The sequence below is a fragment of the Lactuca sativa genome, chromosome 8 (genome assembly GCF_002870075.4).
Source record: "Lactuca sativa cultivar Salinas chromosome 8, Lsat_Salinas_v11, whole genome shotgun sequence".
Classification (NCBI taxonomy): Eukaryota; Viridiplantae; Streptophyta; class Magnoliopsida; order Asterales; family Asteraceae; genus Lactuca; species Lactuca sativa.
In genome coordinates, this window is record NC_056630.2 from 147,581,765 (window position 1) to 147,653,853 (window position 72,089).

Consider the following 72,089-nt stretch of genomic DNA (forward strand, 5'->3'; position numbering starts at 1 on the left):
GGTAGGACGACACCCCAGAATGGCCTCATGGGTAGGTCGGCGCCCCAGAATGGTCGTACTGGGTAGGTCGGGCACCCCAGAATTGCCTGGCAGTATGTATGTTATGTGATTGTATGGTATGTGGTACGATTGGGGAACTCACTAAGCTTCGTGCTTACAGTTTCAGTTTTGGTTTCAGGTACATCTTCAGCGAAGGGGAAGAAGCTGGCGCGGTAGCGGCACATCAGACACACACATTGTTTTTCGCACTATGAGTTATTTTGGGATTTGTACTCTGACATCATTATGTTTTTACGATCCAGTTTTCAGACACGAGACATGTTTTTATGAAATGATATGATCGGTTGATATTTTGTTACAAATGTTTTGCAAATCACTTAATCAAAAATGAAATTTTTGGACGTGGAAATTGAGTTGTTATAGATTGTGCTTTTGTCATACTTTGAAACTTTATTTACGTTTGGAACTAATTTAAGTGATACAATCTTTAGTTAATTTTTTTATTATTTTAAATGAGTTAACCCAACTGTAACTAATTTATATAGTAGGTTGGGTCGGGAAGACATGAACTATATAAATATGTCAACCCGATGACAATCAATTTATCTAAAATGTTGAGTTAGGTTGGAAGTATCAATCCATTTAAGTAAACAGGTTGGGTTGGGTTGAAAACTTCAACCCAATTAATAAATGGGTTGAACCCAACCCCAACCTAGATCGACCCATTGCTAACTCTAACTATGAATATGTAATATATATTAAAAATAATATGTAGATAATATAAAGGACTATAATAGAAAATTATTTGTAAAATGAAGGACCACATGTAAAATTTGTTTATAAGTGATTGATTGGTTATATTCAAAAATACAAAGGATCGTAATGGGTAATGATATATAACATAAGGGACACTAGATATAATAATATATAATATAGGGGACTATAAATATAAATTTTGTTTATATCATACGGTTTGAATTAATGATGACACTCAAAGGCCGTAAATGGTTTTACAAATGGTTTTGACTATTATTCGGGTGGGAATAACAACACCCGTAAAAGGCCGTAAATGGTTTTACAAATGGTTTTGACTATTATTCGGGTGGGAATAACAACACCCGTAAATCCATTCGTTGACTTCTGAAAGTCAAAATTGAAGAACATAAAATTCCGATGCCATTTTCAAACTCTGAAATCAACAGATAAATCCGATTCCTTTGCAATACCAATTCCGAGCAATCTTATAAAGACAGTTCTGAAACCGATTTCAAAGATTTATCGCGAGTTTCAATCTCCAAAATCAACAAGATGACTGTTCTGATTTCAAACTGTAAATTTTCGATTCAATATCGAGTCCAGAACTCCAATTTCGATTTATTATTGCAGTTTCTCTGATTGAATCAAGGCCGACTCCGACAGTATATTCAATTCCGATTTCAATTGCAATATTGAGATTGAAACTCTGAATGCCAGAACCCTGAATCCATTGTAACATCTGAAAGCTAGAACTAAGAAAACTTGCAAGCTCCGAATCTATAAACTGCGAAACGATGACTACGAATGGAGGACTGCGAACCTTGAACAGTGAATGCCTTAACTCCGATTCCAATTTCAGTCTCCTAGAACTTTGAATCTATAACTGCTAATGTTCATAGATGAACACTAACCTACGAATGCCTCCGAACATTCGGAGCGTGGTTTGACAGTAAATATCGATCGATTGCTAATTGTGAACCTTCTTCGTTTGAGACATTCGCATCTTGATGTTCACATCTTATGTTGTTCATCAATGTCGTTTCAAGGAACGAACAAAGGAATGAATTATGATAAGATGGCTAAGTGCGCAAACATCCCTCATACTTTAATACATTGACAGAATTTGCCCATAAATGCGAAACTAACCAATTTTGGTCAATAACTTCCGAATCTAACACCTTTATTTCTATAAATACGAATCTGACCCTCCTGATTGTAGTGAACTGACAGCTTGCAACCTTTTTGCTGAAAAGTGTTAGATAGCAGCTTTCTTGTTGCAGAAAATATCATTTTTCACCCACTTTATCAACTTTTTATCATTTCCAACAATTAAAATCAATGAAAATTGATTCCTTCAACATAATTTCATATATTTGACCAGATTTCACCAGATTTTGTCCTTTTTTTAATAAATGATAAAAATTTTATGAGACTTTTGGTATCCATTTAAGATTCAACACTGAAGTTGGTTTCTTGCACACCCATTTATTTGAAGAAAATCTATCATCTTCTGAAAAGAATACCCGCTTTTTAGTTGGAAAACAAAAATTTCCAAAAAATTCATACAACCAACCAAATACTCTTTTCTCTTTTCTCCAACTTTTAACATATTCATCTGAAGAAAAATGTGAATGGAATTTCCTTTGAACATTCTTGACTTTAGCTTTCTGAACCTTTTCACATGCATTACCTTGGGCATCCAAACTTTCGTTATTTTACTCTTGTTCTTCTTCTTCTTCTTCTTCTTCTTTCTTTTCTGATTTCTAGGCTTCATAAACGAATTTCAGATCTGAAAAACCTCATCATCTTTCTAAATCTGAACATTAGAAACCTTTGGTACACAAACTTTTGGAGTTTGATAAATCTTAATTTCTTGAAGTATTGGCTTTCTATAACGAATCATTCCTTCAAAAACATCATCAGAAAATAAAGTCATCTGTTTGAGCTCCAATTGAACAAAACGTCTTCACTTTCACGATTTCGGATGAATTTCTTTGAGATTCATCTTCTGAAGTACCAGATTCGGAATGTAACACTTCTGAAAAACATGAACCACTTGACTCCCCCTCAACAAGAACATCTTCCTTTTCCTTTTCAACTCTTTTCATCTCCAACATCTGTTTATTTTCTCGATCTAAATGTCCACATATAATATGAAATTGCTCTACTATTCTCTCATTCTTTTGTAATTTACGTTCATTAACACGCGAGTATTCAATTATTTTCTCATCAACAAAAAAATTATATAATTCAGTAACATCCCTCAACGTAAAATCACCAAGAACATGATACACGGTCCCTTTGTCGACAGCATAGATTGGCTTAGTAAATTTTAATCCAAGTTCTAAAATGGAGTTACAGAATAAAAGATCCATTAGATCTTCAACAAGTGACAGAACTTGAAGAGAAAGAGAGAGAAAGTAGATATGTTAAGAATTCTAGAGAGAGAAAACGGATCTGAGATGGTGTGACATCCCCAATTTCACGGCTAGAAAAGACCGGTTTAATTTATGCTTTTAAAATGATTTCAGAGTAATCCTTTGATTTAAAGAGTTGCGGAATTTGTTCCCAAACAAAATATGATAAAATTTATCAAAACGTTTCTCAAAGAGAACGTATTTTCATTAAATAATAAAACCTCGGGATGTCATGTTCCGATACAGACCAAAAGCATAAACAGTATAAAATAGACCTTTCAACAGTTATTTATAACTACTGATCTATATTCCAAAATCTCTCGTCAAGTCCACCAACTTGTAATTTTGTGTCATTACCAGTAATGCAAAGAAAACTGAGTGGGTCAGACTTGGGAGCCTGGTGAGCATATAGGGTTTTCAACCCACAATAAATAATTAATTTAATTTCATCAATCAATAATAACCCAATTACCCATTCTCGTTATTCTCACCTTACGTCCCTAAGACAACTAACACAAGGGACCTAGTCTAAGAATATTTCATCGGGGCGACAACACATGCTTCGGGGGTTCCTCAGCAATATAAGTCAAATAAGGCAACCATGAGGGGGATGGAATACAGCGAATGAACACCCAAGTTCATTAACACCTACAGGTTATGAGCCTGTTAGCGTTCCACTGGTCTGTCTAGAAAAGTCCGTGGTCGTCATCTAAATTCCGCTAGATGACTGGATTATAATGACATCGATGCCTCTCATCCTTTTATCACAAGACAACTATCTACCCATGTTCTACCCAATATTTTATTAGATAAAATATACATTTTTAGACATAGTTTAAAACCTGTATAGTATGCTCATTCAAAACACATTCCAGATAAAAGATGAGACACATAAACATAACACATATTTCATAGAGAATAAATCATATCTATGAGATTAGAAGATAACATCGATACACTCACATAACACATATACTTAGTACGTTAAATCGATACTTGTATAAAATCGTGCATTTGAAAGAGATTAGGTACCCCCTTCAAATCAACACCATTATATATATATATATATATATATATATATATATATATATATATATATATATATATAAAAACACATAACACATATTTCATAGTAAATACTTCGTATTTATGTATTAGAAGAAAGTAACTACACACTCACACCAAACATATACTTAATACATTCAAACAATACTTGTATTAAAATCGTGTTTATGAAAGGGACTATACACTCACTTGATCAGAAGATGATCGGACAACACTACGGCTTGTAAACGTAGTATTCTTCGGTAGATCTGGAAGATATTCACAAAAACCGGGCTCCTCGCGGGCAGAGCTTCGGCTCGGGAATTTCACTTCTCGGGATCTTCGGGGCCTCGGGACTTGCTTCGGGGCTCGAGAATGATACTCGGGCTTCGGGATAATTCTTGCACGAAAAACGATGTAAAATCGCGAGAGAAAGAAGAGAAATGAGCAAATGAATCGGTTGCACTCGACTCCCTTTTATAGGGTCTGGAACTTCGAATTACGCTGGGCGTAATCTTAGGTTACGCTGGGCATAACCTGGATAAGCCCGGTGACTCCCCCCCCCCCCCCCCCTTGGATAATATTGAAAATTTATAATTAAATTTAATATCGAAAATATTTAATAAACTTCAAAAATTCATATCTTCCTCATACGAACTCCGTTTTTGACGTTCTTTATATCCACGCGTAGGTGAGACTACGCTTTACAACTTTCGTTTAGACTCCATTGGCAAATTTTGAATTTATTTTTATTATATTATTTTAGTAGGCCGGGACAGGAAAACTTCGTTATAAATTCATAACTTCTTCATCCGACGTCCGTTTTCGCTTATCTTTTTATCGTTTCACTACAATTAACGAGATCTTCGATTCTCGTTTAGATTGTTTCGGCTAAAAACCGTTCGATCTCAAATCGAGTATTCGGGCTGCATACCGCTAAGTCGAAACTTAGAAAAATCATAACTTCCTCATACGAAGTCAGATTTGGGCGTTCTTTTTATGCACGCTCACGGTTTAACATATTCTACGACTTTCATTTAGATTCCTAAGGCTAAATATCGCTCTAACGTAAATTCACTTTTTACGTCGCGCTGTGTCGTGCCGGTTCTGTCGCGAAACTTCGACAGGTCATAACTTCTTCGTTATAACTCGGATTTCGGCGTTCTTTATATGTACGGAATCCTTGTAACATATACTACAACTTAGTTAAGATTATTCATTCTAAATAATATTTTATCAAAAAGACATTTTTTGATGCTTATCGTCTCTAAATTGACTAGCCCTGATCTACGGGCGTTACAATTATCTCCCCCTTAGGATGATTAAGTCCCGAAATCATCAACGAAATAGGGCTTACATAATGATTCCACACATTATTTCTTCATCCTAGGTAATAACCGTAAGTTCTATATTTCCTCGAAAGAGTATCTAACTCTTGGACTTCTCGATAGCAGGTAGTGCTCAATCCTGCATCTGCTCTTCGTACTATGTTGTACTTTCAATTGTAACCTTCGAGTTTACAAAATAAATCCTTATTATGACTCCTTCTTCTTCTTAGGATAAGTACTTTCCTTTATCTATTGTAACAGACAGATGGGTCATGTTCTAATGACCTCTCATTGTATGATGCAACGCTTAGACTCAAGCCTCTTAGAGTCAAATTCCAGAATTGATTATACCTTCCTTCATATTCTAATGTGATATAATCGCATTTTAGCATGTAGCATTTCTAGCTACTAACTTTTTTAACAACGAGCGTGATGCTATCGATCGCATTTATTTCAATCTTCTGACTTAAGTCAGATGCTACATCAAACTCGGTTCTCGGAAACATGTAACAAACTCATTGCAGTCAGACTCAATTTGTCATGACCGCTAGGGTCAGAATAACAACCCTCTTACTATTCATTACCAAAACAATGGTAATGACATACATGAATAAAATAAAATCAATTACTAGTTTCTTGGTAATCTTGCGTCTTTCCCTGATCCAAGCGTGAGTCCTATGCTTCCAGTAGTATAGATCTCTACTACTATTCACACCTACTCATACTCGTCCCAAGTATTGTCTCGCATTCCCCAAGTCCTAAAATCACAAAAAAAAATTAACACATACTAATGTGTCCAATTAGTCATAAAAATTCCCCTAGACTCTACTGGGACTTCTTCCATGCATATCTTCAATCATTAATTCTACTTCAACTCGATTGGTGATGGAAACTCTAGATGATGGGACAACTTCAAGAATTACACCAACCGTTTCATCATCCTGCCAATCGCAGGTGTACTTCAAACGTATTGCACTCCTCTTAACGTTCCGTTATTTTATCAGACATATTCTAAAGGCAGGATACCACTCTTACGATATCCTTCGATAGGTGTCATCCAACACATCAGATAACAAAACCAGTGTTTATATTAATTCTTGAAACTATTACACAAAAGTTCAAGTTCACCCTATACTATGCCCCTAATAGGCTACACTTCCTGATACTAGCTATACCTTGATACGAAGTCTTCATCCTTGATTCCTCGCTTTATCATCTAATTTGTCAAGGATCATTTAAAATGCTTATGCCTTTGGCTGTGGCAGTGCATTTGGTTTTTCTCCCTCATTCTTCTTCAGGCAGTCCCTAGATAAATGCCCTTCTCCTCAGCATTCATAACACACCTTCTTTTTGGATACACACTTGTTGGCATAATGCCCTGTCTTTCCACACTTGTAGCAAGTCACCTCTTAGTCGCATCTCTCAAAATGTTTAAGTGGAATATTTGGCTTTGTAGCTTCTTCCCTCTTTGGGCAGTCCTGTTTGAAGTGCCCTTCCTCATTACACCCGTAACATACCTTTTCATTGAATGTACATTCATTGGCATAATGTCCATGTTTTCCACACTTAAAACATGTTACCTCCTCACCACTTTTTCTCGAGTTTTTCTTTTTGCATTTCCCGCACCATTTTTCTTCATCTCCTCTTTTTCTAGACTTCGAGAACATGTTGCTCTTGTCAGACTTTGAAAACCCCTCAAATTTCCTCTTCTTGCCAACTTCAACCTTGTTGGCGATACAACCATTGATCACTTCTTCGACTGACTTAGCAACCCTGATAGTTGTCTCAAGAGTAGGTTCCTGGCGTACTGGCACAGTATGTTCATCCTTACTTTGTTGAAGTAAATGCCTTGTTTCCTCCATCTGATGATCCAACATCATTCGCACCATTGCGTATACTCCTGCCATCGTGATTGGCTCAGGTGCAGCTGATAGCTCTGGTGCACTCCCAATCACGTGTGGCTCAGACTGCGGGTTATCATTTCCCAATCCATTTTGTGTGTTTTCTATTTCGATCTATACACCAAATTAGGTGAATTTAGATCTATATTTCGATAGACGTTCAAATCATCCTTTTCACTCCGAAACGTTTACCTGCTAGTTCTAATACCGTATTCGTATGATTAGAATCCTAAACACATAAGGTTTCCAGATCCAGTCGGCAACAAACCATAGATCCGAACAAAAAATATCATATATGGCAAACATATAGCATTTAGCACATAAAAGCATTTTAGGCATCTTTCCTAAAGCATACTAGTGCTCATGTCAATTTAGGTGTACTGCCTAAAATATAAAAGACACACTCAACTCACAATCATCGCTTAGCATCCTAAGTTTAAGTCTAGAAATTTCCTACAAATTCCTAGTTCGCTTAAACTAATGCTCTGATACCAACTGTGACATCCCCAATTTTACGGCCAGAAAAGACCGGTTTAATTTATGCTTTTAAAATGATTTCAGAGTAATCCTTTGATTTAAAGAGTTGCGGAATTTGTTCCCAAACAAAATATGATAAAATTTATCAAAACGTTTCTCAAAGAGAATGTATTTTCATTAAATAATAAAACCTCGGGATGTCATATTCCGATACAGACCAAAAGCATAAACAGTATAAAATAGACCTTTCAACAGTTATTTATAACTACTGATCTATATTCCAAAATCTCTCATCAAGTCCACCAACTTGTAATTTTGTATCATTACCTGTAATGCAAAGAAAACTCACCACTAGAAAAATACCCTTTAATGACGCGCGAACCATGACACGCGCTATTTTATGATACGCAAATGTGTGTGCCCTAAAAATAATGTTATCTCTCCAAAAATTAGAAGGATTTAGGGCACGTACTTTTGCGCGCCCTAAAATAAGTGCCACATTGAAAGAAAAAAAAAACATGGATGGCACATAACATAAAATGGGCGTCGTGTAACCATGTCGCTTTATATTTTCTTAATGAAACGCGGGGTCTCTTCTCTGGGGGGAAATGAAATTCTGAAAAGTTTGAAAGGCCCGCCGTGCTATTACCTTCTTTCCACCGTTCTTCTCTCTCTTACTCAAATACCCAAAAAAAACCCTAAGTCATCACCAAATCTCCGATCTCCCACCGGCAAAATGTCTCCACCTACTCTCTGCCCTCATACTATTTCTCTCAATTAAAAATGCAAAAACCCTCAATCAGATAACCATGGCTACTTCTCCCTTCCTTATCTTCTCAAAAACCCCAAATTTCGTTAGCTGTAAATCAATTGCGAATCCGACCTGAAGACCGGTACCATACTTCGAGCTCACTCTCCTTCCGGAAGATTCTACACCTCGCCATCGTCAAACTCGTTTGCTTCCTCCACCTCTGCCTTCTCGTCGAGCCTGTCGTCGTTCTTTCAGAGTCGATCTACATCACCTACAAGTGTCAACGTATACGGATCATCTCCATCGGCGTCGAATATACGATTTTCTCTCAATAATCGTCAAATTTCTCCGAGTTGTTCGATCTCTGTAATTCCGAGGAGTAATAATAGTAATCAAGCGTCAAAAAAGAAGTTGGATAAACCAAGGAGGATGTGTATGTGTTCTCCTACTTCGCATCCAGGTTCGTTTAGTGTTTGATTCTAGTGTAAAGATGATTTATCTTCTATCTTTTACAGGCTATATGATCCTCGTATACCTGAGTTAGAAAAATTTCTACACAAGGATTTGTTCTTCCCTTCTAACAAATTCTCTGATGCATTTCATGAAGATTATGTAGGCAAGCTGTTCGATGAAATGCCAGGAGACGAGTTTTGGTTTGAACTAAAAGCCATCAGATGGTATCTTGTTTCTGTTGACCCACCTTTGACCGTACTTCCATGGTTAGTGCCAGATAATACATGTACACACATAATACATGTACATAGATGGTATCTTGTTTGGTTTTCCCGTTGTTTTTTAGTTTGCAATTATACACAAATATAGCTATACATACATGCATATGTATATATACATATATAGATAGAAATACATGTATGTATGCATATAGATACATGTATGCATGTATCTATGTGTGCCTCCTTGTCATTTTTTGGCTATTTGAAGACTTGGCCTCATAGGTGACCTTAATTACACCCCTTTTTGTCTACTAGACATTCTTATATATAACATATTCTTTTCAATTCAGGTATGTGTCACACTTGCTAGGAATGTTGGAGAGATGCGAACAGAAACAAAGTTGCTTCCCCAATGTTGGGAGCAAGTGAGGATAAAAAGATTTCATTTTATTGTTTTATTGTTTTGTCATTTTCTTTATTTATTTATTTTTATTTAATTTTATTCAGATTAGTCACATGTATGAGGAAGGCAGGCTGCTTGTAGCTCAATCATGTGTGGAGCTTGTAGGATTTGTGGAACTGAAGCCACCTTCTCTTGGTAAGTGGAAAAGTTTTTTATGTGATTATATATGTTGCAGATCAACCGAGTTTAATTTATTCACTGTGAATCATTTCTGCATAGGGATATAAAGCCAGACAACTTCCTTATGGGTTTAGGGAGGCGTGCTAATCAGGTTTCATTCCATAATTTGTTCCATATGTCCATTGTACATTCTGTTTTTTATAGTTTTATACATAAAACATATATATAAACCTACACGTTACAGGTCTATGCTATTGATTTCGGGCTAGCCAAGAAATATAGAGACTCTTCAACTCATCGGCACATTCCATATAGGTGAGTGAATTTTTTTTAAACCTTTCATCAGCAATCTTTTATTCATAAAAAAGTGACCCCTAATCAATCTATATTTTATATCTTATAAATTGAAGAGAGAACAAGAATTTGACAGGGACAGCTAGATATGCAAGCATGAACCCAAGCCTGATGAAACATAAGAGGTCAGTTTAATGTGAACTTATTGTATGCAAGCATTAATCCATCTTCTGAGCAATATTGGACAAGAAATATACAGGATAATATAAGTGAACAGTTAACAAGTGGCATCATGCCTGAGCAGTTAAGTCTTTACTATCGTGATCCTCAAGGGGAGATTCAGGGACCATTTCTTGGGGTAGACATCATATCATGGTTTGATTAAGGATTTTTCGGGGCAGATTTGCCAGTTCGAGTGGAACCTTGATATCTCAAGTTGTCGTATATATGGCATTGCTCGTAGATCATAAGGCCACCATCATTGATAAGCATCCAGGCATATTGGTCAGCTTCCTTTGCCAAAACAAATAAATGAAGAAAAAGTGTTAACAGAAATCAATAGTGACAAGGATGTCATGTGGATGAGTTTCACCTCTCAACATTAGTAAACTTGCTATGAAAGGAAGAGAACCCTTTTTTCTTCCTTGCACCCCAAAGGCAAGCCAATCAATCCCATTTTTATTTACCATTTAGGATAGGGTATAAATATAATAAACAAAACAGATAAATGATTTTTTTTTCTGAAACACGGATGTATAGAACTTCTGAAAACGTGCAGTTGTTGGTAGAAGTAACATTGTTGGGTTACCAGTTTCAATACTTCTATTGAAGGAAGATGTAATAGTTACTGTTGTTTATCCGCGTACAGAGGATCTAGAAAGTATGATTCATGAGGCAGACATTTTTATTGCTGCTATTGGACAACCCATGATGGTAACCATAACCAGACTTATACAGTTTACATTTATACTTAATTCATTGCTTATAATGATTTTATTTATTTGGATTATAGGTTGGTTAGTTTACACTTTGGTTTGTTGAATTGTTTTATTATTATATAAAGGGTAGTTGGATAAAAAGTGGGGTTGTGGTTATTGATGTGGGGACGAATGTGGTCGATGATGCTACCAAAAAATCAGGATATAGGCTTGTGGGTGATTTTGGCTTAACCCATTAAGTGATTTTGCATAGATTAAGTAAATTTTCAAGTTTTTTCTTTTTTTCATATATTTATGACAGTTTCTTGATTTAATTTAATCAATACATTTTTGGTTTTATAGCTTGACGATGGGGACATTATCTGCTTCCAAAAACCTCTCAAGGGCGGAACTGTAAAAAACCGCTATCAAGATGTTCCATCTTTTCTGGAATATGTTCATAATCATCAGGTATACTGTGAAACTTAAATTTATATTTTTTTCACTTTTTCCCTTTTTATGTTTAGCATACGTATAATAAGTATACAACATATTCCGTGTATCTAGGTTGTACGCTTTCGTTCACTGGAGAAACCAAAAGAGGATGAGTTCTCATTGGAACTATAAGTTTCCTAAGAATAAGATCTTAATTTCACGGTGGTAAGTATTTTGTATTTTTTTTTATTCTTTTGTATGTTCCTATTAATTAATAATAGTATGATATGATATGATCTGATTAATAAGTAAGTTTCTACTTGTTTATCAATCAATCCAATCATCGCATATTCATACATAATTATAACTATGCTTATGTTTATTTTAATTTCAGGTTGCTGACTAAAATCCAGCTCAACGCCTTGGTGCCATAGGAGCTATACAGTTAACATTTTCTCTCTCCATTATATATATATATATATATATATATATATATATATATATAAAGAAAAGGAAAAGAGGTAGGAAGTTAATTGATAAATAATGTGTGTGACTTATTAATGATAAACAAACAGGTAAAGACGCACCATTTCTTTAAGAATATCCACTGGGACACAATTTGTCATCATAGAAGAAGACCCTGCTGTCTCACAAGGGTAATATTGTAATAGGGCTGACATTGTTCTTAAGATGCACATTAATGACATTGTTGGGAGTTTTTTGTTTGAAGGTCTTCAACCTTCACAGACAATGATTGGACACTTAGTAGAAATGGAGGTATTAGACCAAAGTACTTCAATTGCGATTTTTATACATACATGTTCCTATTCATTAAACCAAAGTATTTATGGTGTCAGGTTACTTCAGTAAAAACTTGTAGTTGGTATTGACCATTGACTATTGATTGACTTACTTTTTTCTGTTTGATGCAGAGTCAACTGGTAGGGAAATTGTTAATTTTTCAAAGTAAAACAAAGGGTTGATTGAACGAGAGAAAAGAAAACACCAACACTCCATGGCTAATAAGAATATAAAAATAAAGATATGAGGCAAAAAAGGTAAAACAAACTCGTATGTATGAATATGATTTGTATGGTAATTAAAATTATAGTGTATGTATGTTTTGGTTTGCATGTAGTCTTTGTTTGACAGCTTGTACAAACTTTGTAGCACCTGATCGTCCATGCCACTCTTGGTAAAACAAATTTATAGTGTACTTCTTCCATTCATGTTAGTAATTTCTCGTTATGATGTGTTGTTTCTTGTGCAATTTTATTTTTAGGAGGTATTTTACTTTATTAAATGTTTAAAGTTACAGGACATGAGTATGGGCACATCATAGAATATTTTAGGGCAACTGTTGGTTTTCCTCTTGGTGATCTGTCAATGAAGTGGCCAACATCATGTAAAAACATTTTAGGGGAAGATGTAGGTATATATTTTTTTAATGAATAATGTATGAATATGTATGAATATGAAATAAAGTTTGTTATTTGCATGACAATAAATTTTATGCAATGGATTGTATTTTTTGTATACGGTATTTTATTTTCTGTTATGAGACATTAAATGCAAATTTAATTTCAAAATTAGTAAATCTGTAAATAATATTTTTTTTAACATTTAAAATTATGATATGCAAAAATGTATGTCATCTTCATTCATGACATGGCCTTTCTTGACAGGGGATTCCTTGATACGCATTGCGTGTCATAAACACACGCGTCGTAAGGTTACGACGCGTAAATGCGTGTCGTCTTCCTTTATGACAGGGCCTTCCTTGATACGCATTGCGTGTCATAACCGCGCGTCGCAAATGCACGTCATAAATGCGCGTCGTCTATAGATGACGCGCAAAAGCGCGTCGTCTCTCTTTATGATAGGGCCTTTCTTGACGCGCATTTGCACGTCGTCTGAGCGTTTTACGACGCGCATTGAGCGTCGTAAAAGGCTGTTTTTCTAGTAGTGACTGAGTGGGTCTGGCTTGGGAGCCTGGTGAGCATAAAGGGTTTTCAACCCACAATAAATAATTAATTTAATTTCATCAACCAATAATAACCCAATTACCCATTCCCGTTATTCTCACCTTACGTCCCTAAGACAACTAACACAAGGGACCTAGTCTAAGAATATTTCATCGGGGCGACAACACATGCTTTGGGGGTTCCTCAGCAATATAAGTCAAATAAGGCAACCATGAGGGGGATGGAATATAGCGAATGAACACCCAAGTTTATTAACACCTACAGGTTATGAGCCTGTTAGCGTTCCACTGGTCTGTCTAGAAAAGTCTGTGGTCGTCATCTAAATTCCGCTAGATGACTCGATTACAATGACATCGATGCCTCTCATCCTTTTATCACAAGACAACTATCTACCCATGTTCTACCCAATATTTTATTATATAAAATATACATTTTTAGACATAGTTTAAAACCTGTATAGTATGTTCATTCAAAACACATTCCAGATAAAAGATGAGGCACATAAACATAACACATATTTCATAGAGAATAAATCATATCTATGAGATTAGAAGATAACATCGATACACTCACATAACACATATACTTAGTACGTTAAATCGATACTTGTATAAAATCGTGCATTTGAAAGATATTAGGTACCCCCTTCAAATCAACACCATTATATATATATATATATATATATATATATATATATATATATATATATATATATATATATATATATATATATATATATATATATAACACATAACACATATTTCATAGTAAATACTTCGTATTTATGTATTAGAAGAAAGTAACTACACACTCACACCAAACATATACTTAATACATTCAAACAATACTTGTATTAAAATCGTGTTTATGAAAGGGACTATACACTCACTTGATCAGAAGATGATCAGACAACACTACGGCTTGTAAACGTAGTATTCTTCGGTAGATCTGGAAGATATTCACAAAAACCGGGCTCCTCGCGGGCAGAGCTTCGGCTCGGGAATTTCACTTCTCGGGATCTTCGGGGCCTCGGGACTTGCTTCGGGGCTCGAGAATGATACCCGGGCTTCGGGATAATTCTTACACGAAAAACGATGTAAAATCGCGAGAGAAAGAAGAGAAGTGAGCAAATGAATCGGCTGCACTCGACTCCCTTTTATAGGGTTTGGAACTTCGAATTACGCTGGGCGTAACCTGGATAAGCCCGGTGACTCCCCCCTTGGATAATATCGAAAATCTATAATTAAATTTAATATCGAAAATATTTAATAAACTTCTACGAACTCCGTTTTCGACGTTCTTTATATCCACGCGTAGGTGAGACTACGCTCTACAACTTTCGTTTAAACTCCATTGGCAAATTTTGACTTTATTTTTATTATATTATTTTAGTAGGTCGGGACAGGAAAACTCCGTTATAAATTCATAACTTCTTCATCTGACGTCCGTTTTCGCCTATCTTTTTATCGTTTCACTACAATTAACGAGATCTTCGATTCTCGTTTAGGTTGTTTTGGCTAAAAACCGCTCGATCTCAAATCGAGTATTCGGGCTGCATACCGCTAAGTCGAAACTTAGAAAAATCATAACTTCCTCATACGAAGTCAGATTTGGGCGTTCTTTTTATACACGCTCACGGTTTAACATATTCTACGACTTTCATTTAGATTCCTAAGGCTAAATATCGCTCTAACGTAAATTCACTTTTTACGTCGCGCTGTGTCGTGCCGGTTCTGTTGCGAAACTTCGACAGGTCATAACTTCTTCGTTATAACTCGGATTTCGGCGTTCGTTATATGTACGGAATCCTTGTAACATATACTACAACTTAGTTAAGATTATTCGTTATAAATAATCTTCTATCAAAAAGTCATTTTTTGATGCTTATCGTCTCTAAATTGACTAGCCCTGATCTACGGGCGTTACAGATGGTTTCTAGAGAGAGATAACAAATCCAGGACGATTTTTAGAGAGATAAAGTAGATCTGAACATGAAAATTTGAATAAACATGAATTTTTTCTTCTAATTCTCTTCCAGAACACGATTCAATAACAAATCAGATGAAATAATGAGTAGAAGATAATAGATCTGAAAAAGATTTTGCAATAAAACGAGGTATAAACTTTTTCTTTTCAGAAAACTTACACAACTTGAAGAACAATGTGAGATTCATGATAAAATATCTCCATAAACAATATCGATTCTTGCAATAATCAGTAAGATCTACAAGAACCCGCTCTGATACCACTTGTTGAGAATAAATCTAAAATGGCGAATATGGAATATCAATAGCAATCTAAAATCAATCACCTTCATATTCAAGTAGTCTGATAAAGGTTTTTGTGTATATTAATTATGATATGAATGTACAGAGAAAAACCTAATCTGGTAAAATGCTACTCTCAAAATCTAACCTAATGATTATTTATAGGGAACATAAAATATCTACCATAAATATAAAACCAATGCCTTAATAAAAAATCAATGCCTTAGAAGAGCTCGATTAAGAACTTATACTATAAAGGCACTGTACGGAATCATAAAATGATTAACCCTAAAAAAGCTTCCCTAAATAACCAAAGATCCCAAATCAATTTCAATATCTCAAATACCCAACAACACCAAATACTCCAAATGGCCTGGAGATTCATAAAGTTGCAAACTTTCTGAAATCTCACCACTCAAACCCATTAAGACATGAAGAAAATAGACAAAATTTAAGATCTAGCAACTTAGCAAGGAAGAGGTTAGGTCTTGGACACTCACCAAAGTCTAGAAGATGTGATAAATGATGTAGATAATGCTTGCAATGAAGATTACCACACCAAAGGCTTCTTTTTCCTTCAAAGATCACCAAAACACCAAAATGAGTTCATAAATGCAATGAAGGCTAGGGTTAGGGTTTCTAAGCTTGAGAGGGTGATGGAGGCTAAAAGACCACGAAACCCTAGCCTTAATGTTTGTTAAATAAAGTCTAAAGCCCAAGAATTAGGGTTTTCTCCCAAAAACATTTGCCGCGTCATGGCACCTAAGGCCACGTTGTGGCGGGTCATTTAAATCTGCAATCAAAACACTACTACCATGCCGTGGTAAAGCTCCATTATGTCGTGGCCCCAAAATAAAAGTTGAACATTTATAAACGGATGTAAACGGGTGTTACACAATCACATTAAATTCCAGAAAAAAAAAGGGAACACAAAGTGACCAAGAAAAACCCCCTTCAAAAGATCTAATGGAATTAAGCAAAAATATATAATATTAAATCTCTGAAAATTGAAACAAGCGTAAACCCTCATTCTCTTCCTAAACATTTTTTCATGAAAAATACAAAAGTTGGATACAAAGTAATCAAAATTCCATGAAACCCAAGACAAAAACAGAGTAAATATACATATCCAATTAAACAATTAAGAAAAGGATTAGAAGCAAATATTAGAACAATGAAATTGTTGAACCTTGGAAGATCTTTACCTTTGGTGAGAACCCTAGCAACAGTGGTAGCAATTCAAAAACTATAGAAGAACAACCGGGCATCTCATAGACAAGTACTGAAAGGCGGTAGGGGAGGTGAACTTGTGAAGATGTTGTCGATTGAAATTCTTGGTCGACGTTGTAGAGGAAGGCGATGGAGGGCATGGGATATGAAGACGAAGGAGGAAGTGGCCGGAGGCTGAAGCAGATCGAGAGGGAAAGGATGCAGTAAAGCCCTGTCCAAGGAGACATAAGGAGAAGAGTAGAAGTGAAATGACGTTTCTTTCCTCAATTAGCATTTTTTTTAGAATGACTCGGTGAGAGCAAGGTGGGCCGAGTAAGAGCTTAAAGGGGTGTTATCAAACGCTCTGACTCGGACCGAGTCAGAGATGACCTCTTATCAGACCTATTAAGAGAGCTCTCACACAAGGCCTAACTCTGAGTGGGTTGATAAGGAATGATGATGTTTCTTTTGTATGTTAAGCTTTAGTTGTAGGTATTATCATTTTTCTTTTGTCTTCACTAGTTGTATAGATTAGAGTTTTAAGACATGTCCCTTAACTTTACTTTTTTGTTTTTCATAAGTGTTTTCTTATACTTGTTGTTTGTATTATTATTTTGTTTCTTAATATACTTTATTAGAGGTTTGTCTTATTTTTCTCATACTTGTTGTTTGTATTATTATTTTGTTTTTTAAGATACTTTACCGAAGGCTTGTCTTGTTATGATTTTTTTTACAACAAAAGTGTTCGTAAAGAGAAGCTTGACACATCTACAAGGTGTTTGGGCTTGAGAATGTCTTGTTAAAATAATTTATGGCTTAAAAAGATGAAAAATACTATGATACATTCGTTAAAACCTAACACTTTTAGCTTAGAGCTTAATGTTTTTACATAAAATATTATTTATAAAAATACTAAATAGTTCTAAATATATAAGCATTTTTTTTGTCGGTATATATATATATATATATATATATATATATATATATATATATATATATATATATATATATATATATATATATATATATATATATAATAAAACTTATAAATTCATAGGTTTTTTATCATTTTATAAGTTAATCCAAATAATTTTTTAAAAAAATTCAAACTATCAAAAGAAAGTTTATTAAATTAAATAAACAGTAAGTTACTTAATATGAGTTATTCTTGATATTGAACATAATCACATTTGGAAATTATTATTATTATTATTATTATTATTATTATTATTATTATTATTGTTTTTTTATCTAAATTTGTACTGTATTTTATTTAAATATCTATCTCTATATTCTAATAAATAAATAAGTTTATTCTTCTATTGACAAGTGTCATAATATTAGAAATCATCATTAATATTATATATCACCTATCATGTCACATGTCAACCTATTAATTCTCCATTTAAAATTTTAAATTTTAAATTTTCCATTCTAATTACATTAAATTATTCATTTCAAATTTTAAATTTTACACTCTAATTACATTAAATTAATAACATTAGAATAAAAATAAAATAAAATTAATATATATTATAAGATGATGTAATTTCATGTATTTATTTAAATCAACGATTATAATTTTATATAACTAAAAAAATATTCTTAATTAATAATTCATTTAAAATAACTGATTAATAATTTTGAGTTTTTACCAAAAGAATTTAATTAATTTTATACTCATAGTTCTCACGGGTTATAAACTAGTGCTATATATATTACTAAAAAAATATAAGATATGATATGTTGGACAAGGATAAATCACACCGATTTGATTAATAACGAAATAATCAAAATTAGGTCTAAAATACAATTAAACCTTTCAAAAATTAAAATACATGATTTTACAATATTCAATAATGCGTTGTTATAATAAAGTTTTTTTTAATCAATAAACAAAAATAATTGTGTAGGGTAATGAATTATTATTTTTGAGAAATTAAATAATTTTATATGCATTTAGTAAAAACAATAAAAAAGGTTCTATACTATTTATTATTAAATTAATTCAACCCGTTCAAAACCTATTATTTTGACATATATATATATACATATATATACAAAGAGAGAGATTCAAATGTTTGTACTATCTATTGTGTGTTTGTATTATTGATTATGGACCAATTATTTTAGTTATTTTAAGAAAATAATTAATACATATTAAACTATCTCTTGGTTATCTTTTATAGTAAGCACCATCCACTCTTATATCATGCATCTTCAACAACAAACATCAGCCTTTTATCGTCACCATTTGCACTAAACCACACCCATCTCCACCATCAATAAAAATATTAATTTAAAATTTTTAAACAAATTGTTTATAGTTGTTTCATGATTCAAGAAGAAAACGAATACAAATGGATTGTGGGTAAGATGGATTTTGCAAAGTAGCATGAGAGGGGAAGAGTATGAAAATGTGTGGGCAACGTTACGAGGGATACCATACACGGAATGGATAGAAGTGTTTATATTGGAGAGAATAATGATGAGATTGTGCACTTTTGAATGTTTTATAAAATAAACATGTAAAATGATATTATCATTTTTCTTTGGAATTATCTTAGCTGAAAATATAAATTGACAAATTAATCATCGTTGGAAAATATATAAAAAAAATTAAATATATATAAAAATTAATTTAATAGTAAATTTCATACAAAAATACAAGTTTAACAGTGCTTTTCAACATCAAATATAAATGGGTAAATGACACAAAAAACACTCTTTTTACACAGAAATTCGATTTTGACACCGTGTTTTTTTTTGTCAATTTTGACACTGTGTTTTCTAATTTATTACAATTCTGACCACTTGACCAATTAACCAGGTTACATGATGACGTGGCATGATGACGTGTCAGTTTTGATGACGTGGCATGCTGACATGATATGCCGACGTGTCAAAATTGAATTTTTTTCTCACAAAAAACACTAAGTTTTTATTTTTTTCGATTTTGACACTAAGTTTAATTTTTTCTTTCAACTTTGACACTATGTTTTTTGTTCCAAATTGAACATTATTTTTTTCCAATTTTGTTCAGTGTTGATAATTTTCTATTTGAAACCGTATAAATATTTTTTTAATACATTTAAACCATATAAATATGTTTTTTTTTCATTTAAAAACCATAGTTTTGTATAAATACATATTTTTATTATTATTATTATTTTACACTCAAACCATATTTTTATGTATAAATATGTATTAGTTATATAAAAATTGTATTTTATATTAAATATGCAACTTTAAAATGTATTTGGAGGTTTGGAGGCATGTAGTCGATCAAAACTCGGATATCAAGTTTGCAACCCATCAAATTTTTACATCTTATTAGAAGCTTATGGTTAGTTTGATTCTCATGATATAACTAATGTTTTGAATGTAAGAAAAAAAAAACACATTGTATTTAAATAAAAATATGGGTTTTAAACGAAAAAAATATGTTTATACGGTTTAAAATGTAATAAAAAATATATTTATACGGTTTCAAATGGAAAATAAACAAAATTGAATAAAATTTGATAAATGATGTTCGATTGGAACAAAAAAAAAATAGTGTCAAAATTGAAATAAAAAATTAAACTTAGTGTCAAAATCGAAAAAAATGAAAACTTAGTATTTTTGTGGAAAAAAAAAATCAATTTTGACACGTTAGCATGTCACGTCATCAAAACTGACACATCATCATGCCACGTCAGCATGTAACCTGGTTAACCGGTCAAATAGTCAGAATTGTAACAAATTAGAAAACACAGTATTAAAATTGACAAAAAAAAAAACACTGTATCAAAATCGAATTTGTGTGTAAAAAACGTGTTTTTTGTGCCATTTACCCAATATAAATTTAATAATATTTATTGAAAAATAAAACTCCTTAGATTTATAATAGGTAGTCAAAAATTTTAAAATAATATTTACTTTGAAACCATAAATAAACATGAGTTTAATGGTGAATACTACCTCTCATGTTTTTATTGACAAATACCAAAATCATTTAGAACTATGTGCATGTAATTTATTTTCATAAATTAATAACAAAATTGGACAAAAATAAATGAAAACAAATAACAATCATTTAATTAAATATATCAAACTAAAATCTAAAAGCCGCCGCCCAACAGCGAAAAAGGATAAGGTGGTGGTGGTCTTACATCTGAACCTACCGGCCCGCTTCCATGGTCAGTATCAAAGCTACCACCGCCACCACCGGCCTTGTTCGTCGGAAACCTTATCAACGGTGCATCTGCCACCGTCGACGACCGCCAAAACAACGCTCCCTTAGCAAACGATTCGTCAACCCGTGACTCCTCACATTCATCAGATTTAACGGAATTCGCAACGCCACTCGACGACGCCGGCGACGTCCGTTGCTTTTTCTTCTCCACCAACCGTTTTTGTTTCGTTTCGAGCATCATACGCGTCAAGATCTGCGGATCTTCAGCCACTTGACACAATAACGCCATGATTTGCTTCGGCCGCCGCTCCGTCGCCTCGAGCCGCTTTCTCATCCCTACCATCTCCTTCTCCAATACCTTCTGCTCCTCCTTTAATCTCGCAATCTCCACCACCATTCCATCTTCCTCATCGTTAACATTTCCTCTGCTGTTACTCTGCTTTTTCCTCCCTATGTTCTTCAGTAAATGCACCTGTCCTCTCAAAAACCACTCATTCGCGAATTCACATTTATCAGGATCCACTTTTCTGAATCCCTAAAAAGCAAATCATCATTAATTCATTAATCCATTAATCCACAAACCAAAACTGTAAACACCTCCAACAAAAACAACATTCAACCTAATTTGAGATAAAGTTGGGATTGCTTACATAAGTATTTAATTGGCGTATGAAACTGGAGAAATTGCTGTGCTTGAAGAATGCAGGCAAGAGGCATTGAGAGAAACGTGATGAGTCGACGACGATGAAGCTGTTGTCGGCTTTCCCCCACCGGATGAGATAATCCGACGACGGATCGTTTACCATTTGGTAAGTCTTTAAAACAAACGGCGCAATTGCGTCGTTCACCTCCATTTTTTGATTCTTTTTGCTGCGGAGCTAAAAAGAGAGGGAGATGTGTGCTTGAAAAACATACTTCGTGGACACTTGGTATACTAGAGCCAAGGTTATTATTTTATTTAAATATCTAAAATACTACTAAAATAATATAATTTAGGAACAAAATTTAATTTCATAAATATATTGTTAATGTATCTCTGTTTATAGAGTAAAAAGCAAAATAAATGTCTCGAATCTAATTGTATTTTTAAATCTAAAAATAGACTAACGAAGAGTATTATTCCTAATTTGAAATGATACTATTTATTTACATTATAAATAGAGTCTAAGCTTCATTATGTATCTTTGATATTTCAATTGTGAGTTTATATATATCTAACATATTTAATTTGTTTTATTGAGTTTATATATTTTAAGTTTTATTAATTATATTGGTATATTTTAATATAATAACTGTTGCAAATGTATTTATAAATTATAAATGAAATCATTTGTTTAATAAAATATTTGTTTTTTTTAATATCACAATTAATTTGAATTGTTTTTATTGTAATTATATTTTTAGTTATATTTATTTAATAATATAAATGTTAAAGTTCTTGTAACAAAAATATTTTAGACAATTTACAAAAATAATAATAAATAAATAAATAAAACTTTCTAAATTGAAGGGTATTTATAAAAATCTGAAAAGTGAAGAAAAAATATTTTGAATATTATCGGAAATAATGTCCAAGTTTAACTGTTTTGATAATACTTTTAATAATAACATAGTCCTTTTGGATTGGCCCCATGACCTAAATAACATAAGAAATTGGAGATAAATAAGTTGTTAGTTTATTAAGGAGTGAATAAATTAATTAGAAATTATTTTTATAATTAATTAAAGAGGTTGACTATTAATTAATCCAATGGATTAATTGGAATATCTCAGAAGCTCCTGGAGAGCTTTTTGGGGACGGTTTTGAAGACTCCATAGGGATATGGCAAATTTGAATTAGATAAAGTTTAACCTTAGAGTTTAAATCCTTTTAGGATTCTATCTATAGCCTATAAATATATTGTTATGGGTTAAACCCTAGAGCTGATTATTCTCCTAGAAATCGTCAATCTCTCTCTTTTCTCTCCTAGTATATGAAATTCATAACTTAAGGTTAGTGAATTTCGCATAAACCCTAAACTAGGGTTTATTCCTTTTGCTTTTGGTGTTGTGGATCTGACTTCATTAGAGATGTGCTATGTTGGATCCTTCATCAATAACGACAAATTGATAGTCACAAGATCACAATCAAGCAATCAAGAGGTTAGTAATTCTATCTTTTGTTGGTTTTTAAAATGTGTTGCTAAAACTAGTAAACCTAGATTCTATGGTGCATGTATACTTAGGTAATCTTATAATTGTTTTCGCTACCTTAATGTATATGATGCTTTAGAAACCTAACAACTTTTTTTATGTAAAAAGTAAAGTATACTTAAAGATAAATCATTATTAACTTTATTAGTTGGTGTAGAAAGTTGGAAGCTGAAAGTTTATAGATAAAAGTTGGCAATTAGTAACTACAAGTTGTAGATTTTATCTGTACAAAAGTTTTTGGCAAAAGTAGTTGTTAACTTTTAAATAAAAATAAATTAAAAAAATCAAAAGCTAAAAGTTCTGAAAAGCTATTTGAAATAATTTTTGTATTAGTAGTTTTTTGTTTAAAGTAAAAGTAAAAAATTCTTACTATCTAAACTTTTTTTTTCTGAGTTTTTTTATTAGCTAACAACAAAATATTCTTAAAAAATTTCATACCGAACACGTCCATAATTTAACAATAAAAATATTTATTTTTTAATAATTAATTTCACAAATAGGTAACGGTCTATTTATATTTTTACACAAGCAAACATTTAAGAAAATAATCATAAGTTCAAATGAATGAAACATTATATTCATAGAATATCATAAAAATAATACTTTTACGAACAAAAAAAGTTCATGTCGTTACCTTCTGTATAATACTTTTTAAACATAATAATATTGTATAAAAAATATAATCTATTATGTAATTATAATATTAACCCCTCATTTGAATCCTTAAATGTAATTTAAAAAAATAAAGGAAAAAGAATTTACACAATTAAAGGTTGAAGTGTAGAATATAAACAAAGGAACACAAGTTGCGAAAGCGTGGCTGTCAGGATATTCATGCCATGGGCCCAGAAGGGGGTCCAAGGTATTCGATAGCTTATCTCATTGGTCAGGCCTTGAAAATCAAATCCAATACAAAACTATAATAAAACAAGACAAAATTTACAAGATTAGTCCTTGATCTTTTTAAAAAGTATCAAGTTAAGGATAACTTTTAAATACGCTTTAAATCTATCTTTGTGGTTTAAAAAATAAAAAATTAACATGGATGGTCACTTTTTAAACGGTTGGTTTGAATTTCTGTCTAATCAATAGTAAAAAGTTTGAATTTCTATTAAATCAATAGTAAAAAGACTATTTTACCTTTAAATCATTTCTGAATTCTTAATCTTGATTTCAAATAGGGATGTTAAAAAGTCTCGTGAGACCTCATTCCTGCGGTGTCTCGTCCCGTTTGGGGGAATTTAAAAACGGGTGCGGGGGGCAAAGTTAACCCTCGTTTTAATTTCGGAGGCGGGGACGGGGATAGACAATCTCGTCCCGAAACCCCCATGTGGACCCCGTTAATAAATTACACATATACTTACATACATTAATTATATAAATATAATAAAAAATAACATGATTTTGAGTTTCTAAAATTCATCAAAAAACATGTTTTTAAGTTGTTAATATAATGTTTTTTAAGATGTCATAACTTTTTTATTTCTAAAATTCCCGTACTGTTTGCCCCCGTTGACATCCCTAATTTCAAATATATGAACTGGGGATTGGGCGTACCATCTTTGAAACGGTTTTGGTGGCCGACTCTTTATCTGACAATGGATAGTTGACTAAATCTTCAAATTAAATTCAAATTATTGTCAAATTACTTCCAATCATGGCTAATCGTCTCGTAAATAATCTAACATCTTCTTGAATTTTACACCATCACCATCAATGGCTTCTAGACACTTTGAAGTTACTCTCATATCTTCATTTATAGTTTCACTTAACTAATCGCTCATGCATTTATGAAGTGATTCATATATGGTAATGACATTTTAGGAACATTCATTTGTTTTTGTTACTCATTTTTTATAATAATATTTCGATTATTATTGGGATTTCAAACCTACAAATCAATGATTTAGATATGGTAATTAATAATCCTAATGATTTTTAATATCTATGTAATCACTGGAGGGGATAAACATGAGTGTATTCTTCTTATTCTTTTGGATATTTGTTGGACATAGTCATAGCTTTGGTACTTGTGGTTCGTTTGCGATGATGAATGTTTTTTTTCATCTAAATGATGATAAGAAAAAACCTGAAGTCGCAACCTTTATATGGATTTATTAATGCATGTAGTTGGAGAATGATTATGTCCAAAAAGACAAAAACAAGCCTTGGGTGTGGGTGGGGGGTGATGACCACAATTAGATGAAATGTTAAAAAAGGACCAACCATGCCATTTATTGAAACCACATGAGCATATTTGAAGTGTTTTTTAAAGTTATCAACTACTTGCCATTTTTAAAAAATCACATGCACCAATTATGAAATTTTGTTGTCATAAAATAATTAGGAAGTCGTAAAATGAAAAAATAGCAATTTAGTTTTTAAGACAAATATGCATGATTGTTCTTTGTAATTTGTTGAAACATGACAAATACAACTATCAAAACTTTTATACGGTTGTTCCCGTGAGTTTCATTTTAAATTTCCATTTTATCTTTAGCGGTGTTTGGCTTAGCTTTTGAATAGCCAAAAGTTCTTTTAGAAAAAAGATGTTTGACAAAAGACTTCTAAAAGCTATTTTTAGATTTTGCAAAGAAGGAAAATTAACTTTTTGGAAAAGTCAGAAAAACCTGACTTTTTGTAACTTTTCCAAAAAGATCTTTTGGCCTCTAAAAAACTAAGCCAAACACCCCCTGCTAGTTTCTTTAATTTTTTATTAATTATTATTTTCATTTTCAAATTAAACTAATAGTTTAAAATATAAGAAATACCACCGTAACCCTATCCACTCTACTCCCCTCTTATCGTAAACTATGGAGGTGTTTGACTTAGCTTTTTAGAGGCCAAAAGTTTTTTTTTGGAAAAATTGCAAAAAGTCAAGTTTTTCTGACTTTTTTTTTCCTTCTATCCAAAATTTAAAAGTAGCTTTTAAAACTCTTTTGTCAAACATCTTTTACCTTTGATTTTTTCCTAAAATGATTTTTGACATCTCAAAACTAAGCTAAACACCCCCTGTATATCTCCTCCTTTTCTTTATGTGTTGGAAACAAATCAATTTATGCCAACTTTTTTTTTTATTGAAATCGAAGCCACTTCGATCACCTACAACTACAAGTCGTCATTTATCTCTATGTAGATGAGTTCACGATGTTTTTTCATTGTGGTTGTCCGACAAATGGAATGTGCATCCTTTAAGGATGGAAGGAACCTAACTTCATATCCCCATCCATCAAACCTAATTTCATGGCCTTTTAAGCAAACAAGTGGATGATGAGTTTTTCTTGCTCCAAAATTTAAAAGTTGTGTTTAAAATTTTTTAAATGATTAGAATATGGGGTTTATGAGTTTAATGACAAACAAAAATCGGGAAAATTGTTGCCACCGTCTTTCTCCTCCATAAATGGTTAGTGTCGTCGTTACCATCTAGCCATTTTCTTTGTTGTTGTTTGTAGGTCTATGTTGTTTTAGAGGCTCCAGTATATGTAGGTGTTTCGATATCTCTTTCAATGAGGATTATTGTTGTTTTTAGAAGCTACAATGATAAGATTGTCTAACAAATCTCTTGCAATAATACTGGACTGTGGTAGGTTGGTAGAAGTATGGAGACGAAATGGGTGAGGGAGGGGAAGGGGTGTTTATTTTCTTTTTTGTTGTTATTAAAATTATTTTTAAAAATTATATAAAATAAATAAATAATATACAAAAGTCATTTTACGTTCATTGACAAAGCACGAAGAAATTAAAAAGCATATGAGCAAACAGGTAAAAATGTATTGATAGTTGGCATCAGCATTCTAAGTTTGGCAAAACATATGAACCATTCATATAAAAGTTTCTAATGTTAATTACGTTAAAAACAATGAATATTCACCGTAATAACCAAAATTTTCCAACTCATATCATATGATAATAATAATAATTTTTTTTCTAAAATACCCACTTATAACAATAATGCTAGAAAATCATGGTTTTCAAAATTTGACTTCATAAAGTAGGTTTGGAAAGTCAAACTTTTCAAACTTCATTAGAAGTTTTCGGAAAAAAGGTATCTTCGAAAAGGATTATGATTTTCGAATATGAAATCCTTATAGTTATTAACGCCTTGTTCTCGAGTTTTTTCGCAGATTCATTAAAGGAAAGGGAAGAAAAATTTTGACAGAAAGAAAGGAACGTGAAGGAAAATATTAATTATTCCGTGTTCCCGAGTTCGGAGGAAATGAAAGAAAAATTTTAAGTTTTGTGTTCCCGAGTTAGGAGGAAAAAAAAAATAAAACTTGAAATTTTCCTTCCCCTCACTTTCTTTCCAAATCCGTCCAATTTTGGAGGAAAATTTGGAAGGAAAATATGGCTCCAAAATCCTTCCCCTCCCCTCACTTTCCTTCCATTAATGAAACTCGGGAACACAGTTTTCCTTCGCCACCCCTCACTTTCTCTCCGTATCCTCTCATTTCTCTCCTTAAGTAGAACTCGGGAACAAGGCGTAAATGTTCATGTGATTGAAGAAAGAATTGTAAATATTTTCAAATAATCTTTTCTTTCGGAATGCATAACTCTCCTCCAATATTAGTTTTTTTCTTTATCGACTCCTCCTATATATACAATTTACTAGTTTGGTTTTTTTATATGTTTTCCACCTTTTGTCATTTGTTTGGGTGAGATGAGCAATTTAATTCACGAGGGTTTTGATATCATCATTGATGCGGATGTGGATACCGCATTCTTCCATTTTGGTTGTCTTGGTCACGGTTGCATATATGGTTCTTCAAGATGAAACTCAATGACCTTTTGATTGAAGTGAGACGAAAATCAGGCATCCCAAGAGGTTGTCTTGGTTAAGGTTGCATAATGAAGTGCTCAAGATATCGTGCCAAAATGACTTTGCTCGTTGATGATTTGCAAGTTCTCTGTCTTCCGAAACGTTGATAAACACCTTGGACAATGCCACTTCTTCTCTTTTAGGACTATGGTTATCGTTTTACCTGTTTTGTAAAAAAAATTGTGAGTTTGGTTCTAGTTTTTGGTGTCGTCTTTTGATTCGTCGTTTTGGTTTTGAACTTTTGATGGATGGGTTGTGTTTCATCGGATGATTCATCGTTTTTGGGGTTTATATAAATAAGATGTCTCTGTAATGTAATACGACAGCGGTTTTGGGATGAAGCATGGAGTTTGATTTGTGGGTAGTCTTGAGAGAATCCAAATTGGTTATAAGATTGTTGCACTAACATTTATTGATGTTGTGGGTATTTGAAATAATTTGAGATTTGGGTTTCAGGAATTGAGTTTGGGTAATCTTGCAAACTGTCTTCATCTTAACGGTTTCTTATTTGGACAAAACCCATTTTTTGGATTTGTCACGGATATAATCCATTTGAAATTAAAGAGAAAAAAATGTTGGAATAGAATGAGAGAGTTGGAAATTAAATAGAGTGTAGAAAGTTGATGTGGTTTTTGAAATGGTGGAGGGTAGAGAGTTGGAAATTAAATAGAGTGTAGAAAGTTGATGTGGTTTTTGAAATGGTGGAGGGTAGTTTACATATGGAAAAAAAAATTTAAAAGTCATTCAACGACTATATTCTTATGGGTTTAAATTATTATGGGTTAGAACAGGTTGTAGAAATTATATTACGAAAATATACAAATCAAACAAGAAAACACAAAACCATGAGGTTTGTGTTTAACATAATTTCCTTAATGCAAATTTGTCTGCTACATGTATTTGTTTTCCAGGATACAACAATTTAAAATGGTTCTTCGAGAACATGCAAACCTATATTAGGCATGAATTGTATCTTGACTCAAGAAAAAGACGGAAGTAGAAAGTAGATGAAGAAAGAAGCGATTGTTGTTTTAGTTGTGTCTCACTTATTATCATAATGATGTATTTATACACTAAAACTATGTAACTGGCATTAAGCATTAATTGATAGGGGAAGCTAATTTCCTCCACGCCAAATAACATGTGTGATTCTAATGAAGTTACAATGATTAAAACACAAATGTAACCGAACTAAAATATAGGAAAAATAACTAACTGGAGTAAATAAAACAACACTACAGTGAATTACTTAGATTTAACCCCAAACCTCCCCAAGCTAAGTGGTGAGTTGATAACAACCTGAAGCTTGTGATGAAAGAAAATAAATCTTGGACGTGGAAGAGGCTTCATGAAGATGTTTTTGTAATAGAAATCGTAGATAATTTTCAGTTATTAAAAGAATATTTGCAAAAAGATCATTTAACTTTTCTGGTCGACCAATATTGCATTCGTACCCCTACAGGATGCGTGCTTGCATACAAGATCAGTAGACCAAACCCAATTTAACTTTGCATGGCTTAAGAAATAACATTTATGTCATAAGACTTACAAGACTTAGAAACAATTGTACTTATATATTCACTTTCTTTTCATTCTCTCACTCATGTGGGATGAACTAAAAATCTCATTAACGTCATTGTTAATTTCTTCAAAACACCTCACTTTAACATATAAATTTTTATTTATCTTAAATTCATTTTGGATGTGTGATTTACAAAAATGAAAGTATCACAGAGGAGAACAATAACATACACCCATGTCCCATTTTACTAATGTTTCAAATTTTTTTTTAAGAAAAATCAATTCTTAAATTGGTTTTAACCTAGATGACCATATCATCCAACCCTCATCTAAGGTCGTCACGTATACCAACCACGAAAGCCTGCGTGGTATATGTGGCCACGAAATGTGCTTGTACACACTATCCTAGCCATTCTTGGTCGGGCGTGCTCGTTGCCATTTGTGGTGCGTATCGTGGAACCAAACGCCCAATCAGGGCATGCATCTTGGCTTTGAACCGGATTAGCCGTTGAACGGCTATTTAAAAAAAATGTTTTTCAACCATAATTTTTACCTATAAATACCAAATTTTTAACCATCATTTCTTATATCATTCTTTTCTTTCTCTATACACATAAACACACAACATTTCACAACCAAAAAACCATGGATCTTAACCAAAATACCCCCCCCCCCCCCCCAACTTTAGAAATCGCAAACCCGATAACGTTTTTGTGTTAGATACCACCCTTCACCAATTCCCGACCATGGAATCACCTTAAGGTGGTTTTGTCAATTTGCTTGAAACTGGTTCCCCAATCCAACAAACACCACTTTTCTAACAACAATATCAACCTTTCTCGGCCTTTCAACAACAATTCCAACAATTCAATCCACAATCATCACAACCACCACCTTCACAACGACAACAATCACAACCACCTCATTCATCGGATTTCATTTCGGAAACGCAACCTTCACCGTCACCTCAACCAAAAAACAAGAAAGGGAAAAAAACTGGCGCGACCCACTACTACCCAAGAAAGGGTGTCATGGACAAAAGAGGAAGAAGAAAAGCTAGCGGATGCATGGGTTTCAACTTCCCAAGACCCAATTGAAGGAGATAATCAAACCTTCAATTGTTTTTGGGAGAAAGTTCGAAGCGTGTTTTATGCGTTAATGGGAAGTGAATCTAAAAATTTCGATCAAGTTATCTCCAAGTGATGCGATATTCAACTAAAATGCACGAAACTTGGAGGAATTTATAACAGACTCCAAAATATACGCAAAAGCGGATCAAATGATTTTGATGTCTTCAAGTCGGCCTTGAACCAATTTGAAAAAACAACGCCAACCCGCAAAGCTTTTATGTATGTGAAAACGTGGCTAAAATTGAAAGACCCTCCGAAATGGATACAACAAACGGAAGGAACTTCACAAACCGCTTCCGGTTCAAAGCGTTCAAGAAACCATGATGCAAATTCCCATGAAACATCCAAAAATATGGTCCAAAAATTTCATTTTAAATAATTAGATAAACCATAAATATCATTCATCATATAAAATCATAAGTCGTGTATCTCAAAAATATCATAAACAACTGTCAATATATCAAAATCATGTGACAAATCATCAAAGTAAATCATCTCATGCTAAAAGTTGTGGTGTGTGTCATGCAGTCATCCCGAGCATCAAACCTGAAACCAAAACTATAAGCACGAAGCTTAGTGAGTCTCCCCAAACTACCACATATCATACAAATAATCATATAATAACATACATTGGGCCATGCCCACTACATCGGGCCCCGCCCGGCATCAAACCGAAATCTGGCATCGGGCCCCGTCCGGCATCGGACCAAAGTCTGGTATACATATAACATATCAACAAGCATATAACATAAACATATAAACATTCATCGGGCTTGCCCCGACATCGGACCGAAGCCCGGAACATATAACACATAACATATAAGCTAAACATTCCTCGAGCTTGCCCCGACGTCGGATCGAAGCCCGTAACATATAACATACTCATGCAAGAATCACGAAGACATCAAGAAAACAAAACATTCCTCGGGCTATCCCCCGACATCGGACCGAAGTCCGGAATATGCTAACATACATAAACGAGCCGGCATTGGTGCCTTCGACCCGTTCCTGCTGGAGGAAAACTCGCCTCACAAAGCTGGATGCTGAATCTCTCGGTAAGGAATCTCTATCGGCTGCTTCCGCGACTCCTTATCTAACATTATCAAAATAACACTTAATCAATATCCAAAATCTTTCTTAGGGTAAAATGACTACTTTACCCCTGGTCAAAGTCAACGTTCTAGTCAAAGTCAACATTCTGAGTTGACTCAACTTGCCGAGTTGACCCATCAACTCGCCGAGTTCTATAAATCAGAAATCCTGAAATCGCGATCCAACTTGTCGAGTCATCCCCCTGATTCGCCGAGTTCCTCTGCTGCTCATAGTCACAATAAAACGAGTCAACTCGTCGAGTCCCTCCTCAGACTCGTCGAGTTATACTTGGTACAGAATCGGGACAAAACGACTCAACTCGTCGAGTTCCTCTATGGACTCGACGAGTTCCTCAGTCTGTTTGGGCTTTCTTAAAGAATTAAGCCCCTACTCTTCAGATCCAAGCTTCTTATCTCTCATGCATACTGAAAACATCTTTTTAATGGTAAAGTTTACAACTTTACCCGTTAATACTTCTATTTCATGGGTTTATCTCAAACCCTAAACCTTTAGGACCTATATCTTGGTCCACAAGCCATCCATACTCCAAACTAAGGAATATTCACTGAGATCTAGACTCTAAGCACTCCATGAACATGTAAAGTTCTTGCCTTTTCCTCCATGCATGTCCTTTTAGGGCTTAAAAGGCTAAAATTGTTGGATTAGGTGTCTAAGCCCATAACTATAATTGGTATGTACTTGAATTGATAGCAGCACAGTCCTTTTGGGTTGCCTTCAAACCTAGCAACCAGACAAGGAAATTATGAAAGGAGAGATATTAATTTATTATAAGATTAATAAATTAATATAAATGAATTTATTAATATGTTAAAATATTAATATATTAATTAGAAATCATTATGTTTAATTTGTTGGATTAGTGTCTAAGTCCATAACTATTTTGATATGTACTTGACCCGATTATGAGCATGGTCCTTTTGGGTTGCCTTCACCATAGCAATATGTAGGATGAATTAAGGAGATAGAGGTTTAAATATGATTTATTAATATATTATGAGAATAATATATTAAAGGAGAAATCATATTGTTTAATTAATATTAGTCAAGAATTAATTGATAATTAATTTTGTGGCTAAAAGAGATTAATTAAACTCAGGGGTCTTGACTGCAATTATTGGATAATTGAGTTATTGGGCTAAGGAATGCTAAAGGAATAAGAGGTGAACGAAATTATGATGGAAGCCCATCATATTTTCGTCCATGGGCTTATCCAGAAGGTTCCATGGGCTGCTTAGAGTTTAAGCTGTCCATTAGGGTTTTGACTGAAACCCTAGCAGCCCACACAAGTATATAAAGGACCCCTTAGGCTCCAAAAACGGGACAATTGATTCTCTAGGGTTTCTAGTCGTTTTTGGGCAGCCTCTCTCTTCTCCTCTTCATCCAAGTTGTATATGATGCTTGTGACTCCATTAGAGGTGCAGCACTTGAGGCACTAAGCTTTCTAAGGTCAATCCAAGCAAGGAATTGATTGTTATTGCTATATAACAATCAAAGGTAATTCTCTAAACCCTAATTCAGTTTATAATGTGTTAGATCTAAGTTTATTAGTCTTGGATTCAAAGCATGTACAATAGAGAAACCTAGATCCAAGCATTAGGGTTTATACGAGCACATAGGACTGTTCTTATGCCTAAAACCCATCATAATTAATATTTAACCAGAAATTAATTAGAATTAATTTTGGGGTTTAAAGAATTAATTATAAAGTGCAGGGACTAGTTTGCAATTAACTGATAGTTAAATGGAAGGATCCAAAACCCCCTTGGAAGGAGGCGGACGAAAACTCTAGGGGAAACCCTAGAGAATTCGTCCAAGGGGTCCAAGATAAGGCCCTTGGGTTTGCTTAGGCCCTAAGCAAGGAGCATTAGGGTTTTTCCTAAACCCTAGATCCCTCAACTATATAAGGAGCTTCCTGGTTCACATTTTGGCCACTCTTTCTTTTGAAGAAACCCTAAGGGGCGAAATTTTGCATACTCCCTCTCCCCTCTCTCCTTTACTTTCCTTCTTGCTAGTTTGGGTGTGATTCCATTAGAGGCATTACACTTGTGGTGCTAAGCTTCCAAGAAGATCAAGATCAAGATCAAGGGAATTATCAATTGTTTACTATAACAATTAAAAGGTATGTAATTACTAAACCCTAGTTTGTAAATTTCAATTATAGCCTCTCTCCTCTAGGGTTCTTGTTTTGCAATTCAAAGTTGTATGTTCAATAGTTAAAACATAGATCCAAAGTAGGTTGCATGTGAACTTAGGAATTGTTTTCTAGTTTATTTGTTTTACCTAAAACCCATCAAAAATGACAACTTATAGCTTTCATGGGGCTTCCATGGCCATAAACTTTGCACCTTTATACCATGTGAGCCCCTCAAGATCATAGATCTGAAAGTATGTCCACTTGGGATGTCCATGTACCAAAGATCATGTTTCTTGAACCAAAACCCCCCATAAAATGATAACAAGGATATCTAACAAGCTATTAAGCAAGTTTGAGACTTGCTTATTACAAAATGAAGAGGATGAGATGTTGTTTCTGGATCTACTAGCTTTCTTCTAAATCCTCAAGCTCTCCTTTCTTCAACAAGATTCAAAACACACAATATTCACTTAAAAACAACTCACAAGCTCATACAAGGCACTAGGGTTTCGTGGATTAGGGTTTGGGACTTAGAGGCTGGAAATGAGGCCAACAAGTGGGGGTTAGGATTCTTAAATAGGGTACAAAACCTCGAAATTAGGGTTTCATCCTGGCAGCCCTACTCGTCGAGTTGAGGCTCTCAACTCGTCGAGTAGGCGACTTAAAATCCCGCGGCCATTCTGGTTTCTACTCAACGAGTTTGGTGCTCACAACTCGTCGAGTAGCTCTACAAAAGTGAATAAATTATGATTAAATGTGTACCAGGAACCAGACTTTACATCCCAACAATCAGACAAACGAACATACATCGACATTAACGATGATCCGCTCGATCTTGAAAACGAACAACCTCTTCGCCAGCCCGTTGGAAGAAATAAAACAAAAAAATCGAGTTCGACATCTACGAGATCTAGTGTTATGGATCATTTTGGAGAGAAATTTGATCGATATGTGCAAGTTCAAAAGAGCAAGGCCGAGATTCCGAGTCGGTTGGAACAAAAAATGATTGAAGCGCGAACGTTATTTCAAGAGGCACAAAGGACACTTAAACAAAAATTGATATAGAAATCTTGAAAATGAAAGCGGACGACTTTGACGACGAAGATTTAGAGCTTTTTTTTTTCGCAATGAAAGAGTTGGTTCGAGCCCAACGTAGGAATAAGGGTAGTTTATTTTAGTTATGCTTGGTATTTTTAGGTTCTTTATTTTTAATGTTTTTTTTAATTAATATAATTTTTATTTTTAATGTTTTTTATTTTTTTATTTTAATTAATGTAGTTTTTATTTAATGTAATTTGGTATTTAAATTTAATGAAAAACTAGTATTTAAAAAATTATATGATTTTTATGTATTTTTTTTAAAATTTAATTAAAAAAATGAGATGAAATTATGTGTTTAATGATAAGTATCTCATATCTTATATATTTAGTGGTAATTACTGATCATTATATGACAACCATCACTATACATCAGTGATAGTCATAACTGATATTCTTCGAAGAAACACTTCCACGAAATGGAGGCGCGGTCTCAAAATTGCCATAAAGCACTCCTCCATACACCCTTTGTCATATATAGAAATGAAAATATTGATCTTTTTGAAATATTGGCCTTGTGATTTGTACTTTGTGACATGAAAATTTATTTATGACAAAAAAAACAATATTCAGTTTATTTATTTATTTTTTTTTTTTTTCCTTTTGAGCTGTTTTATAATAGTTAACTTTTCCTCTAAACGCTTTCAATGAAATAGTTTTACTTGGTGTTATCTAAATGTCCTTTGATTTTGCAAGCAAATGTTGAGATGGCCGAGTTGGTCTAAGGCGCCAGATTAAGGTTCTGGTCCGAAAGGGCGTGGGTTCAAATCCCACTCTCAACAAATTGTAATTTTTTATTTTGTCATACGTTATCATCTCATTCGTAGGTGATCATTGCTTTCAATTAACAATTATGACCGTTGTTTATAAATTATTTATTCTACCTTTAGTAATAAATATTTTAAATATCTAATCACCAATTAATGGCAACTTTAGGTTACATAACACATATCAAGTCAAACTTTTGTCTTTTTGTCAAACTCCCCCTGTTTATTAAAATATAATATCTAATTAGAAACATAATGCAATAATGTGATATATAACGTGATAGATTATTAATCAACTTTAAGAAATTTAAAATCAAATATGCACTAAATCAGTATTATCAAATTGAAATAATGACTAGCAATAGATAAACAACAATTTGTTATATTTTACTATGTCCATCTTTTTAGTTCAACTCATATAAAACTTTCCAAAATCGACTTATAGTACAACTTCTTCATGTGACATTTTGTGATTTTATGCATATAAATAATGTTTATTATACATACTCATATAATTATTGGAATGTTTGATGATATTTAATTTGCAGACAACTTATTGTATATGTATATGTGGTTATATTTACCTAATTAGGTTTTTTTTTCTCTCCCTAAAACGGCAAAAAAAAATATTAAAGAAACCTGCAAGTGGCTGGACCAATGTGTTGCAGTGCGATTTAATGGGGTTTACAGCAAACACATGATAAATGTTTTGTTTTGACTTTGTATAATTTATTAATAACTATGAATCTATTATTTATAGGAGAAGAGAATTCCAGGTCATTTATTGGATTTTTGTAGTCCCTAATAATTGTAAATAGTAAGAAAGTAGGTCTGATTTTATTTACTATGTTTCAAATTTTAACAAAAAAAATAGTCGAAATCCCACAGCCATCTTTTTCGCTAATAGATTCATGTGAAAAAAAAAAAAAAAGTTGTACGTTTTGTTGGGCTGCAAAAAACGTCACTCCATCATTTCGTGGGCTGTAAAAATTATCCAAATAGGTCGAGAAAATAGGTCTGATGTGGTCCCCTAATTTAAAGCGAAAAAAAAAATCTCATTGTTTACATTTTATTTTCGCATATGCTCATAAATTATTTAAATCAAATCTTCAATAGGAAAGAAAACAAGAGACGGTGTACGGGAAATTCTATATGTAAGACGATTTGTGTATGGGAAATTCTATATCATTGTTTTGTGTATCATCTCTCTTTCATGTGAGTATAATAATTTTTGTGTATTATATAACGATTTATCATCATTTGTGTATTTATAAATTTTATATATTTGTGCATTTCACCATAAGTGCACGACCACAAAAAAATTATCATGCATATATATGGTACAAAAAATTAAAATAGAATTTATATAGATAACAAATTCAATAAATATATGAACCTTACGTTTCATACCCATTATATTTCTCTAAGTACTCGACCATTAAAAGTCAGTCGTAACAAATTTTCTTTACTTTTTAAAAAAATCCTTAACGGATAATGTAAAGGGTTCAGCTATTTGGACCCTTTTTATTTTCTTCAAGGACCCCTTAATAATTATTTTAATAATTACTTTAATAATTACTTTAATAAGCTAATTATTACCAAATAATTATCTTTTTATTAATTATCATTACATAATATTAGACCCTCATGATTATTTTATATTTTACTTTAAATAAAACTAATCATTACATAATAAAATGGCTCAATATAAAGATTTGTTTATAAAAAAAGATTATTTTTATAAAAAAGTATTAAATAAAAATATATTTATTTTTTTCAAATATATAAAATAAAATATTTTAAACAAAAAAATTTAATTTATTTTTGGTTTTTTAGTGTAATTTATTAAAATCATTTTTATATGAAAGCATAATAATAAGTGACTTATGATATGTGAAAAAAATTCTCATTATAAATAAATTATAAATACGTCAGTCCATTGAATCTGGTTATTGAACAAAATTCCTCCCGTCTAAAGGTCATCAATTGGTCGCCAAATAAAATCATAAACACTCTATTTAATTAAGTCAACATTCGGTTAAAGGTCGTACAACAATACAACATCAACCCATAAATAAGGAGTGGGCCCCTTGGTCTTTAGGTATGTTTGCCCAATATCCAAAGGTTGTGGTTCGTAATAACTTCAACCCTCTTTTTGCTAAACTGTATATATATAGTTCTTCTAACATTATATGTAGTAGCTTTCACCATTCATTTACTCACTAAATGATTGTTCATGCTACATTAACAAATGAAGTGTTAAGAACATGTAAGGAAATGCATGATAATATTATATTTTTACAGATGGATCTACAAAAATGTTGGATCTATTTGAGAAAATACATTATTTTGGAGCTATATCTAATATTTTTTAGACACAATCTGCAAAAAAAATAAAATAAAAATAAAAATAATTAAAATAATTATAAAAAAAAGGTACATTTTTTCATATATTAAAATGTATATTTTCTTAAACTGAATCTGAAAAATATATAATTTTCTTATATGGGATATGAGAAAATATACAAATTTGATGTATGAAACTATACATTTTCTTTGATATAGCTCACATTTTCTTAGATGTCATCTACAAAAACCGTATATATATATATATATATATATATATATATATATATATATATATATATATATATATATATATATATATATATATATATATATTTGAAAAAAATATGATTTTTTTTTCATTTATATGTTAACCAAATAACATACATAAACACAAAAAACATATAAAAATGTATCTGATGTGCTAAAATGTACAAGTCACATATGTCATATGTGAAAACCACATATTTAATTAGCTCAAACTCCAATCAATAATACCCAAAGAATTGCAAGAATTCTTGTTATAGATTTTTTCAAAACTTCAATTTTCTTTTTGAAATTCATCGATGTCGAATCAATTGAATACACTTTTAACACTTGTTCCACTTTTGGAATACATTTCCATATATCACCATATCTTGATTTTCAACACACACACATAAACACACACACACACACACACACACACACACATATATATATATATATATATATATATATATATATATATATATATAATCCGATGGGCCGACCTTGGTGCCTTTCAAACCACAAGTACAGTGAGGAAGACTCACCTCGCAAACTAGACAAAAGCTGACGAGGTCTCGGCTCTGAATCTCAACTCCAATCAACACATATTCCAACCAAATGACCAGTCTCAATCCAAATCCCAAAATACTCTTAAGGTCAAACTTGGTCAAAGTCAAAGTCAAACTGGTCAAACCAACTGAGTCAACCCAGTCGAGTCACCTCAAAGTGAGTACGTGGGGCGTACTTCGAAGGTACGTTGGGCGTAGTCGCATGTTGACCATCATCGGTGTGGTTGACCTCGTACGCAGGGCGTACTCCAGGTACGCGGGGCGTAATCCCAAACGTCCAAAACTTCTTATTAAGTGCTTAATAGCTTAAGCACTCACGTCCATTTTTCATATCCATGGTTAAAGTACCCTCAAGAGTCATAAAATTTCCAACTTTATGACTTTGCATGTCCATTAAGAGCTTAACTCAACTTCTTAATCCATTAAGACCTTCTAAATGATGCATGTGTTGGATTAATGTCTAAGTCCATAACTATAATTGGTAAGACTTGACCCGACCCGGCATGGTCCATTTGGGTTGCATGGCATCATGCACTTGGATAGACTAAATGAGAGAAATAATAACACTTATGGTTGGTTAATATATTATAAGTTCTAATATATTAATAAGATTATTTAATTAGTATTGATCAAGAATTAATCTAGGATTAATTAAGTGATCAAAAGAAGACTAATTAAATATATGGGTTGATTGTTTAAATCATACATACTTATATAGTGGGCTAATGCTCCATGGATTATCTAGTTGGGCTAAAACTCATATGATGCTCCATGGTGTTTTTGTACTCATGGATCATGGAAATGAAAGGCCATGTCAATTAGGGTTTACATGGTGTAACCCTAACTATATATGCATCTTATTCTTGACCAAAATCGGAACTAGTGTGTGTGATAGAAGGGCTAGCCGATTTTCATGAAGTGTAGAATTCTCTCAAGTTATTCCAAGTGTATTTGGTGTTGTGTGAACCATTTGAGGTGTCACACTTGAGGCACTAGGCACTCAAGCTTCATGAAGAAATTCTACATCAAAGAGGTATGTATTCTATCTTGTTATATTCATTGTTTTGCATGCTAGATTAGGATAATAACTTGGATGTTCATAATTGCATGTATAATAGATAAAACATAGATCCAAGGTATTTAGCGTTGCATGTACACTTAGGAGTGTTAGAATGCTCAAAACCCAACAGCATGGAGCAAAACCAACCATTTGTAACCCATTTTTATGACTCAAAACCCTTCTAAGGGTCTAAAAGGATAACTTAATGGGTCAATGTCACACCCCCAAACCAAGGATGGCGGAAACGTCCGGGGGTGGAGGACTTCATGTGTAGTATCATAACAACAATGGCAATAGTGATGAAAGTAAACACAACCAACATATATATAATTGAAAGAGTTACATCATTGTATGAATTACATGTTTCAAAATCAATTACAATATGTTGACAAAATATGATAAGTTTGACGCCTCAACGTCCCATCCTCAAAAGTACTTTGTTACCTGTTTAGCGATTCCCTGAGAATACAAGTAGTTTGAAAAAGTGTCAACACAATGGTTGGTGAGTTCATAAGCTTTTGACAGTAAGAGTTGGAAAATCGATCTTTATAATGAGTTGTATGCTACCAAGAAAATCCAATATTTTCCTTATAAAAGTTATGTGATCCTAAATACCAGGACCGAGAATGAACAAGTGATTTCCAGAGTTAATGATATGAACGTGGTTTTAAATCAGCATAAACCCCTTTTTGACATGAAAGCGCACAAGTATTATTCCATACTTAAAGTAATTTCTGAGAGCTAGATCGACATAACTCACTAATTTGAAGTTAGAACCCGTAAATCTTATGATTGTTAATACCACATGTGAGCTATCATAACCATACTTGACATAGACGGCCTCGTAATACGACGTTCTTCAGGCGTCGCCGTTAAATGACACTTGTCACCACAGACCTGCCGGTCTAGCTGTTGCAAGCAGCTCTGGTGTGGGTTTGTCAAACCCAATATAGATCTATACACAACTATCACGTTCTCCCTACAAGAGACTCTGGTTACAATTTACAGGACTTTTCGACTTTGTTACTTTGGAAGTAACCCGAAGGGAATGACTCACAAATTTATTCATTAACAGATTTACGTGAACTAAACTGAAAACCTTTGGTAAATAAGTTTGAGAAGTAAATGATACATAAACTATACCTTTTATAGTTTATCCAAAACGATTGTAATGTATAAGAATTCTTTTATGAATGCCTTAATGCTATGAATCCATAAACTATGCTCATTATAGCTTAATATACGTGTTCTAAATGAATGAATAATCTTATCATGAATGACTATGTTTCAGTTTATGATGATCAACTAATAAGGAAACACATTCAATATTTAGAACTTATCGTTATACACTTTGCTCAACATAATACAAAGTGTTATGAAAGTTATAAGCTGTTAACAAATTTTCAACCTTTCTACACTGTTTTTGAAAAGTCATAGAAAAATCATACAAAGTTGAAAACTAAATCCGTAAATTCTGAGAGTTCCCAAAATGTGTCTAGTTTACTCATAATTTTTATCATGATTTTTAATGACCTCCAACTTGGGTGAAAAAGTCCATAATCACATACTGGTCCGGATTGGTGTTTGAAATGATAGGCAGTTTTGTAAAAATCACCATAAATTGTAGAAAAATCGTATGGAGATGTGCAAGTAGTCATTTTAAAGCTAAGAACTACATGAACCTAAAACAGTTTTGAAAACTAAAATGTTTAAGTTGTCCAAAACAGTCCGTGAATGGAGTTGAACTTTTCTGATGAAGGTTGTTAGAAAAGTTTAGTTATGTTCTTGGTGTTTTAACTTGTATTCCCCCCCTAAAAACTTGAGAAAACATGAAAATGTAGGGGTATGAACTCACCTTGAGTGATTTCAGTAGGTAAGTGTTGAAGAAGAGAAGTGTTCAACCCAAGAACACTTGAAGAATCACTTGAAGATTCGAAGATCTAACAAGAATGTGATGATGTTTGTGTAAGCAATCTATGATTTTGAGTGGGAGGATGTGTAATAATCATAAGAAAGATGATGATACTTACTAATTGTAGGAGAAAAGTCTTGGAGTATGCCTTGAAATTATCGAATTAGAGAGAAAAAGATGAGAGAGTTTGGAGTGTGGTTCTTGGTAAACAAAAAAATGAGAGAATGAATAAAGTGTGAGGAGAGAGGATGGATGTTCCAGCCCTAAGAACGTGGGAATAGTTGAAAATAATGAGAAAGGACCTATAAAGTGACTAGGGATGGGCTGGTGGTGAATAGTGACATAGAGTGGGTATGGGAGTGGTTGCTTGTGTCATAGAAATAAGTAAAGTCAACACTCTACCTTTGTACTTCACCCACTCTCTTTTGGATAAGGTTTTATCCTTAAAAATGTGATTAATTAATAGTTAAGAGTCCTTATATGTTAAAATAAAGTTTTGGGTGAAAATCCCGTGTTAAAACAATTAAAAACGGGCCTAAAATGCGAATTTAGTCGAAAACCGGGAGAAAAAGCATTCCCAGCGAGACCTCTTGGTCCTAGGCCGAGGTTCGGTCCTTGCTGGTGCCGAGTCGGAAGCGAAAGGTGCGAACTAGAAGCGAGAAGCGAAGGGCGAGGGGTCAGTCCGAAGGCTCGGTCCGAAGCAAGACAGAAACGAACTAGACCGAGGGAACCTTGACCCGAAATGGACCGAACGTTCGGGTTCGGGTGAGGCATGCGAGGTTCGGTTCCAGGAGTGAGGTTCGATTCGGTTCTTTGAGTGAGGTTCGGTTCGGCAGCCTTCGTCTCAGGAGGGTTTCGGTTCCTAAGAGGGGTTTCGGCTCATTAAGTCCGTTTTTCGCTTAGACTTCCGTTTTTGGGCCGTTTTCGCCAAATTCGAGGGTCGGGATGCCCCGAGTGATTATAGAAAGTTAGGAGAGATTTCGAGAGAGATTCCACATACTCAGAGAGATTTGGGAGAGATTTCATATTCTTAGAGAGATTTGGGAGAGATTTGACATACTTGGAGAGATTTCTCATACAAAGAGATATTTGGGAGAGATTTCACTTTCTTAGAGAGATTTAGGGGAGATTTGACATTCTTGGAGAGATTTCTCATACAAAGAGATGTTTGGGAGAGATTTCACATACTTAGAGAGATTTGGGAGAGATTTGACATACTTGGAGAGATTTCACATACAAAGAGATATTTGGGAGAGATTTCACTTTCTTAGAGAGATTTGGGAGAGATTTGACATATTTGGAGAGATTTCTCATATAAAGAGATATTTGGGAGAGATTTCACTTTCTTAGAGAGATTTGGGAGAGATTCTCGATAAGAAGAGATAGAGTGAAAACGATTGAGAGCGGTTTCGTGTGTGACGAATGTGAGTGTCCGGCTTCGCAATGCAAGGTCCGTAAACCCCGTTATGCCATGTTTTAGGATCTTACACGCTCCCTATGAGTATGCAACATTGTTTTATTATTCTTGTTCATTGTTTAGCATTAAGGTTAAAGAAATTTAAACACACGAACTTTCCAAGTGATGTTTTCTCATTGAGATAGTGAGTTATACAGAAATTTACATAATACAAACCCTATTATACAAGGTTTAATTGAGTTGACCGGTTTGACTCGTTGACTTTGTCCCGCTTAGACTTGACCCGAATTTGACTATTGTCACAGTCAAGAACATGGTTTGTTCATGAATCAATATTTTGGGACAAATAAGGTAACTTAAAGAGCAAAAACCTAGATCTACAAGATAGAGTGAGAAAGATGCAAGCTTTATACCTTCAAGATGTTGCAAACCAAGAAGAAATCCCAGATCCAAAGTGCACTCAACTCCAAGATCTTCTCACCACCTTCTTCTTTCTCCAAAACTTACTTTTAAGCTCAAAGTTTGCTCTCTCTTGCTCTAGGGTTGCTTGAGGGTCGAAATCACAAAAGAGGTTAGGTAAGAAGAGGTTATGAGTCCATAAGGTTGCTTAAATAGGAGCCAAAACCCTAAAATTAGGGTTTGCATGCTTTCCACGTACACCCTATGTACGAAGTGTACGCCCAGCGTACTAAGGCACGCCTTAGTATGCTTAGCGTACCCACGTACGCACAATGTACTCCTCCAGTCCCATCTTTTACCAAATTGCCACTATGTGCCCTGTTGTGCTCTTCGTTACACTTAGGGACCAAAAATGCAATATAATAAGATTATATGGTCAAATTTAGAAGCACCTCATCATCGGGATGTTATAATTCTCATCCACTTGAACTAGACTTCGTCCTCAAAGTCGGCTGCGGCGAATAACTCCGCATAATGCTCCTACATCTCAGCCTCCAGCTCCCAGGTCCACTCGGAGCCTCTGCAATGTTGCCATTGTACCTTTACCAAAGGTACATCCTTGCTATGCAGGACCTTCATCTTCATTTCCAATATAGCCATCGGTCTCTCAACATAGTTCAGACACTCATTGACCTGAATATCGTCCAACATAACCATTATCTCGCTGTCCAACATATACTTCCACAACTAAAAGACATGGAAAGTGTTGTGGATATGACTGAGCTCACTCGGAAAATCCAACCTATAAGCCACCTTGTTAACCCTGACAATCACCTAAAAACGTCCAATAAACTGGGGACCCAATTTCCCCCTCTTCCTGAAGTGTATCACACCCTTCCAGGGCGAGCCCTTCAGGAGCGTCATATCGCCGACTTGAAACTCCAACTCAGATAGGCGCCGGTCGGCCCAAATCTTCTGCCAACTCTAAGTTATATACAGCCTCTGTTTGATCTGCTGAATAAGCTTCATGGTCTGAAGGACTACTTCGGTCCTTCCCATAACCCTATGACCAACCTCTCCCCAACAAACTGGGGTACGACATCTCCGCCCATACAAGAGCTTAAAAGGTAGAGCACCAATGCCGGAGTGATAATTGTTGTTGTAGGAGAACTCCGCAAGAGGTAGGTAGGAGTCCCAACTCCTACCAAAATCAATAACACAGACCTTTGAAACGAATCAACCAAAGAAGCCAAGAGGGAGACCAAGGAAGAAAGCTTCTAAAACTGTTTCTGTTCCCTCAACATTCACAATGTAGTAGTTGGTTATTTAGATGTGATGTGTTAAGGATCAAAGGGGTTTTTGTAATTATAGTTTCATGCTATAATGTTATATTTATTAACTTTTAATTGATATAATTTTATATTTATTAATGTTATATATAATGTTATATTCTTAGGATTAATGCTATATTTATTATTTTTGTAATAAAATTTTTAATAAGTAATGGTCCCCGATTAATCCCAGCCTAGCCGATTAATCTCTTGACCCCAGTCTACCGCCGAGCTACCGTCGAACGATTTTTGCAACCTTGGTTTAAAGCTACAACTTTTGAATTGTTTTAACAACATACTTAAATTGTTAATTTAAATATAACATTACAATGTCAACTTAAATATAAATTTCAGTTCCACTTAAAAAACCAAAGAATATTTTGTAAATAGTTAAAATTGATAAATACAAAAACTAAATTGTAATATTAATTTAATTAAAATATTTCCTAAAGATATTTTTATAATCATGAAAAGTTTTTAAATAAGTAGCTTAAAATAACTTACAATAACAATAGGTAAAAATAACTCTATATAAATGATTATATTGTTATCTTTAAAATAAATAAAAAAACAATGTTTGATGTTTTAAATAATTATAATGACAGAAATTAAAACATTAAACAAATAAATTTAAAAAAAAATTAATTAACAATGACAACAGTTAAAAATAATATTAAACCATATATTATATTTAATTTTATTAATGTGTAACTCACGGGTAGAAGTCATTCAAACGATTGTGATTATGCAGTTATAATAGATGTATATATTATCATATAATTCAAAATAATCAATATATTATATCAATTTAATTTATGAATTATTATATCAAATTTAACAACAATGTTATTGTTATATTTAAAAGACATATATTTGTAAAGACTTTCAACTATATATGTGTTCATACGCAACGCTCTGACATTCGCCTAGTTTTTATTTGTTTGGTACATCTGTCACCACTGACTTTTGTGGTTTGACAATTTAACTCTTACTAAGTTTTATTTAACACGTAACAACTTATTTTCTACTACTCTCAAATACATTACTGTTGCCGCAACGCGCAACGGGTAAAACTTTATTCTTATACTAAGGCTTAGGGGAGTGGCTGCGGTCTCTACCGCAGTCTCCTTCCACCTCAGCATGAACACCCCCTTTCACTGCAGTTTGGGTGCGGTGGAGGCCGCATTGCGGTAGTCTCTGGCCGCACTCCGTTTTCTCTTTCTTCTCTTTTACTTACTTTCTTTCTCTCTCTCTCTCTCATCTTCTTTCTTTTCTTTTTTCTTTTCTCTCTCCTAACATTTTCCCCACTCCCTCGTTGCGGTTTATAGTTGATGAAATAAAAAAAAATCTGAGTTGGCGTCTATGTGGCATAGGAGAGAGTACGGTTTCGGCGGCACCACTCCCTCCGGCTTAATTTCTCAAAAAAAAAAAAAAAAAAAATCTCTACCAAAATTGAAAGAAAAAAACATAAATTAAACGGACAAAAGCTGAAACAATCGAAGTTATCTTTGGATTTGTTTAACGACTTCGAAAAAGTTCCATCGATTTCAATTTTCATATACAGTTAAAGGCACTGAAGAAGACGACATTCCATGTCCAAAAAAATTCTTCAAATCCAACCATCAATGAGGAATCTTTCCCGCCAAATCAATTAAACCAGAGCGTCATCATGACGAAGATCCTTACCCCCAAATTCAATTTCTCATTCATCTTCCTCTGCATCTCAATCTCCATTTACCGCTTCAACAACCCATCAGAAAACCAAACCCTAATCCCAAAACCATCACTACAACCACCACCACCACCACCACCACCACCACCGATCAATCGCAAGAACCACATTGTCAGATTCATCCAATACAAGAAAGCGGAAGACCACAAGGCGTATCTCGAGCATAACGCCAATGAAGTACCGTACAACTCGTGTTCTTGGGAATGGATCGACAGAAACAACCCTGCTTCTAAATTCCCCACGGATTTTGGAGTCGTCTCCATCGACGATGACGCTGTTGATTCGGTTATTAGGAAGTTTGAGACACTGGAGATGGTGAAAGATGTTAGGGTTGATTCGAGTTACCATTTAAGAAACTTGCTTGGTGGAATGAAGAAGAAAAGTTATGAGCGAGTTGGGGCGTTTGTAGATGGGAAGAAGCGACCTGGGAAGATCTTCACGTCGATGTCGTTTACTGATGGTGAAGATTTCGTAGCTGCAGCCACGACTGCTAACCAGACGATTGAGTGGAAACGACAGCTTTTATCTCAGGTAAATATCAACAACATTTGAATCCATTAGTTCCTTCTATGGCAATCATTGTGTGATCCGATTACTTTCGATGCAGAAATCTCAAGTTACATCCCTGTTTGGAGCAGATGAACTTTGGTCAAAAGGGTACACTGGAGCAAAAGTAAAGATGGCTATATTTGATACTGGAATTCGTTCTGATCACCCCCATTTCCGCAATATAAAGGTATCATTGCCATTGATGGACTCCATGGCTTTCTCTATTTGTCGTCATCCAAAGGTTTATTTCCTTTTCACAACTTCAGGAACGCACAAACTGGACCAATGAGAATTCACTAAACGATAATCTCGGACATGGAACATTTGTTGCTGGAGTGATTGCTGGTGAAAACACAGAATGTCTAGGGTTTGCACCAGATACAGAGATTTACGCTTTCCGTGTGTTTACAGATGCACAGGTAACACATACACTACAGTTCCTCATCATTTCCATCTTCAAAACTATCTTAAGAGTCATAATTTTCTATTCAGCTTATTACAGGTTTCATACACATCATGGTTTCTTGATGCATTCAACTATGCAATCGCAACCAACATGGATGTCTTGAACCTAAGCATCGGTGGCCCTGATAACATGGATCTTCCATTTGTAGAGAAAGTCTGGGAATTAACAGCAAGCAACATTATAATGGTGTCTGCAATTGGCAACGATGGACCATATTATGGCACTTTAAACAACCCTGCTGATCAAAGTGATGTAATCGGTGTTGGTGGAATAGATTACAGCTCCAACATTGCTTCATTTTCATCACGTGGCATGAGCACTTGGGAGATCCCTCATGGGTATTCTATTTTTTTTCATATGTTTAGTTAAATGATCAAAGATTTAATCAAAATCTATAAAATTTGATCTTTACTACAGATATGGACGTGTAAAACCAGATGTAGTTGCATATGGGAGGAATATCAGAGGATCTGCTATAGGAACAGGATGTAGAACACTATCAGGAACAAGTGTAGCAAGTCCTGTAGTTGCTGGTGTTGTGTGTCTTCTTGTTAGTGTCATCCCTGAAAGTGAAAGAAAGAAGATCTTGAATCCTGCAAGCATGAAGCAAACCCTAGTCGAAGGTGCTGTGAAGCTTTCTGGTCATAATATGTATGAGCAGGGTTCCGGAAGGGTTAATTTGTAAGTTTTTATATATCTTTTTTGTAGCAAAAAGACGTATTTTTTTTTCTTTTTTAATATCTTTTTGATATATAACAGGTTAGAATCATATGAAATCTTGAAAAACTACAAGCCTCGAGCGACAATCTTCCCGAATGTTCTTGACTACACAGACTGCCCATACACGTGGCCTTTCTGCCAACAACCGCTATACGTAGGCGGCATGCCTGTGCTTTTCAACGCCACCATCCTCAACGGAATGGGAGTAATCGGCTACTTCTCATCTCCACCATCATGGATTCCGGCGACTGAACAAGGTAATCTCCTCAACATCCGTTTCACTTACTCCGACGTCATCTGGCCATGGACTGGCTACCTCGCTTTACACCTCCAAATCAAAGAAGAAGGATCTGACTTTTCCGGCGAGATCTCCGGGAAGGTGGTCGTTCATATCTACTCCCCTCCGGCGACCGGAGAAACCACCTTCCAAAACAGCACGTGCGTGTTACATCTAAAACTACAAGTGATTCCGACTCCGGTGAGATCAAAACGGGTTTTATTCGATCAATTTCATAACATAAAATACCCACCCGGGTATGTCCCTAGGGATTCATTATCCGTTCATAACGACATTCTCGATTGGCATGGAGACCATTTGCATACGAATTTTCATTCAATGTTTAACGTTTTAAGAGAAGAAGGCTACTTTATTGAAACGCTTGGATCCCCGTTGACTTGCTTTGACGCGAACAATTACGGGAGTTTGTTAATGGTGGATCTTGAAGACGAGTATTTCGAAGAGGAGATTCGAAAGCTAAAAGACGATGTTGTGGTTAGTGGGTTGGGTTTGGTGGTGTTTGGTGATTGGTATAACGTCGACACTATCACAAAGATGAGATTTTTCGATGACAATACACGGAGTTGGTGGACCCCAGTGACAGGTGGCGCGAATATACCCGCTTTGAACGAGCTTTTGGGCCCATTTGGGATTGCGTTTGGTGATCGGATTCTCAATGGAAATATCAAAATCGAACATGATAGGTGTAGGTATGCATCGGGAAGCAACATTGTTAAGTTCCCAAAAGGTGGGTTTTTGCATCGGTTTCCTTTGTTTGATAGCGCGGGTAACAATGGGCATACGGATAAGGTACACATGTGAATTTACTATTTTACCCTTTTTGAGATTATGAACTTATGTTAACGAGTTTATTTTAGGGAGATGGAGATGCAGCGATTCTTGGATTAGTGGAAGTTGGAGAGGGTAGAATTGGCGTATATGGTGATTCCAACTGTTTGGATTCCAGTCATATGGTGAAAGATTGTTTCTGGCTTTTAACAAAAATGTTGGATTTCACAAGCAAAAGCATTAAAGATCCGGTTTTGTTTTCCAATTCAGTGAAACTGAAACAATCGTTGAATGAAGGTGATGAACGATTACCTTCTAGAAGAACGGAATTGAATTTCTCAATGTATTCCGGAGTGATCGGAAAGGAATTGGTGTGTCGGAATGACTCGAGGTTTGATGTGTGGGGAACAAAGGGGTATGGGTTGCAAGTCAGAGGAAGAAACCATAGATTGCCAGGTCATCAGGCTATTGATTTGGGTAGTGGTTTAAAAAACTCTTCATCTGATTACTCTATTCAAAAAGGTTTCAAGAACAAAAGGAGTTTTTCATTTTCGGGGAATAAATTCTTCAGCTTTCTGTATGCAGATGATGTAAGAATCTCAAACTTGTACTTTTATTTGTTATATATTTGGTATTATGGATAACAAATTGTAATTTTATATGCAGCCTCTTGTGATATTTCCAAATCAGTGGTTTGTACCTTGTATCATTGCTGTTTTTGGTGAGTGAATTTTATGTATATATATATATATATATATATATATATATATATATATATATATATATATATATATATATATATATATATATATATACACACACACACATTGTGAGCTCAATTTATGTTATGACCTAATTATTATTATTTTTGTTTCAGGGGTTTTTCTTGTAACAAGTTTATGTAAAATTCGACAGAAAAGGCGTCGAAGAAGGAAAGTATCTGGATCCAGTAGATAAACATATTTTTTTAACCATGGAAATGATTTTTTTTTTTGCAAATGTATAGATGAAAAGATTATGAAATTTTGGAATGATGCTAATGATAATAATAATAATAATAATAAAAGTAGTCATATTCTTCGGCTTCCACATACTGATAATATCTCGTTATTTGGTCGCGACTTCATGAATAACACACCCCGTCTGTTCTTACTTTTGTCCTACAAAAAAATGGGGAAGAATTTGATAGTGATTAGTTTGTTATATTTGTTGATATATATGAGGATAATTAAAGAAAATGTTTTATAAGAAATTAAGGAAACATAAATCACCTGTAATTGAAAAGATTGAGATTTTGGTTGAACAGATAGGCTGTCTCGAACTGGAAAAACTGAAATAAATAAATAAGTATTTAAATCGAGGAGACTTTTTGGGCTATTTCGCTACAATAGAGATTAGGTAGACATTTGTGTTTTGATACATACAAAAATCAGTTTTGTCCGATTAAAATGACAAAGGAATATTTGTTTTTTTTAAGGTTTTAGATATATATACCTCGAATGGACGATGATGAACACAACGGTTTGTAGCTGTTACAAGTGTACAAGAAAAGTGGAACTTCTTCATCTACCTTAAATTCATCGTTTCCTTTTATATCTTTTGCACTAATTCGACTCTCAGATTCCCTGTAAAATACATAGGACGTTATATCCAATGAAATGGTGACGTGTGTAATATTTATTAAATAAGGAAAAGAAAAATATGATACCTGAAGCTTTGATTTAGTTTCAAAACATTTGAAACAGCTGATTCGAACGTAACTCTATGTCAGACAAACATAAACAGATAACATATAACATAAAACAAAAAGAAAAAGATCGAATCTTACGTGGTTTTATATAACGAGAATTGTATCTCAGAAGATTCTCTCTTGAGGAAACTTTAGCTAGAGCAATCTTATGAGAATAGTCTTGACAAGTCAACAGTTTCTATTTCGTAAGTTAAAAATAACTTTAATTAAATTTGAACATAAACAAAAAATGTACAACTTTCAAAATGCTATTAACATAAATACATAATACATAACTCACTTGATTCAAAAAATTGATTTTGACTTCTGTTTGATTTATTGAACAAGTTTTAGACAAATGATGATCAAGATTAGCAGAAACGGATCCAAGATGATCCACAACAGTCACCAAGGCACTTTGTATGTATTCCTTCGTGTTCTTAACAACTCTGAAAAGTCAAAGTCAAAGTCAAAGTCAAACTTACTCATTTTCAAATCCAATTTATACGTTGAATTTTTAATATTTTTAGCTCAAACTTTCTGCTATCGTATTAAAAGTTGTCTTTCCAAACTACATCTGTAACTCATTCTTTCTATAATTTAGAATTAAAATCAAAAAAGTTTGACCTAAAAAAGTCAAAATCGGAATGTGGTTGCTTACAGTTGCTTTTGGTTGGAATTTAAGAAAGTGGATTGGTAGGAATCTGCTGCATGATGAAGCTGTGAACACAAATCTTTCAACTCCTGCAACAAAAACAAATCAAAATTCAAAAATTCAAAACAAAAATCAATCGAATTATGAAAAGAACAAAGATTTCGGGGTTATAAACTGACTTGAAGAGATTTCTTGAAAGTGGTTTCGTTTTCTGATTCAGATTGTGGGGTTTGTTTATGATCTTCAGAAGATGGGGATGAGTTCTTCATTTTCTTTGAGGTTTTTTTTTCTTCATTTGATTGGTTAATGGTTATATTAATAGTAAAAACATGCAAAAACACACACAAAAACACCTGGGTATGTGTGTGTTTATAAAGAAATAAATAAAGAATATAAGATTCTTTAGTTTGAACAGAAAAGGCATGGGGAACTTAATGGGCAGAAATATATAGAAAGAAAGATAACAAACTTTTTATATATTTTCATTTCATTCCCGTGATCTCTTGTGTTATTCCCAGAGATACCCTTTTTTTTCAATCACTCTAGTAATTAAGAAATTATAAGTTGGTTTTTCAAAAAATTCAGTTAACTAAAAATATAGAAAAAACACACACACACACACATAGTTTACAAATAAGTCTTAAATTCAATAATATATATTTTTTTTGTACGTGCTTAAATACTTCTTGTTTGTTGTAGATGTATAATCGGATTATTTATTATTATTTTTGGTATTTTGATTTCAAATAGACAAGAAGAATGTGATCTAGATTTCTGGATTCTGTCATATCCAAAAACATTCTAGGTTTAAAGATCTATAATTAGACTAAAAAATTAGTTAAAACCCATTAAATTATAGATTTTGTTTTAGGAAATTTTATATTTAAGTGAGACAAAATTTATATGCAAAGATGCAGGAAATTCACATGAAGTCAGTCGGGTTTCTAGTCTTACATATATATTTATTTATTATATTTAACTATTAAATATTTAAGAGAGAATGTAGTTGTTTTAATGAAAGATTAAACAAATGGAGTTGCCATGCTAAACCACATGTATGTTACCTATGCTTACAAATGGTTTTATTTATTTATTTATTAAAAGTACAAAAAGACAATCAATCTTAATCTATGAAGATGTTCTTAACCTAAATACTTAGTTTAAGGTGATGATGTGGGTAGTTGTTTATTTATACAACAGCAGTTTTGTTTTTTTTTCACAAACAATAGAAAAAACTTGTTAACTTCTTGCATTTTGTTATCAAATAAGCTAATCTAACATTTTTTTCCCCTAAATTTGGATTTGGTAAGTTACACATCTAGTAAACACTTAAAAAAACATAAGTTGTTTTAAATAAGCAAATCCCAACATTATCTAAATAAGCAAATAAGATTTTAAATTAAATCTACATAAATATACTTCTTTTCTTAAAATTATACTCTCACTCAAAGCTGTTAAGATCTGAATCTATCTTACATACGATATTTTAAGGTTTGGAAAAATGAATTATTCTCCAAATTTGCTTACAAGGTGGTGTTAATGCAAGAGTCATTATAATTTGATATTGATTAAGACATGAAATTAACTTTAACTTCTTAAGTATTAACCATAATCTTTATAGAAGCAAACCACAACAATTATTTTAACAAATGAAAGCAAGTATTTGTATAAAATAATTAACAATCAACATTTTTCTTCTTTCAACAAAAGAACAATGTCTATATGATGAACTCTCATGTTAATCCCAATTGATCTTTAGTCAACACTTGAAAAAAGAAATTAGTAAAAATTGATATTTATTAAAAAAAAAAAACAAAAAAAACTCCATGGATCCATCACAGTATACATAAAGATCACACCCACATTTTACATTACATTTTCACTATCACAAAACCTACCTCAACTATAATATTCATCAATAAAAAAAAAAACTATGTTAAATTTAAAAAAATAAAAATTAAGAGTATTCATGTTAGTAAATCTAACAATGGGGGAGGGGGGCAAACTGTAATTTCCATCTCTGCATCAAAGAATAGCTTAACACTAATTATATGATGCAGCTTTACTCTTTTTTCTACTCAAATCTTTTATCTCTCTTTTTCTTGTTTTAATTTTAATTCTCCATTTTCAGCACGAAAAGGGATTTTCATATGTGTTCCATTGTTTTCAAAGCCATTGTTGAATTGTTCATGTTGACTTTCCATTTGACTTTGACCTCCTGAATCACTTCTAGCCAATGAAGAGCATTGTGTTTCTGTACAAGGGTGAATATAAAGTTAGAATCTCAAGGGTATTTCAGACATTTGACAAACAACGAAACACTATCCAAAAACAAAGTATCAATCAAAAGCATGGACTCCTGAGAAAGTTGCAATCTTTAGAAATTTCTCATTATACCCTTTAACTAGTTTTGGGAATTTGTATTTGGTTCACAAGATTCCTAATTTTGCTCAAGGGTATTTTAGACATTTGATAAACAATGAATCAAAACAAACGCTATCCAAAAACTCCGGAAATAGAAAGTTGCAATCTTTAAGAACTTGACATTATAAATCTTTACAAAATTCGACTTTTAGGGTAAACAAGATTCCTAATTTCATCCAAGGGTATTTCGGACATTTGACAAACAATCAAACTTACCTTTCAATTCTCCAAAAGTGATGAGGCGATTAAGACAATCACGAAAAGCTGTCAAGACAATCTTCTCCTGAGCAGCATAAGTTTCAGTCACCACCTGTCCATTTGGCAGCTGACATGGCACGTGGGCCCCACCGGGTATAGAATTTGAAGCAGTGAAAACCGTATCTTGTTCATCACACATCAATGCTAAAGTTCCAGGGGACATGGGCCTCCCTTTTGACCCATCTGGCCCATCTGAACCAGACCCATTTGGGCCCATTTCATCATCATCATTGTGGGCCCCACTTGAAGGTTCATCTGCCACCACTTTTTCAGTTTCAGGTTCTTCTTTTAATGTTGAGCTTTCTCTCTGCTCATCTGTATTTTTACAAAAAAAAAATCTCATTTTAAAAAAAAAAAAAATGTAAAGATATTATATTTTATAATAAACAAAAATAAATGAAAGTACATTGCTATTTTGTTAGAATTACCTGCAAGCATTCTTGCAGCTTCATTTGCATAAACCACTAAAACAGAACAAAGCTCCTTTATATCATCTGGCCTAATAAGATCTGCTAAAAGAGACCTTCAATTTCAACAATTGATCAAATAGTTAGTTTTATAAAAAAAAACATTGCAACTTAAAAGATTTTATAAACATGTATTAAATGCAAGAAACAACAATGTACTTTCATTAATTTGTTGATTATAATAGGGTTAATCTCAAAAAAGACCTTATATTTTGTGTTTTTTCCAGATTAAACCTCAAAAAAAAAATTGTCTGAAAAAAACCTTGTATTTTTTCATTTTTTCCGAAAAAGCCCTCAACTTTGTATTTTTTCTGAAAAAAACCTTCAACCTTCTAAATGCTTCCAAATAAACCCTCAACTTTTTTAGTTTTTCTCGAAAGAATCCTAACATTTTACAATTTTTTTGAGGGAAATTGTCAAAAAAGTCCCAATATTTTTGGAAAAGATTCATTTCAATCCCAATTTTTTTTTAACAGAAAAGTCCCGATTATTTAATTTTGGCTCAAATTAACAATTTTTTTTTTTCTTTTAATAGGAAATGACAAATTATCGTGTAAAATGAAATAATCAGAACTTTTCTGTTCAAAAAAAAAATTTGGGATTAAAGTGAAACTTTTCCGAAAATATTAGGACTTTTCTCAATTATGACAATTTCCCTTTTTTTGGCAAAAAATGACTAAAAGGACCAAATCATGAAAAATGAAAAAATACACAGTTTTTTTCAAGCAATTTTTTTTTTGAGGTTTAATCCAGAAAAAACACAAAATACAAGGTCTTTTTTGAGATTAACCCTATTATAAATATCCACCAATTTAAAGCAATAAAAAATGAAAGTACATTGCTATTTCATGAATTCACATACCTGTATGTAAATTTAGAAGGGCCCACTGGAGCAACATTAGAAACACGAGGTGGAAGAAGAACAGGAGACATTGAAGAAGAAGAAGAAGAAGGAGCAGAAGCTTTAACATGATTCATTTGTTGAAATTGTGGAATCCTATGAATAGATGATGAATCTTTCTCCATGGGCCCACCAAAGTAGAGTTCTTGCCCCTTCCTTTTCCGGGAAACTGGCGGTGATCCATAACCAGAGGAGCCAATTGCTCCGGTGATGGCGGCATTTGCCGCCTGTTGAAGATAAGCAATGTTATTGCCTGAATCACCATGAAAAAGTGCTTGTCTTTCTTCACTTCCTTCAAAATTCTTGCAATCCATACATCTGCAATTATCAGAACAAAGAATGTTTGCTTGAAAACATTCACAGTATTTCTTTAAGCATCCTGATTTTTTACAATGGCATCCTTTGTTGTGTTTTCCTAATACCACAACTACTTCCCCTGTTTCTTCCTGAAATATATTACAATAATGTAGTGTTACTGATGTTACTCAGGAAGGGTAGTTTCGTAAATTTTATAAAATACTTACTCTATGATCACGGGTTCCATGTGGACTACTTGCAATTTTAGGTCTAAATGCATTTGGATTTCGTTCTAATGTTGCTTCAACAGCATCTCTTCTTGCACTCTCATTGTCAACATTGTTATGACAGTTTACACAGTTGCATCCATCACAATATATTCCAGATGCAAAGCATTCACAATATCTGAAAGATATAACATAGTATTATAAATGTATCATAGAATAATGTTTTGTTTTTTTTTAATGTACTTACAACTTCAAGCATCGTGAGTGTTTGCAGTTGCATTGTTTTTGTTTCTTTGGAGTTCCATCTTTTATTTCAACATTTTGTCTTGGACGTGCTTTTGGAGATTCGATTTTCCTGAAAAGGGAAAGTATTAGTTTTTATTTAAACGAATAAGACAATGTTGAGGCTTTGTTTTAGCAAAGAAAAGAGCCTCATTAAATGCACAAAGAAAAAGGGAATAATCGATATGTTATTTCTGTTGTCTTGTTATAGATATAAAGGTAGTGAGCTATCCCAAAGTATATAAAGTTTGTATGAGTTCATTTGAGATTAAGCCCCAAATGCAGAATGAAAATGCATATTGGTTATTAGATATAGTTTTTCAATCTAACAATATTCAGTGCCTCAGTGTGTGTAGAGTTTATGTTTTAATCCTAAATGGAGCATGAGGGACATTCATCAAAATCAAAAATTTTAACCAATATTAGAGGCAAGGTCACTAAAGAGAATCAATCTCCAAATGATGATTATTGTTTAATGTCTAATTGAAGAGAAAGTTACAATTTTTTTTTTAATGGAAGATTTGAGGTTTTGCAAATACGCTTGATTTGAATCGATACAAATGCCCTTTAATGTTAAATTATATATTGAATCAGAAACTCCTTAATTGGAGTTTTGATTAGGCATAATGCAGAATACTTACACAGGCCTTATAGGTGGTTGTTGATGAGTGGTTGCAGCGTGAGATTGCTGCATCGATGGATTCAACGGTATTGGATGAGGGTGTGGCTGTGGGTGTGGATGTAGCTGTGGTTGCGGCGGCGGCAGCTTTGGCTGTGACGGAGACGGTGGTGGCTGTTGCATCTGTCCTGCCATCAGCCGTTGAGGATGCTCCGGGAAAACAACTGTGGTTGCCGTAACTGATGCACTGCCACTGCCACCAACACTATTAAAATCCAGCTGGCGCGCGAGCTTCTTTGCCGCCGGGAAATCCGTCGATGTCGTCGGAGCCGCTGCCGCTGCAGCCTCGGTTTGAGTCTTTTTCGGAGGGAAATTCAAATCCCCTCCGCCTTCACCTTTCTCCATTCTTACTTATCCAAATTTCAAATTGTCTGCTGAATAAAAACTTGTGTAGGAAAAAAGAAAGGGAGAAACAATCAAATTCGTTCACTAAATTTCCCAATTTGATACCAAATTCAACAACTATTGGTATAAGAAATCAACCCCAGAGAGAAACCCAGAAAAGAAAAACCATCAAAAGCTTCTATCACTCAACTCCAACAGCTCAGATTCACAGCTTGAATTCGTCAAAGATTTGCCTCAAATCAGCAGAAAGCCGATCCACGCAACGTCGTGAAAGCATAGGAAGCCAGTAATTGTGATGAAAGACGTAATTAATTTGGATGTGATAAATAGATGAAAAAAAATCGAAAAGGGGGAAAAACTAAAGAGAAGCAAAATAGAGGCTTTCTCCTTTCGTAGCTTTGTTCCTCCCTCTCTCGAGCTTTTGAAATTCAATTTTGTAAATATTCGACGGTATGATCATGTCTTGGTATTCCCATCGGATGGCTATGGTTGAATCATTTGATCCAACGGCTATGCTTGATTCCGGAGTCAATTGGTGATTCCAGTACGTTGATTCATACGACTCCCATGTAAGAATTAAGAAAAGATTATGTCATAAATTAGATGATTATTGTTCATAGTGAACATATATTTTCATAATTTTTTTTTTTTTTAAATAAATAGATTCGGAATAAAACTTTGGTGAACAAATGTTGATTGAATAATTATAATAAATATTAGATAAACTTATAATAGATTTATATGTAACTTGTTTTCATATATTACGACTTATCAGATTTTATTTATAACAAGAGGCATTTTCAAAGTTAATATATTAATTTAAAGTATATTTTTCAAGATCATAATACACATCTATCATTATTTTTTAAGACTTCAAATAAAGGTTTGAAAATAAAAATTGGTGAACAAATATATTATAGCAAGAGACATTTTTTTACTTACCGAATTTTTTTAATCAAATTCATGTATGTACATTGCTTTTGATAGCAATTAAATTTTTACAAGGCAACTAAACATCATTCCATGTGGTTATATTAGTGTTGTGTATAAGAATATGCGTTTTTCATTTCCATTTAACATGATTAACAATTTTGAACATGCCTATACAATAGTCGATTGTAAATATATCACACAAGAAATATGAAACGGTTATCTTTGATACATGTTTTAATAGTTCTAAAATATTAAGATAATTATTGTGCCTTATTAATTACGTAAAATGAACAATTACGTAAAACTTCATTGCACACTGCGTTTCAAGCTCTTAAGTAAGATCTAAGGTTAAGGTTTGAAAATTAAGAAGAAAGTTGAAGCTAGAGTTCTTCGCTAAGACCATTCATGTATGATCTTCACATTTCTAGCTCAACTCTCAATATTGGGTTTGATCATTTCTCCAAATCCAATTTTATTAGTAAATTAATGTTGTTTAGCTTATTCAAGTAATATTAAATCCTAAATCCACCTATGCCACCTATGTGGTTCAAACTCCTGACCTTTCACAAATGAGAGGTCACTCCTACCACTTGAGCCAATGTCATTTGGTACATGATATAGATCATATAAGGGTTGATATTCAACTAACGAATGATCAAATCCCACCTTACATGGTGGAATTGGGTAAATTATAATCCTTACCGTTTAAGGAAGTTGTACAATGGATATGTTAACTTGTAGTCTTGCTTATATATTCATTATTGGATATAAATATAATCCATCTAAATTAATTGTTATGGAAATTAGTTCATATGATGATTTTTAGTTGTGATTCCATTATTTCAATGAAGTTTATGATGAGAATTTCGCCATTGGAATTGAATAATGCGATTTTGAATTGAATTCAACCGTAACAAACATTGATAAAAAGTGCAAATGAGTTACTCAAACCAAACTTATGAATGTTTTAATGAATTTACAAAGGTTTAAAATAACTTACAACATTTGTAAAGGATTTGAATATCACAACTTCATAATTGTTGTTTGGAATCACATTTAGGGATGGAAACATGATTTAGGGTTTGGAATTAGGATTTATATAATGTTGAATCATGATTTGGGCGATCATTTTTAATTAATACGTAGTAAGACAAAGTTTAAAAAGTCATAGAAGTCATTTATGTCTTAAGACTTAAGGTAAATGATTAATGTCTTCATGGATTCTCACGAGTTCATGTGATATTAAGACCTTTAAGTACTAAGGCGTGAATGAATTAAAGCTTAATGCATAACTTAAGCGTTCAAGTGCACTAATCCTTAAAGTGCACAACAGAGGAGCCTTCAGGTGCACCAACCATTAATTTGCATAATTGAGGAGCCTTTTGTTGGGTTAGGTGTCTAAACTCATAACTATAATTGGTATGAACTTGATTTGATAGCAGCATGATCCTTTTAGGTTGTCTTCACCATAGCAACTTGACATGATGACTTTTGGAGAAAGAGGTTAATAAATGATTTATTAATATATTATAAGAATAATATATTAATTAGAAATCATATTATTTAATTAGTATTTAATCAGAAATTAATTTGGAATTAATTTTGGGATTAAATGAACTGATTAAAAGAACGGGGACTGGTTTTGCAAATCGTTGATGGTTGCAAAGTTGGGCTGATAGACTCCTTATGGATGGGGCGGACGAAATTTATAGAAGCCCCTATAGAATTTTGTCCAAGGCTTCCAGAGTAGAAGGTCCATAGACTGCTTAAGGTCTAAGCAAGGAAATTAGGGTTTCCACCTGAAAACCCTAGCAGCCTCAACTATATAAGGAACCCTTAGCATATGATTTTTGGCCCCCATGCTTTCTTGGAGAACCCTGGCCGAATTTCTAAAGAGTTACCTCCTCTCTCTCTTTTCATCCTTTGCTAGTGGTGTTTATGACTCCATTAGAGGTGCAACACTTGAGGCACTAAGCTTTCAAGAGTCAAGATTTACAAAGGAATTCTTGTTATTACTACATAGCAAGCAAGGTAATCTTATAGCCCTAGTTTTCATATGGATTTCGAAATTGTATGCTAGTATTAGGGTTATTGCTTTGGAATTTCTATTTGTATGTATAACTAGTGAAATTTTTTTAGATCCAAAGCAATTAGGGTTGCATGATCACGTAGGAATGTAGATTTGCTCAAAACCCATCACCTTCATGTGCACTAATCTAAATGTGATTACTCCCAACATTTATAAATCACCCGTATTTGTGGTATACATGTGTAACGCCTGCAAGATAGGGCTGGATTATTAAAGAATAATAGGATAATTATACGTCACGGTGATAAATACATGTTTTTGATTGAAGATTATTTAGGATAAATGATCTAAAAAAATCATAGTAATCGTTAAACCGAGAGCGTACATATAGAGAACGTCCAAATCTGACTTCATATGAGGAAGTTATGATTTTTTTGAAGTTTCAGCACAACAGTGTGCGACACAAACCGAAATAGAAATTGGTTGATTTTTAGCTGAAACATTTTAAACGAGAGTTGAAGGTCTCATAGATATAATTTCGTCGATATAAAGAGAGTCAAGAACGAATGTTGTATGTAAGAGTTATGATTTTTATACGGACTTTAACAGTCTAAGCAAGTTAAAAATATAACTATAAAAATAAAGTGAGAATTAGTGGACAAAGTCAAAAAAAACTTGTAGATATCGTCGATGGCTATGTGTGGATATAAAGAATGTCGAAAACGGAGTTCGTATGAAGAAGATACTATTTTTCAAAGTTTTTAAAATTTGAGGGTGCCTGAGCACGCGTTGTGCGCAACACACACTGACAATGGGGCGTGGATGTAACAACCCGAAGTTCGAACCATCGCCGAAACCCGTTTCCGCCTATAAATTCGTCTTTTTTCAAATCATTTCCGTCTACGTTTTTAAAATTAAGTCATTTATTCCGAGGCTTCTAGTATGACTTAATTAGTATCCAAACCCATTAGAAACTCAAGAAAACACCCCTATATGATAATTAGATAGATTTTAGAATTTGTTCCGCCGGGTTACAACGACTTAATCGGGAGCGACCAAAAGCCTCGTTTAACGTCAGTATCGGGTAGAATTCCACCGTGTCCTGAATTTAGGACCTATTTAAAGCTCAAAAGACTTCATTTGAAGCCTTTCCTCTCTCTCACTACTCTCTCTCTAACCTCTCTCCTCAAATCAACTCTAAGGGTCCTAAATCATCAAGGTATCTTCCCTAACTCCTAGTATATCATCCTTAGCATTTAAATTCGAGTTCAAATCATGAATTAGGACCTTGTTCATGTGTTTACGACCCTGGAACATGCTTGGGCTATAAACACATATAAAGGGGGTATTTATGCCTTAAAACCCCTCCAAAACACCATTGAGACTTAGAGATGGCTTGTAGAATTATGGGATTGGACTTAGAACACCTTGAATATCAATTTAGAGGAGTAAACATGAGTTTACTGCCCAAGAACATGCTTGGGCCGTAAACTCATTTATATGGAGAGTAAACTCATTTTAAAGTGTTAAAATGCCATTTAAACACATCAATAGCCTTGGGATAAATTCTAGAAGTAACCACATACGAATTAGGAGGCTAAAACATAAGGAAAACACCCCCTAAGGAGTTCACGGCCATAAGGTGGATTCATGGGCCGTAAACTCCTAAAACCATGTCAAATGATGCCCAAATTTCACCACTAGACTTGTAAAATAGCTTGAAATCACATATGATTAATTGAGGACCAACAAGAAACATTTTGGTTATGTATTCAAGAGTTTACGGCTGTAAACATAGAGTTTACTGCCGTAAACTCCTCATATGGTCCCTAATTTACTCAAAACACTTTTCCATGCCATGAAACCAACCTTAGAAATTCCCTCGTAATTGATTCAAGCCATTTAGCAACCAAAAGCACCCCACCATGAGTTTACGGCCGTAAACTCATGGGAAATGGGACATTAGGGCCGAAAACTCTAGTATGATTTTAATCTTGAAGATTAAACTCCATATCCAAGCTTTATGTGTCCTTAAATGCCACCCGGGTCCCTCCAATCACTTGTAATGAAGTGTTTTCGCATCTAGAAGCATATGTCCTCATCTAATAAATAATTTAAGTTCTAATTATATACAAATGTGTATCTTCTCTTAATACATAGGAATCTTGTGCATTTGCAAACCCAGAACTGACGTTTAGGATCCAAACTGACGCGTTTCTCAACCGGTGAGTTCATACCCTACCCTTTTTCAAATGTTTTTCAAATGTTTTCAGGGGGAAATACAAGCAAAAGTACAAGGAAATCTTGTACTCAAACTTATTATTTTCTGTTCAAATTTCTATATTCTATATGTTTTTAATATCAAAAATTGTACTAATCAAATAGTTCGAATTACGAAGTTTAGCTTTCAGATTAGTCATAGATTTCATGATAAAGTGTTACAATCTAAATTATATTTCATAATCTAAGAATAATTGATACTAATCATCAATTAGAACTAATACGAATATGAATACGAAAGTACAACTAGGAACAGAGCGAATACGAAAGTACAACTAGGAACATAACGAATAAGAAACAGAACGATTAAGAAAGTACAACTAGGAACAGAACGAATACGAATGCGAATACGAATACGAACACGAATAGGATTAGGAATATAAATAGGAATAGGAATAGGAATACGAATGCGAATACAAATGCGAATACGAATACGAACACGAATAGGATTAGGAATAGAAATAGGAATAGGAATATGAATACGAATGCAAATACGAATACGAACATGAATAGGATTAGGATTAGGAGTAGGAATACGAATACAAATGCGATTACGAATACGAATAGAACATCAAATATAAATACGAATACAAATATAAAATATGAATATGAATATGATTAAGAATAAGAATACGAATATGAAGGCACACATCTAGGTACATTCAAGTGTAACACAATTAGGATATCAGAATACCTAGCCAATATGACAAGTATAATAGATAATCAGATATTACATTGGAGTTCAATAACTAAACTATTAGGAAAATATGGGATTTTCCTGGGATAACATAACAACTCGTACACGAATTAAGAAACGAATGGATAACTAAACTATTAGGAAAATATGGGATTTTCCTGGGGTAACATACAACACGTAATCGAATTGCTAACAAATGATAACTAAAATGTTTTACATAAGAAAATATGAGATTTTCTTGGATAACAACTTTTTCAGAAAACAAAAAGGGAACTCATTCTTTTTAAAACAAAACTGCTTATGAACTCACCAGCTTTATGCTGATTTTCAAACTGCTTGTATTCTCAGGTCCATATTAGACAGGTACCCACGGTCTTTTGGAGAAGACGGAGCATACAGAAGACTCGTCTCTACTTTTGTCTATATATATACATATGTATCATCACTTGTAACACTTTACTTTTGAACAAATGTAAATTCTAATATGTAATGTAATGGTTGTTTACTTGCTTACTATGTACATTGGATTTGATACTCAACGTGGAGTCCGCCCCGGAAATGTTTCCGCCTTCGGTTTTCGGGGTGTGACAGTGGACCAGCAGAAAGATGACACATGTCGCAAATCGGGAGGATCAACGTGGTTGGAGGGCATGGCGCGCACCTCTAAAGGCACGATGTGCATGGTCGAGACTCAACCTATAAATAGAGCAATCAACCGTCATTCATCCTCGCACTTTCAAAAAACTCTCTGTGCAAATCTTTGAGATTTTAGCCTGAAATATCTTTAGATTTTAGGGTATCTAGCTAGGCTTTAGAGTACCGGAGAGTCCGAAAAGTAGGAGCTCTTGAGTCAGAGTTCTAACAATGCAGTTGTCTGACTTTTTCAGGGAAATCTCTGTAAGTTAAGCTATACTTATATTGCTTTCAGTTATATTTATATTCATAGTCGTTATTATGAATTTATAAATATGAATTGTCAATGATTCCAAGTCATATTACTAATTGATCTACTTACGGGGTGATGTCTAGGCTAGATTTAGTGAGGTGTTTAAAGTGAGATTTCCAAACAGTATACTCTATATACCAAACGGACCCTACCTCTGATATGATCGTACATGGTTGCTCCTTATCACCTATAGATAAGTAGATAATGGGATTGTTGAGGAATCTGGAATAACATTAGTCATAAGAATATAAGACTAAGACTTAGTGATATTCGTACCTAGATCATATCAAAGGAAAAGATAAAGTGCTAGGCGAAAAGCTGCCCAAATTTCGAGTCATCCACTTTTAACAAGTGAGTGCATAGTTACTTTCAACTTACATATAGATATGAAGTATCTATTAAATGTTATATATGCTTGTTATCTGTGTTCTTGATATCTATGCTATATAATATGATATGATTTTACTTGTATAAAGTACTTTATCATATTTAAATTTGCATTGGGTAGTGAAGGGTTTTAGGAAAATAAAATGATGGTGAGAGGCCATGCATTGTGCTATCTGTACTACCGGTACCAATCATCTAACAGAGTCTAGATGACGACCACTGACTATTCTAAGTAGTCTGGTGGAACACTAGCATGTTCGCCACCTATAGGTGTTAATGATCACACTTTTCATGGGAAAAGGAAAGTTGTTCATTCGGGTACTCTATCCCCTCAGGGCTGCCTTATTGACACATATTGCTACTAATTCCATGAAGTAGTATTGTCTACTCACAGAGATCCTTAGGATAGGTCTCTTGAGATTAGCATTTTAAGATCAAAGAGTGTAATAACGAGAATGGGTAATTGAGTTAATTTTTTGTTGAGAAAAATAAATAATATTATTGTGGGTTGAAACCCCTATGTGCTCACCAGGATCCCAACGTAACCCACTCAGATTCTTTGTACCATAGGTAATGATATGAAGGTTCAGGGATATTGTGACATCTCCAAATTCACGGTCATTTAAATTTTTTTATTTATGCTTATTTAAAAATTAGAATATCCATTTTAAAGAATAATATTGCGAAATTTGTTCCCAGAAAACATGATGATATATATTATCAAAGCATTTCCAAAGAAATGTATTTTGTTTGTATTAAAATACTGGGATGTCATCGTCAATACAGAAACATACGCATAAACAGACCTTACATTCATTTACACTAATGATTTACATCTCGTTTAATCTCTCAGTGTAATGTCTCTTCCTATCGACACCTGTGATACAGATAAACTGAGTGGGTCATGTTGGAAAACCTGGTGAGTACATAGGGTTTTCAACCCAAAATAATATAATTATTATGTTTAATTATCAAATAGTTAACCCAACTTCCCATCCCTATTATCTCATTCTAACAGTGCTGCAAGTGACTCGGTCATGGATATCCAACTAAGCAAAGGGAAGAAGAGAAAGGACCCTACCCCATCCAAATAGAAAGGGAAGGTCCATCATGGTGAGCCAGTGGAATAAAAGCAAAGCCCAACTTAGACACCCATCCTGTTGTTGATCCAAAGGAAGCCGTGTGCTTTCATTGTGGCTAAAAGGGCCATTGGAGAAGAAGTTTCCCAAGTACTTGCAGGAAATGAGAGATGCCAAGACTAAAGCATGTGTATCTTCTTCTAGTATGTATTATATTCAAATCAATAATTCTTGTATGTCAAATTATTGGGGTTCTTGATACAGGATGTGGTTTCCATATTTGTTATGATATGCAGGGACTAAAGGAAGGTTAAGAGGTTGAGCATGGGAAGCCGAGTCTAATCATGGGGAACAAACGAAGATCGGCTGTTTCCAGAATTGGGACTTATGAACTTATGTTTTATAGTGTTAGGGTTAATTTGGATAATTGTTGCTACTCGCCAGAAATGGCTCGAAACATAATTTCTTCTCATTCTTTGTTTAGACAAGGATATCGTTATGGTTTTGATAATAATGATGGTACTATTTTAGCTTATTTTAATGGTGCATTTATTATCAAAGCTTTTCCTTATGATGGTGTGTATGAAAATATTGTTTGTCTGAATGAATTAGGCAACAATGTGTATAATATTAGTTCTTTTAATAGTTTAGACAAGTCATGCCTATGGCATTGCCGTCTTGGGCACATCAACAAGAAGCTCATCACCTAACTGCAAAAGGATGGAGTGTTGGAATCGTTGACCTTAAATCAGACAATAAATGTGAATCTTGTTTGTTGGGCTAGATGATTAAGTCACCTTTCACTAGTTCATGTGAAAGAGGTGAATATTTGTTGTCCCTAATCCATACGGATGTGTTTGGACCATTCAGATCTACCATAAAGGATGCAAATCGCTAATACATCATGTTTATTGACGATCATAGTAGATATGGATATATCTAGTTAATCAAACATATTAGAAACTTTTGAAAGGTTCAAAGAGTTTAAGAATGAAGTCGAAAACCAATTTGGCAAAAGGATAAAGATGATACGATCTGATAGAGGCGGTGAGTGTCTTAGTATCGAGTTTAACGACTATTTGAGGGAATATGGAATTGTTTCACAACTGATACCTCCTAGAAAACCACAATTGAATGGTGTAGCTGAGAGGCGTAATCGAACCTTACTTGATATGGTTCATTCCATGATGAGTCGAACGTAGCTTCCAATATCATTCTATGGGTATTCCTTAGAAACAACTGCCCATATCCTTAATCTTGTTCCAGCAAATAAAGTTGCTAATACACCTCATGAAATGTAGACAGGGAACATATCAAGGTTTGGTGTTGTGAGGTTCTTGTTAGGCAAAACAATTTAGACAAAATTGAACCCAGAGCCCTAGTGTTTATTAATCGGTTATCCAAAGAAATCCTTTGGATACTTGTTTTACATACCCAATGACAACATGGTGTTTGTAGCTCGAATAGGAGTCTTTCACGAGAGAGAACTCATTTCCAAAGAGGGTAGTGGGAGCATGATTGATCTTAAAGAGATTAAAGAGTCATAAGATGAAGGAACTTTTGAAGATACTAGCTCTCAACCTGAGAATGAAACTGTTGAGCCCATTGACAATTTGTTGCCCCTTCATCGGTTCAGTAGGATTAGCATGCCACCTTCATTCTATGCTTTCCATATAACTGTAGAAAGTGATACATTTATTAGTGATGAAACATTAATAAATTTGGATGAGCCGACTAACTACAAGGAAGCAATGGCAGGCCCTGAGGCTGCTAAATGGAAAGAGGCAATGGGTATCGAGGTCCAATCCAAGTATAATAATCAAGTATGGACTATGGTTGATCAAACACCTGATCAAAAGACAATGAGGGTGTAAATGGATCTTCAAGAAGAAGACCGACATGGATGGTAATGTACAGACTTACAAAGCAAGGCTGGTTACAAAAGGCTTTACTCAAAACCAAGGGATTGGCTATGACGAGAATTTTTTACCCATTGCAAAAATTAAGTCAATTAGGGTAATGCTTGCCATAACTGCTCACTATGACTATGAAGTATGGAAAATGGATGTCAAAACTGCTTTTCTTAATGAAAAACTAGTTGAGGATGTTTACATGGCTCATCCAAAAGGTTTTGTACATGCAAAATTCCATAATAAGGTGTGCAAGCTTGAGAAGTCCATCTATGGACTGAAATAAGCGTCTCATAGTTGGAATCTTTGCTTCCATGACAAAGTCAAAGAGTTTGGATTTTATAGAATTTTAGATGAATCTTGCGTATATGTCAAAGCTAGTGGGATCATTGTAACTGTTGGGCTGAAGTTCTGTTTTGTATTGCGTCTTTTGGGCTCGTAGATTAGCATTGTATTCTCCGGTTTGGGCCTGTCCAACCGAGAGCCTTTTATGTATTGTATATAAGTTATCGCTTTCATGCATATTAGGTTAAGATTAAAGATTTCTGTTTTAGCGTTCCAGAGTTTACGATATTGCTCTCTTGTAATCTTCCAATCCTTTACAGTTGATGTTCTTAATCGAGCTCTTCTAAGGATTATATTTAATCATTCGACACGTTTGATTCAAGCTGTTTGTTCTTATTATTGCGTTCTGCCTTGTTATTTATATTGTGTTCTTGCAGTTTCATATTCATATACTTGTTCACGATCTAATCGATCTTTATAGATTAAAAGTTATTGTCTTAAATCTCATCAATTGGTATCAGAGCAGGAGGCTGTGTAATCGATACACTTCTTTTCTGTGAAAAAGATTTTCATTAGGGTTTTCCGCAATCATCGATATTTATTGAGCCGTCATCTTAATTGACGTATCTTAGTATTTATTGTTTTGCCCTAATCTGCTTTATTACAAGTCTGATCTTTGAACAGGTTATTACGATCATTATGGACGCAACGCAATCAAACCCTATTAATATTTCCAACAGCATTGGTTCGACGACAAAGATTCCAATCTTATACACCCATGACTATGAAGTATGGGCGCATCATTTTGAAGATTACGTGATTGGATCGGAGGACAATGGTTTTCTCATATGGGAAGCTATTATCAATGGACCATTTTCTCATTCCGCGACATCTAGAGTTATTAAGACGCAAAAAGAATACAACGATTTGCTCAAGGACGTGACGAATATTGCTCAGGATGAGAAAGATAAATTCCAGTGCAATATTAAGGCACTAAGGTTGATCAGATTCGCCCTTCAGTCAGACACATTCAGACTAGTCAGCTCATGCACTACGGCGAAGGAAGTGTGGGATAGACTTCGCGAACTGTATTCAACAGACGAAGATCTTGAACACTCCATCCAAACCTTGCTTCTATCTGAGTTTGGAGAATTCAGGCAAGGGGCCGAAGAAACCGTGACCCAGACGTTTGATCGCTTCAATCATCTTCTCAGCAAGATGATCAAACACGACATTGAAAGGAAGCTCATCGAACAAAAGGTTACTTTCTTGAACGGACTGAGATCGGAATGGAGAGCAGTAGTTTCCACAGTCAAAGCCCATGAACAGTTTAAATCATACTCTTTGGCGAAACTGGTGGGTATTCTAAAGTCCCAAGAGAAGACTGTTGTTCAAGAGAAGAACGTTGTGTCTAGTCTTGGTTCGTTGGCCCTCCTATCTAAAAGTAAAGCCGTGATGGAGGATGAAGAGCTCAACTTGGAAGAATATGACCTCACAACTGAGGATTATGCCATGATGGTATCCAATCCCAAGAGGTTCATAAAGAAGAGATTCCCCAGCAACAAAAACCGAAACTGGCAGGGGAGTTATAGCTCTGAGAAGGCAAACAATGAACCGAAGGCTGAGGAGTCCAAGAAGGAACCGAAGGCAGATGGCGATTCCGGAGTAAGCTGTTTTTACTGTGGTGGCAAGAACCACTATGCTAAGGACTGTGTCCTTAAAAAGATGGCTGAAAAGGATGACGGAAAGGATGAGGAAGCCGTACTGCAGAAGAGGTTGGACGAGTTGAGGAAGAAAAAGTCTACCGCTAACCCTTCTATTAATGCTCTTATTGTGCAGGGTTCGGTTAATAACGATGAGTTCGGTAGCACCGAAGTTTGGTCTACTGACTCAGAAGACGAAGAAGTGAGGAAGCCTACTCATGGAAAGGCTTATATGGCTAAGGAGGAAAGCAGTGGTGGAAAATGCTTCATGGTGTCAAGCGCATCTCAAATGAGAGGATACAATACCGATGGAGGAAGCAATGGACCGAAAGTGCAGGAAGATATGTGCTTCACAGCCAAACCACTCAGCCAACAGTTCAATGAGCTTGATGAACTGATAAAGAAGGTACAATCTGTTTTTATTTCATCTAAAGTACCATCATCCTCATATGAGAAAGAACTAAAAAACGTTAACACAAGAATTTCTCATTTAGATAGTAGCTTAACTCAAACTAAAGTCACCAATTCTAACCTGACTGATCAATTAAGCAGGGTGGCGTCGAAGAGTGAGGAGCGGCGTATGTGGATTGAGTTAAAAGAGTCGGAATTAATTAAAGTCAAAGACGAAAACATTTATTTGCAGAGAGACAATTTGAAATTGTTAAAACAACGAAATGTTTTTTGTTTAATAGCTAAACGTTTATATTCCAATATTACTCAGCTGCATTTGGACTGTGAGATAGGCAAAAAGATCCACCGTATGATTTTACCATTCCTAGAATTTAAGGAGGATGAAATCGATGCCGAAGCTTACAATTGTGAGAGTGTGATTTCGTCTGATGATGTCAACCCATCTTATCAAATTGGACTGGACAAAATTGAGTCCTTCATTAAATCCAAAGACCATAAGGACATGCTCAAAAATCTTTTGGACGAAAATGATAGACTTAAACTGAGAACCGAAACCATACAAAAGTTTGACTCTCTAAATGCCAAAGTAAGCTCAGAAAATAAAATTGATGTTGAAAATGCATCTGAGCTTAACGAGGACGAAAACATGAGTGAAATTTCTGTAGAGGATACGGTTGACTGCTCAGAATTTGTGAAAAGCGAAACTGAAAACCACAAAAATCTTATTTCTGAAAATTCTGTGGAATTCGGTAGATTGTCCCAACAAAAGTCCCCGAAATTAGTAGAAAAGGCTGTTGTCTATCAAAAGGTCAGAACTACTCCGAATCAGGTATACAAAGTGACTGGAGTAACCGAACATCAGACAGCTGAACTCACGGCTATTGTTAACGAAGACAATGCTGATGGCTGTGATGAGTTCTTCTGGGAAGCTCCTATTGACAATGGAAACGAAACCGTTGGCCTATCTGAAAGAACCTCTTGGATGAAGAAAGGGAGATACATACCTGAACCTTTGAACAAGCCTGATAATTTCAGTGAACCAAGCACAAGTGGTACTAAAGACACTCCTCAAGAGGGTGATCATTCAGCAAAAGAAGATATTCCTTCAACGCCAACAGCTCGAAGTGAAACTTCATCAGATACTCCTTCCACTTCCTCAGGGCAAACTGAGTCTTCGTCAAACGTTCCCTCTGCACCCTCAGCTCAAAGAAAAACTCCTAAAGATCAAAAGGAACCAGCCAAGGTGACATCAAAAGCGAAAGCGAATGTTCATCATCAGCCTAAACAGATGAGGGATAAAAAGATAGAAAGGAACCTAAGATACAGGAAAAACCTTTCTGAAAGAAAACAATTCTGGCACTC

The 72,089-nt window shown here is 34.0% G+C and overlaps 4 protein-coding genes, 1 long non-coding RNA gene and 1 other non-coding gene across 8 annotated transcripts; 3 read left to right on the top strand and 3 right to left on the bottom strand.

The window, feature by feature from the left end:
* The first annotated feature begins 8,584 nt into the window (after positions 1-8,584).
* Positions 8,585-13,025, top strand: LOC111918529 (uncharacterized). Of its 3 annotated transcripts, none has more exons than XR_002859267.3 (12): positions 8,585-9,134; positions 9,282-9,393; positions 9,699-9,773; positions 9,856-10,082; positions 10,176-10,246; positions 10,342-10,410; positions 10,485-11,158; positions 11,506-11,613; positions 11,710-11,802; positions 11,972-12,354; positions 12,510-12,635; positions 12,716-13,025. It is a non-coding gene; the product is annotated as an uncharacterized LOC111918529 (long non-coding RNA). The 3 variants fall into 3 exon arrangements; XR_008225540.1 differs by having other exon boundaries at positions 9,856-9,946; positions 10,031-10,082; positions 10,342-11,158; XR_008225539.1 differs by having other exon boundaries at positions 10,342-11,158.
* Positions 13,026-21,034: 8,009 nt separating this feature from the next.
* On the bottom strand, positions 21,035-22,153 carry LOC111918551 (heat stress transcription factor C-1). Its single transcript, XM_023914202.3, has 2 exons — positions 21,866-22,153; positions 21,035-21,750 (listed from the first exon to the last, which is right to left on the bottom strand). Exons 1-2 carry the CDS (start codon positions 22,067-22,069, stop codon positions 21,142-21,144), a joined length of 813 nt encoding a protein of 270 aa, XP_023769970.1. The 5' UTR covers positions 22,070-22,153; the 3' UTR covers positions 21,035-21,141.
* Positions 22,154-35,921: 13,768 nt separating this feature from the next.
* On the top strand, positions 35,922-36,002 carry TRNAL-AAG (transfer RNA leucine (anticodon AAG)). Its single transcript has one exon. It is a non-coding gene; the product is annotated as a tRNA-Leu (tRNA).
* Positions 36,003-46,705: 10,703 nt separating this feature from the next.
* LOC111918552 (subtilisin-like protease SBT6.1) lies at positions 46,706-50,877 on the top strand. Its single transcript, XM_023914203.3, has 9 exons — positions 46,706-47,533; positions 47,610-47,738; positions 47,818-47,970; positions 48,054-48,355; positions 48,435-48,698; positions 48,777-49,824; positions 49,893-50,393; positions 50,470-50,524; positions 50,681-50,877. Exons 1-9 carry the CDS (start codon positions 46,940-46,942, stop codon positions 50,758-50,760), a joined length of 3,126 nt encoding a protein of 1,041 aa, XP_023769971.1. The 5' UTR covers positions 46,706-46,939; the 3' UTR covers positions 50,761-50,877.
* Positions 50,832-52,578, bottom strand: LOC111918554 (uncharacterized). The gene is made up of 8 exons (XM_023914204.3): positions 52,367-52,578; positions 52,194-52,276; positions 51,834-51,981; positions 51,632-51,731; positions 51,512-51,548; positions 51,298-51,428; positions 51,075-51,133; positions 50,832-50,963 (listed from the first exon to the last, which is right to left on the bottom strand). The coding sequence occupies exons 1-8, from the start codon at positions 52,454-52,456 to the stop codon at positions 50,874-50,876; spliced, it is 738 nt and encodes a 245-aa protein (XP_023769972.1). The 5' UTR covers positions 52,457-52,578; the 3' UTR covers positions 50,832-50,873.
* Positions 52,579-54,002: 1,424 nt separating this feature from the next.
* LOC111918555 (protein tesmin/TSO1-like CXC 5) lies at positions 54,003-58,465 on the bottom strand. Its single transcript, XM_023914205.3, has 7 exons — positions 57,685-58,465; positions 57,009-57,116; positions 56,762-56,939; positions 56,199-56,683; positions 55,298-55,392; positions 54,828-55,184; positions 54,003-54,441 (listed from the first exon to the last, which is right to left on the bottom strand). Exons 1-7 carry the CDS (start codon positions 58,065-58,067, stop codon positions 54,275-54,277), a joined length of 1,773 nt encoding a protein of 590 aa, XP_023769973.1. The 5' UTR covers positions 58,068-58,465; the 3' UTR covers positions 54,003-54,274.
* Positions 58,466-72,089: the final 13,624 nt, after the last annotated feature.

Coding starts and splice junctions, on each gene's coding strand:
- LOC111918551 (XM_023914202.3), bottom strand. CDS start 22,069: ATGGAGGTGAACGACGCAATTGCGCCGTTTGTTTTAAAGACTTACCAA. Junction 21,751..21,865: donor TACGCCAATTAAATACTTAT/GTAAGCAATCCC, acceptor TTTGCTTTTTAG/GGATTCAGAAAAGTGGATCC.
- LOC111918552 (XM_023914203.3), top strand. CDS start 46,940: ATGACGAAGATCCTTACCCCCAAATTCAATTTCTCATTCATCTTCCTC. Junction 47,739..47,817: donor CCCATTTCCGCAATATAAAG/GTATCATTGCCA, acceptor TCACAACTTCAG/GAACGCACAAACTGGACCAA. Junction 47,971..48,053: donor GTGTGTTTACAGATGCACAG/GTAACACATACA, acceptor AGCTTATTACAG/GTTTCATACACATCATGGTT.
- LOC111918554 (XM_023914204.3), bottom strand. CDS start 52,456: ATGAAGAACTCATCCCCATCTTCTGAAGATCATAAACAAACCCCACAA. Junction 51,732..51,833: donor AAATCAATTTTTTGAATCAA/GTGAGTTATGTA, acceptor CTTACGAAATAG/AAACTGTTGACTTGTCAAGA. Junction 51,429..51,511: donor AAACTAAATCAAAGCTTCAG/GTATCATATTTT, acceptor TGTATTTTACAG/GGAATCTGAGAGTCGAATTA.
- LOC111918555 (XM_023914205.3), bottom strand. CDS start 58,067: ATGGAGAAAGGTGAAGGCGGAGGGGATTTGAATTTCCCTCCGAAAAAG. Junction 56,684..56,761: donor ATGGAACCCGTGATCATAGA/GTAAGTATTTTA, acceptor AATATATTTCAG/GAAGAAACAGGGGAAGTAGT. Junction 54,442..54,827: donor CACTTTTGGAGAATTGAAAG/GTAAGTTTGATT, acceptor ACCCTTGTACAG/AAACACAATGCTCTTCATTG.